The 69,493-nt window shown below is 48.0% G+C and overlaps 5 protein-coding genes across 6 annotated transcripts; 4 read left to right on the top strand and 1 right to left on the bottom strand.

The window, feature by feature from the left end:
* The first annotated feature begins 10,577 nt into the window (after window positions 1-10,577).
* On the top strand, window positions 10,578-11,513 carry LOC123929853 (olfactory receptor 4D1-like). Its single transcript, XM_045985957.1, has one exon. The coding sequence runs from the start codon at window positions 10,578-10,580 to the stop codon at window positions 11,511-11,513; it is 936 nt and encodes a 311-aa protein (XP_045841913.1).
* Window positions 11,514-20,286: 8,773 nt separating this feature from the next.
* On the top strand, window positions 20,287-21,231 carry LOC123929879 (olfactory receptor 4D2-like). Its single transcript, XM_045986001.1, has one exon. The coding sequence runs from the start codon at window positions 20,287-20,289 to the stop codon at window positions 21,229-21,231; it is 945 nt and encodes a 314-aa protein (XP_045841957.1).
* Window positions 21,232-33,406: 12,175 nt separating this feature from the next.
* LOC123929826 (olfactory receptor 4D2) lies at window positions 33,407-34,351 on the top strand. The gene has a single exon (XM_045985903.1). The coding sequence runs from the start codon at window positions 33,407-33,409 to the stop codon at window positions 34,349-34,351; it is 945 nt and encodes a 314-aa protein (XP_045841859.1).
* A 13,158-nt stretch (window positions 34,352-47,509) lies between these two features.
* On the top strand, window positions 47,510-56,580 carry EPX (eosinophil peroxidase). Its single transcript, XM_045986059.1, has 12 exons — window positions 47,510-47,636; window positions 47,747-47,840; window positions 48,056-48,231; window positions 48,389-48,506; window positions 48,627-48,756; window positions 49,521-49,727; window positions 50,856-51,174; window positions 51,827-51,987; window positions 52,372-52,627; window positions 53,059-53,229; window positions 55,614-55,851; window positions 56,379-56,580. Exons 1-12 carry the CDS (start codon window positions 47,510-47,512, stop codon window positions 56,578-56,580), a joined length of 2,199 nt encoding a protein of 732 aa, XP_045842015.1.
* A 938-nt stretch (window positions 56,581-57,518) lies between these two features.
* MKS1 (MKS transition zone complex subunit 1) lies at window positions 57,519-69,182 on the bottom strand. Of its 2 annotated transcripts, none has more exons than XM_045986659.1 (18): window positions 69,091-69,182; window positions 68,581-68,690; window positions 67,253-67,323; window positions 66,400-66,555; window positions 65,048-65,145; window positions 64,763-64,891; window positions 64,392-64,496; window positions 63,626-63,734; window positions 63,035-63,091; window positions 62,502-62,544; window positions 62,188-62,253; window positions 60,502-60,605; window positions 60,100-60,169; window positions 59,910-60,017; window positions 59,081-59,214; window positions 58,504-58,586; window positions 58,321-58,418; window positions 57,519-58,220 (listed from the first exon to the last, which is right to left on the bottom strand). In XM_045986659.1, the coding sequence occupies exons 1-18, from the start codon at window positions 69,168-69,170 to the stop codon at window positions 58,129-58,131; spliced, it is 1,713 nt and encodes a 570-aa protein (XP_045842615.1). In that variant the 5' UTR covers window positions 69,171-69,182; the 3' UTR covers window positions 57,519-58,128. The 2 variants fall into 2 exon arrangements, with proteins under 2 accessions (XP_045842615.1, XP_045842616.1); XM_045986660.1 differs by having other exon boundaries at window positions 60,502-60,572.
* Window positions 69,183-69,493: the final 311 nt, after the last annotated feature.

Below are 69,493 nucleotides of genomic sequence, written 5' to 3'. Positions count from 1 at the left end.
CCTCCATGCTGTTTTCCAGAGTGGTTGCACCAGCTTGCATTCCCACCAACAGTGGAGGAGGGTTCCCCTTTCTCCACATCCTCTCCAGCATCTGTCATTTCCTGACTTGTTAATTTTAGCCATTCTGACTGGTGGGAGGTGATATCTCATTGTGGTTTTGATTTGTATTTCCCTGATGCCGAGTGACGTGGAGCACTTTTTCATGTGTCTGTTGGCCATCTGGATGTCTTCTTTGCAGAAATGTCTGTTCATGTACTCTGCCCATTTCTTGATTGGATTGTTTGTTCTTTGGGTGTTGAGTTTTCTAAGTTCCTTATAGATTTTGGATACTAGCCCTTTATCTGATATGTCATTTGCAAATATCTTCTCCCGTTCTGTCAGTTGTCTTTTGGTTTTGTTAACTGTTTCCTTTGCTGTGCAAAAGCTTTTGATCTTGATGAAGTCCCAATAGTTCATTTTTGCCCTTGCTTCCCTTGCCTTTGCCGATGTTCCTAGGAAGATGTTGCTGTGGCTGAGGTCGAAGAGGTTGCTGCCTGCGTTCTCCTCAAGGATTTGGATGGATTCCTTTCTCACATTGAGGTCCTTCATCCATTTTGAGTCTATTTTCGTGTGTGGTGTAAGGAAGTGGTCCAATTTCATTTTTCTGCATGTGGCTGTCCAATTTTCCCAGCACCATTTATTGAAGAGGCTGTCTTTTTTCCATTGGACATTCTTTCCTGCTTTGTCGAAGATTAGTTGACAATAGAGTTGAGGGTCTATTTCTGGGCTCCCTATTCTGTTCCACTGATCTATGTGTCTGTTTTTGTGCCAATACCATGCTGTCTTGATGATGACAGCTTTGTAATAGAGCTTGAAGTCCGGAATTGTGATGCCACCAACTTTGGCTTTCTTTTTCAATATTGCTTTGGCTATTCGAGGTCTTTTCTGGTTCCATATAAATTTTAGGATTATTTGTTCCATTTCTTTGAAAAAAATGGATGGTATTTTGATAGGGATTGCATTAAATGTGTAGATTGCTTTAGATAGCATAGACATTTTCACAATATTTATTCTTCCAATCCAGGAGCATGGAACATTTTTCCATTTCTTTGTGTCTTCCTCAATTTCTTTCATGAGTACTTTATAGTTTTCTGCATATAGATTCTTAGCCTCTTTGGTTAGGTTTATTCCTAGGTATCTTATAGTTTTAGGTGCAATTGTAAATGGGATTGACTCCTTAATTTCTCTTTCTTCTGTCTTGTTGTTGGTGTACAGAAATGCAACTGATTTCTGTGCATTGATCTTATATCCTGACACTTTACTGAATTCTTGTACAAGTTCTAGCAGTTTTGGAGTGGAGTCTTTTGGGTTTTCCACATATAGTATTATATCATCTGCGAAGAGTGATAGTTTGACTTCTTTGCCGATTTGGATGCCTTTAATTTCTTTTTGTTGTCTGATTGCTGAGGCTAGGACTTCTAGTACTATGTTGAATAGCAGTGGTGATAATGGACATCCCTGCCATATTCCTGACCTTAACGGAAAAGATTTCAGTTTTTCTCCATTGAGAATGATATTTGCGGTGGGTTTTTCATAGATGGCTTTGATAATATGGAGGTAGGTGCCTTTTATCCCTACACTTTGAAGAGTTTTGATCAGGAAGAGATGCTGTACTTTGTCAAATGCTTTTTCAGCATCTAATGAGAGTATCATATGGTTCTTGTCTTTCTTTTATTAATGTGTTGTATCACGTTGATTGATTTGCGGATGTTGAACCAACCTTGCAGCCCTGGAATAAATCCCACTTGGTCATGGTGAATAATCCTTTTAATGTACTGCTAAATTAGTTCTTCTTTAAATGTTTGGTAGAATTCCCCTGGGAAGCCGTCTGGCCCTGGGCTTTTGTTTGTTTGGAGATTTTTGATGACTGTTTCAATCTCCTTACTGGTTATGGGCCTGTTCATGTTTTCTATTTCTTCCTGGTTCAGTTGTGGTAGTTTATATGTCTCTAGGAATGCTCCATTTCTTCCAGATTGTCAAATTTATTGGTGTAGAGTTGCTCATAGTATGTTCTTATAATTGTCTGTATTTCTTTGGTGTTAGTTATGATCTCTCCTCTTTCATTCATGATTTTATTTATTTGGGTCCTTTCGCTTTTCTTTTTGATAAGTCTGGCCAGGGATTTATCAATCTTAATGATTCTTTCAAAGAACCAGCTCCTAGTTTCATTGATTTTTTCTATTGTTTTTTTTTTTTGGTTTCTATTTCATTGATTTCTGCTCTGATCTTTATGATTTCTCTTCTCCTGCTGGGTTTAGGGTTTCTTTCTTGTTCTTTCTCCAGCTCCTTTAGGTGTAAGGTTAGGTTGTGTACTTGAGACCTTTCTTGTTTCTTGAGAAAGGCTTGTACTGCTATATATTTTCCTCTCAGGACTGCCTTTGCTGTATCCCACAGATTTTGAACTGTTGTGTTTTCATTATCTTTTTTTCCATGAATTTTTTCAATTCTTCTTTAATTTCCTGGTTGATCCATTCATTCTTTAGAAGGATGCTGTTTAGTTTCCATGTATTTGGGGTCTTTCCAGTTTTCCTCTTGTGATTGAGTTCTAGCTTCAGAGCATTGTGATCTGAAAATATGCAGGGAATGATCCTAATCTTTTGATACCGGTTGAGACCTGATTTGTGACCCAGGATGTGATCTATTCTGGAGAATGTTCCATGTGCACTAGAGAAGAATGTGTATTCTGTTGCTTTGGGATGAAATGTTCTGAATATATCTGTGATGTCCATCTGGTCCAGTGTGTCATTTAAGGCCTTTATTTCCTTGTTGATCTTTTGCTTGTATGATCTGTCCATTTCAGTGAGGGGAGTGTTAAAGTCCCCTACTATTATTGTATTATTATTGATGTGTTTCTTTGATTTTGTTATTAATTGGTTTATATAGTTGGCTGCTCCCACGTTAGGGGCATAGATATTTAAAATTGTTAGACCTTCTTGTTGGACAGACCCTTTGAGTTATGATATAGTGTCCTTCCTCATCTCTTATTATAGTCTTTGGCTTAAAATCTAATTGATCTGATGTAAGGATTGCCACCCCAGCTTTCTTCTGATGCCCATTAGCATGGTAAATTGTTTTCCACCCCCTCACTTTAAAGATTTTTTTTTAAGATTTTTTTTAAATTTATTTGAGAGAGAGAGATCATAAGTAGGCAGAGAGGCAGGCAGAGAGATAGGGGGAAGCAGGCCAAGCAGAGAGCCCAATGCGGTGCTCGATCCCAGGACCCTGAGATCATGACCTGGGCCGAAGGCAGAGGCTTAACCCACTTAGACACCCAGGCGCCCCTCCACCCCCTCACTTTAAATCTGGAGGTGTCTTCGCGTCTAAAATGAGTTTCTTGTAGGCAACATATTGATGGGTTTTGTTTTTTTTATCCATTCTGATACCCGTGTCTTTTGATTGGGGCATTTATCCCATTAACATTCAGGGTAACTATTGAGAGATATGAATTTTGTGCCATTATTAGCCTGTAAGGTGACTGTTACTGTATATTGTCTCTGTACCTTTCTGATCTACTGCTTTTAGGCTCTCTCTTTGCTTAGAGGACCCCTTTCAATATTTCCTGTAGAGCTGGTTTGGTGTTTGCAAATTCTTTCAGTTTTTGTTTGTCCTGGAAGCTTTTTATCTCTCCTATTTTCAATGATAGCCTAGCTGGATATAGTATTCTTGGCTGCATGTTTTTCTCGTTTAGTGCTCTGAATATATCATGCCAGCTCTTTCTGGCCTGCCAGGTCTCTGTGGATAAGTCTGCTGCCAATCTAATATTTTTACCATTGTATGTTACAGACTTCTTTTCCGGGGCTGCTTTCAGGATTTTCTCTTTGTCACTAAGACTTGTAAATTTTACTATTAGGTGACGGGGTGTGGACCTATTCTTGTTGACTTTGAGGGGGGTTCTCTGCACCTCCTGGATTTTGATGCTTGTTCCTTTTGCCATATTAGGGAAATTCTCTCCAATAATTCTCTCCAATAGACCTTCTGCTCCCCTCTCTCTTTCTTCTTCTTCTGGAATCCCAATTATTCTAATGTTGTTTCGTCTTATGGTGTCACTTATCTCTTGAATTCTCCCCTCGTGGTCCAGTAGCTGTTTGTCCCTCTTTTGCTCAGCTTCTTTATTCTCTGTCATTTGGTCTTCTATATCACTAATTCTTTCTTCTGCCTCATTTATCCTAGCAGTGAGAGCCTCCATTTTTTATTGCACCTCATTAATAGCTTTTTTGATTTCAACTTGGTTAGATTTTAGTTCTTTAATTTCTCCAGAAAGGGCTTTTATATCTCCAGAGAGGGTTTCTCTAATATCTTCCATGCCTTTTTCGAACCCGGCTAGAACCTTCAGAATCGTCATTCTGAACTCTTGATCTGACACATTCCCAATGCTTGTGTTGATTAGGTCCTTAGCCTTCGGTACTGCCTCTTGTTCTTTTGTTTGTGGTGATTTTTTCTGCCTTGTCATTTTGTCCAGATAAGAGGATATGAAGGATCAAATAAAATACTAAAAGGGTGGCAAAGACCCCAGAAAAATGCGCTGTAACCAAATCAGAAGAGACCCCAAATTGGGGGGGGGGGGGAGAAAGGGGATAAAAAGATGTTCAGAAAAAAAAAGAAAAAAATTTAAAAAATAAAACAAATAAAGAAAAAATATAAAAAAGAAAATACATATATTTTAGATAAACTAGTAAAAAACGTTAAAAAAGAAAAGGGTAAAAGTTTTAAAAAATTTAGCAGAAGAAGAAAAAAGAAAGAAAAAAAATTGAAAAAAAAATTGAATTAACCACAAGACTAAAGAATCATGGGGAGAAAGCCATGAGTTCCGTGCTTTGCTTTCTCCTCCTCTGGAATTCCGCTGCTGTCTTAGGTATTGAACCTGTTTTCCTTGATAGATGAACTTCGTCCTGGCTGCATGTTTTGTTGATCTTCTGGGGGAGGGGCCTGTTGTAGTGACTCTCAAGTGTCTTTGCCCGAGGCAGAATTGCACCGCCCTTACCGGGGCCGGACTAAGTAATCTGCCCGGGTTCGCTTTTGGGAGCTTCTGTTCCCTGAACGCTTTCCGTAGAGTTCCGGAGGACGGGAATGAAAATGGCAGCCTCCTAGTCTCTGGCCCGGAGGAGCAGAGAGCCTGGGGCCCCACTCCTCAGTGCGCCCTCAGAGGACAGCACCCAATCGCTCCCGTATCCCCAGCCTCCAGCCGCGCTCTGAGCTCACCCAGCCCGCGACCAGTTCAAGGTAACCCCGAGCTGAGAGTTCAGTCCTCGACTCTGTCTCTGTAGCCAGCATCTCCGTTCTAACACCTGCGAGCTCTGCGACACTCCGACACCACCGATCCTTCTGTGACCCTGCGGGAGCTGGGGCCACGCTGACCCTGCGTGGGCTTCACCCCGGTTTAGCCTCTGGAGCAATGTCCCTCAGTGGAACAGACTTTTAAAAGTCCTGATTTTGTGCTCCGTTGCTCCGCTGCTTGCCGGGAGCTGGCCCCTCCCCCCGCGGTCTATCTTCCCATCATTTTGGATTCACTTCTCCGCCAGTCCTACCTTTCAGAAAGTGGTTGATTTTTCTATTTCTAGAATTGCTGTTCTTCTCTTCGATCTCCCGTTGGATTTGTAGGTGTTTGCAATGTTTAGATAAGCTATCTAACTGATCTCCTGCAACCTGATGTGGTCTCAGCCTGCTACTTCTCCGCCATCTTGATTCCTCCTACATTTAGGTTTTTAATGCATTTCAAGTTTGTTTTTGCATATGGAGTAAGAAAGTGGTCCATCTTCACTCTTTTGCATGTAGTTGTCCAGTTTTCCCAGCACCATATGTTGAAAAGACTTCTTTTCCCCATTGGATGCTCTTTCCTGCTTTGTTGAAGATTAATTGACTTCCGGGTTTTCTATTCTGTTCCATTGGTGTATGTGTCTATTTTTGTACCAGTACCATATTGTTTTGATTACTTGAGCTTTGTATAAGTTGCAACCTTCCCACCAATACTTTTAAATTACACCGAGAGAGTCATTTGGTTCTTTAGGGTCTAAACAATCAGGTCTACTGAAGTAATGCTCTATTGTCATTTTGCTTATATAGGATTAGTGAAAACAGCTCTCTTAGAAGTTGTTGATGGAAGGCTGTGAATTATTTCAGTTTTAGCAGATTAAAACAATTTTTTTAGTGTAACACTACTCAACTGACACACGATGGTACATTATGTTCAGGTGTACCTCTGGGTGATTCAGCTTCTCTATCTGGTATGCTCAGTGATAGTTTGATCCTGGCTCAGAGAATACTTCACGCCTCAGCCTTATGAATCTGTTGATCTTACCATTCCAATTCAATTTTTTAAAAGATTTTATTTACTTATTTGAGAGAGTGAGCAAGAGAGAGTACATGGGCAGGGGCAGAGGGAGAAGGAGAAGCAGACTCCCCTGCTGAGCTAGGAGTCCGATGTGGGGCTCTATCTCAGGACCCTGAGATCACAACCTAAGTCAAAGGCAGATGCCCAACTGACTGAGCCACCCAGGTGCCCCTCCAGTTGGATTTTTAATCAAGTTCAGGGATGACTGAGCTGTGAGGAGGAAAAGACCTCATTCAATCTTGCCTAAATGTTTACTTTACATTGGATCCATGAAAGGTGGTGTGTCCATCTGAGTGCCACCAGAGCAAGAGGACCAGTTGGATATAGATAACATATCTCTAATAAAAGATTTATTGCAAGGCATTGGCTTATATGATTGTGAGATTGACCCCCAGGCCAGTAGAAATGCACAGGGCGGGGGTCAGGAAGGGCAGGTGGGGACTTTGCATGAGCTGAAGCCACAGTCCAGAATGTCACCTTCAAGGAAACTTCAGGCCTGCCCTCAAGGCTTTTTAACTCATTGAATCAGGCACTTCCAGATTATCTAGGAAATTCTCTTTTACTTAAAATCAAGAGATTGTAGATAGCAATCACGTCTGTGAAGTACCTTTACAGCAACTCCTAGATTAGTGTCGGATTGAATAACTGGGAACTATAGACCAGTCAAGGTGACATATAAAACTGACCATCATAATGGGAGAATTATTGATTATCAGTGATGCTGGGCACCCTCAATGGGAATCTAAATGAAGTTGCTTCTTGTTGTATCCATTTAAGTTTGAAGTGGTTAAAATAGTTAAATCTGACAAATATTTCTTTTCTTAGATATATGCTACATGGAGAAATCATTTTCTCACTTCATTTTCCGTGACTGGGTCTTTAGTATGATTCCTCTCTTCCTGCCATTCTGGTCTTTGGAATTCATTATGTTGCCTAGTGGATGCAGTGAACAGGGAGGTCTGGTGGACATTCTACAGACCCATATGTGCCTTGACAGGGGGAGTATATGAACTGAAACATATTCATTTTCTCTTAGTGAAAGCTAAGTCAGAATCAGAACTCAAAATCACCCATGTGAGTGCTCGCTTCGGCAGCACATATATCAAAATCACCCATGTGATAGTCAATGAAATGTACAAGTCCTGTTCCCTTCCCCAGAATCAATCCAGGCTAATTGGCTCCAAGTGATTAAATTTTGAAATGGATTGAAGCTTTAAATAGGAGTCATTGGTCGGTTTGCTTTTTAATCTACGTCTCTTGTATATGGGAAATCTTCACATTATATTCTTATCTGCCAGAGGCAGAAACTATTTGGCCAAGTGTAAACATGTACAATGAGAGAATTTAGACTAACCTAGAAATACTGTGTAGATCAGAGAGATCTAAGAAATCAGGTTTTACAACACATCAAGCTTGCAATGGCAGTCCATTTGGTTTTGATCACTTTCTCATAGTGAGAAATTATAGGAGTTTCTTGCAGCAACCCTTGTGTTAGAAACAGTAGTAATTCACATGTAAAAACATTCTAGCACTTTATAGATAATGTTAGTAGACCTGGGTATGGGCGGTAAATCAACACTGGGGGGTCTGGTTGGTAAAATAAAGGATAAGATTTTTTTAAGTATTGATTGTATTGTAGAATGTTTTCCCATGGATGACTTTCTCTAAAAAAAGATAAAGTTTAAAGAAGAAAGGGAGAAAGAGAAGAAGGAGGAGAGGGAATAGAAAGAAAGGAATCAAACCAGTAGCTTGATGATTCTGCACACTCTCAGAAAGAGAAAGAAAGAGAAAAAGAAAGAGAGAGTAAGAGAGAGAACAGAGGGTGGTGTGGCCCAGAACCCGGAGCGACAGCATTATCTTATAACTCATTCCAGATGCAGATTCTTGGCCTTATTATTGACCAATTGAATGAGAAAGTCAGGGACTGGGTACACACTAGTTGGTCTTCACAAGCTCTCCAGGTGATTCTATTAAGGGTAAGAATCCCCAGCCCATAAATGGGTTTGTCTAAAACTCCCAGAAACTGTTTCTTTTTTTTTTCTTTTTTCAAGACTTTATTTATTTATTTGACAGACAGAGATCACAAGAGGGCAGAGAAGCAGGCAGAGAGAGAGGGGGAAGCAGGCAGAGAGAGAGGAGGAAGCAGGCTCCCTGCCGAGCAGAGAACCCGATGCGGGGCTCGATCCCAGGATTTGGGAGCATGACCCCAGCCGAAGGCATAGGCTTTTAACCCACTGAGCTACCCAGGTGCCCCCAGAAACTGTTTCTTTGGAAGAGACTCTTAACCCTTCTAGACCGTGGCTTGAGAATCCCACATCCTCCAAATCTCTAAAGTTTTCAATGTCCTTGGTACTTTGGTTCCCATGGAAGACCTCTCAGAAAGCTAAGTGTTTTTGAGAAATTTTAGAAACTTTTTAACAACTCCCATTGTTCCCTTGCCTCCAGTGGGAATCGGGGGCAGTGTGTGTGTGTGTACGTGTTGGGGGGGGGGGTAATCAGCCCAGCTCTGTTTCTAGAGCTGAGCCCAGTCCAATAGTGTTTCCCTGAGGATATGTCCTCTTTCCCTAGGGTTACCCCTGCTGTCATACGTGACGTGTGGGCAGTGGCCAGGGAACTGACGTTGCAGGAAGGACCTTTCCAAGATGAACAGTGGAGCTGAGCATGTGGCTCAGAAGTGGGAGCATCAGCGTTATCTGAGAACTCGGTCCAGATGCAGATTCTTGGCCCTATTATTGCTGAATGAGAAGGTATGGAGCTGGGGACACACTACTCCGTCTTCAAAAGCTCCCCAGGAGGTTCTTTTTTTCTTTTTAAGATTTTATTTATTTATTAGAAAAAGTGAGAGAGAAAAGGAGTGATGGAGAAGGAGAGGGAGAGAGAGTGTGAGAAGCAGACTCTCCCCTGAGCAGGAGAAGTGTGATCAGATATGAGCTTAGAAAGGTCTCACCGACGGTCTTTTAGAACTGCCTGTGGTGGAAGCAAATGGAAGAGAAAGAATGAGATGAACTTGACCGTTAATCTCTGATGGACTGCTGTAGGCACATGGGAGAGGATGGGACTGAGAATGGGCAGGAGGAGTGGGGAGGCCCCCCAACCCTAACCTATCCCTCTCTATATCTCCCCCTCACCTTCTTCTCCAGCTTTGCCCTGTTCCATCCTCTCCTCACCTTCCCATTTCCCTTTCCTTCACCTGCTCTCTTCCTCCCTCTCCCTTCCTCTTTCTCCCCCACCTTGATTCCTTTGTGTGTTTCCATGCTCCTGTTTCAACATCTTCCTCCATCTTCTCCCATTGTATCAGTAACATCTTCTAAACTTCTTGTTCCTTTCAGCTGAGTTCTCAAAGTCTCCGTCATGCAATATTCATCACCTATTTCTTAAACCAGAGACTCTCTCTCACCTTGGCCTCTCTCTTGTCTCAGCACACACTCCATTTCTTTCCAGGTAAGGGGCTGCACCCCACAGCTCTTCACGAACCCAGCATCAACCCCACCTGACTTGGGAGCATTGACTGTCCACCAAGATGGGCACTGTGGGGCACAAATAAAGATCCGTGTCTCTGCCTCCGGGAGCTTTCAGTTAAACTGTGGAAGAAAACCATAGTCACAGGAAAAGCCCATTAACTTGCAGATGTGGTAAGGGTTGCATGAAAAGTGATTCCTAGAAACGTGTATGTGAGATCCAAAGAAGGGAGGATGTCTTTGTGGAGGAGAATACCCAGAAGAAGTGATTGCCAGAGTGATTCGTTTCCAGACACTTTCGAAGGAACATGATGGGTTATTCTATGTCAGGCCCTAGACAATTCTCTAAAGAAGATGTGTTTATTCCTATCTTACAGATGTGGAAACTGAGACTCAGAGAGATTAAGTAGCTTAATCAAGGTCAAATCTCAAGTGACTAGAAGCCCTGAATTTGACGGCTGCTGTGTTGGACTCCACTGTGTCCCCAGACTGGCATCCATGGAATCTTTGAAAGGCAGGTTGCACATGTCTCTGGATGGCTTGAAGATATCTCACGAATGTGTATGACAGCACTAGCTTGTCAGGTGTCTGCTGACAAGCCCATTAATAATAGCACCTGGTGATATGGTCTGCATGTGAGGCTCCATCCTCTGGACCCACACAACTCAGCTGGAGCCCCGAATGAGCACTTAAAGTGACTCCATGCATCTGTATCTATGATTCCTTTTCTTTAGGAGGATGGAGAAGGTGCCATGGAGCCAAGGAACCTCACGTGGGTATCAGAGTTTGTCCTTCTAGGGTTCTCAGAGACTGGAGAGCTCCAACTCTTCCTGTTCCTGGTGTTCCTGTTTGTCTACACCACCACTGTCGTGGGAAACCTCCTCATCATGGTCATGGTGACCTCAGACACCCGGCTCCACACTCCGATGTACTTTCTGCTCCGAAATCTGGCTGTTTTAGACCTCTGTTTCTCTTCTGTCACTGCCCCAAAGATGCTGGTGGACTTCCTCTCTGAGAAGAAAACCATCTCCTACCAGGGCTGCATGGCCCAGATCTTTTTTGTTCACCTTTTTGGTGGCGGGATTGTCTTCTTCCTCTCAGTGATGGCTTTTGACCGCTACATAGCCATCTCCCGGCCCCTCCACTATGTCACCATCATGAACACGCAGCTCTGTGTGGGCTTGGTGGTGGCTACTTGGATAGGAGGATTTGTTCATTCTGTTGTCCAGCTGGCTCTGATGCTCCCATTGCCTTTCTGTGGCCCCAACATCCTGGATAACTTCTACTGTGATGTCCCCCAAGTGCTGAGACTTGCCTGCACGGACACCTCCCTCCTGGAGTTCCTCATGATCTCCAACAGTGGAATGCTGGTCCTCATCTGGTTCCTTCTCCTTCTAATATCTTACACGGTCATCCTGGTGATGCTGAGGTCCCACTCAGGGCAGGCGAGGAAGAAGGCAGCTTCCACCTGCACCACCCACATCATTGTAGTGTCTATGATCTTCATTCCCTGTATCTCTGTCTACTCCCGGCCTTTCAGTACCTTTTCCTTGGATAAGACTTTATCCATCAGCTACACGGTTATGACCCCCATGCTCAACCCCATGATCTACACCCTGCGGAATCAGGAGATGCAGGCAGCCATGAAGAGATTACACAAGCACCTCATGATCTGTAACAGGGAGTGAGCTTAAAATAGTCTTGACTAGGGGCACCTGGGCAGTTCAGTCGTTTAGGTGTCCAACTCTTGATAACAGCTCTGGTCTTGATCTCAGTGAGTGAGTTCAAGCCCTGTGTGCAGCCTAATTAAAGAAATAATCTTGACTTTAAGTGACAATTTTTCCATATGAACTTTTGTTTGACCATGTGAAAAATAGAGGAAAGTCTTTATAGAGTGTGACATTTGACATTAAATCAATATTTGTGTACCTACTCTTATGTTTGGTATTATTTTAGGCACTCTCTCACTTTTATTTTTTAAAAGTTTATTTATTTATTTGAGAGAGAGAGCGAGAGAGACTGTGTCCGGGGAAGGGACAGAGGAAGATGGAGAGGGAGAATCTCAAGCCCGACTCCCTGCTGAGGAGGACCCCAAGATCATAACCTGACCTGAAATCAAAAGTCCAGATCCTCAAATGACTGAATCACCCAGGTGCTCTGGCACGTTCTCACTTTAATCTCCTCCTCATAAGATGGACAGTGGATATATTATTATTATTATATTAAACATTTTAACAATGAGAGAACTCAGGGAGAAGTGGCTAGCTCAGTGGTGAACAGTCAAGTGAGTGGCAGAGCTTGGCCAGGACTTAGTTCCTCTGACTCCAAGTTTGAGGCAAGGCTGTGGGTTGGATGTGAAATTCAAGGTTTCCCACAGACACAAGCAAAAACCTGGAGAGTTCCTCAGCTGTGTATGAGTATCTGTGATGACTGGTGAACAATCTCATCTTAATTCTGGAATAAGCACAATCTTTTCTGCTCCCTGCTTTTACTCTCCTTCCTTTATCTATGGAGTTCTGTAACTCTACTCAGCTAGGTATTTGCATTCACTGATGGTTGTTAGTTTTCCTGTGTCCTTTCAATCTATTGATTCCATTTAAAATGAGCAGAAGTCATTTACTGCTTCAATGTTTTTAAAGGTATCCTGAGTTTGAGAGGTTTTTTATAGATCTTGGCTACCAGCCCTTTGTCTGTAGTGTCATTAGCGAATGTCTTCTCCCATTCCGTGGGTTGCCTCTTTGTTTTGTTGACTGTTTCCTTTGTGGGCACAAGCTTTTTATGTTGATGAAGTCCCAAAAGTTTATTTTCACTTTTGTTTCCCTTGCCTTTGGAGACGTGTCTTGAAAGAAGTTGCTATGGCCAATGTTGTAAAGGTTACTGCCTAAGTTCTCCTCTAGGATTTTGATGGATTCCTGTCCCACAGTGAGGTCTTTCATCCATTTTGAGTTTATCTTTGTGTATGGTATAAGAAAATGGTCGAGTTTCATTCTTCTATACATAGCTGTCCAGTTTTCCCAGCACCGTTTATTGAAGAGTACCTTTTTTTCCACTGGATATTTTTTCCTGCTTTGTCGAAGATTATTTGACCATAGAGTTGAGGGTCCATATCTGGGCTCTCTACTCTGTTCCATTGGTCTATGTGTCTGTTTTTGTGCCAGTACCATGCTGTCTTGGTGATCACAGCTTTGTAATAATGCTTGAAATCAGGCAATGTGATGCCCCCAGCTTTGTTTTTCTTTTTCAACATTTCCTTGGTGATCCAGGGTCTTTTCTGGTTCCATATAAATTTTAGGATTGTTTGTTCCAGCACTTTGAAAAATGCCATTGCCGTTTTGATCAGGATGGCACTGAAAGATTGCTCTGGGCAGCATAGACATGTGTGAGCCTGATGGTGGGTATTAAGGAGGGCACATATTGCGTGGAGCACTGGGTGTTATATGTAAACAAGGAATCTTGAAACACTACATCAAAAACCAATGATGTATCGTATGGTGACTAACATAACACAATTTAAAAAGTTATCTTGAGTTCCTGTCTTAATTTATGAAAATTTTACTTTTACGTGATCCAGAATTCAATTCTAAGGATGGTAGGAAGCATAGAAATGCTAATTATAATTTATAACATTGACCTAAAGGGGAGAAATGGGAGACATTTCTTCAGATGCATCTTACGCGTGATCATTCCACAACACGAGATACTCAGTTTTGAACTGAATTTGTTGAGCGATACCCCCTTTTGATGGACACAGCTATATGCATGAGAGTTTTTTAAATTTAAATATCCATGAGAATTTAAGACAACTCTTATTGAAGCTTGCTATGTTTATGATGTATATGTGACTCATATCTAAATACATTAACCCTATGGGGCATCTGAGTTTCTGTGGATTGAGTGTTTGCCTCTGATTTCTGCTCCGGTCATAATTATCAGTGTGGTAAGATCAAGCCCACAGTTGGGCTCTGTACTGGGAGTGGAGTCTGCTTAAGATGGTCTCTCCTCCTCTCCCCCTCCTGACCAGCTCATGCTCTCTCTCTGTTTCAATAAATAAAAAAATAAAAATAAATATTATGAAACCTTAATGGATTGGTGCAATGTCTTTCATAAAGATGGTAGAGAAAATATTTAAAAGAAATTGTTCATAAAATGGTCTAAATTAAAGACATTTCTCAAGTTCTGATGCTGCCTTAAATTGTATAGTGAGACATTAAGAGGATTTGCAGCCAAGGTGCTTTATCTGGGCTCTAACTCCTGCTGGTTGTGTTCCTCTTGGACATCAATGAATCTCTACTTCTTTAGCTATAGAATTTCCATAATAGCTCACAGTGTTGTGTGGGTCAGTGGGGAAAATGGAAAAATTCCAACACAGGTCTTGGCATGTTGTAGGCATTCAGTTAATGTTAGTTCCTCCACCCATTCCCATTTACAGTTGTTTTTTGACTTCTCATCAATACGTTTTTTTCAGTTTAATTAGCGCATAGTTAATGTACAGGGTTAAATTAGTTTATAGTGATTCAACCATTCCATCTATTACTCAGTGCTCAGCAAGCTGTCCTCCTAATCTCCTTCACCTATTTCACCCATCCTGCCACCCACCTCCCCTCTGTTGGCTCTCTGTAGTTAAAAGTCTATTTCTTGGTTTGTCTCTTTTCCCCCTTTGTTCATTTGTTTTGTTTCTTAAATTCTACATATGAGTGAAATGATATTTGTCTTTCTCTTACTGATTTATATCACTTAGCATTATACTGTCCATACCCATCCATGTTGTTGGAAATGGAAAGATTTCATTACTTTATATGGCTGAATAATATTCCTTTATTTATATGTGTATGTGTATGAATATATTCATATATACATATAAATATATATAAAATCCAAAATATATATGTGTGTGTCCATCAACAGATGAATGGATAAAGAAGAGGTGGTATACATTGGATCCATGAAAGTTGGTGTATCTGTCCGAGTTCCACCAGAGCAACAGGACCAGTTGGATATAGATAACATATGTCTAATAAGAAATTTGTTGCAAGGAATTGGCTTATATGATTGTCAGACTGATCCCCAGGCCAGTAGAAATGCACAGGGCGGGGGTCAGGAAGGGCAGGTGGGGACTTTGCATGAGCTGAAGCCACAGTCCAGAATGTCACCTTCTTCAAGGAAACCTCAGGTCTGACTTCAAGGCTTTTTAACTCATTGAATCAGGCACTTCCAGATTATCTAGAAAATTCTCTTTTATTTAAAATCAAGTGATTGTAGACAGCAATCACATCTGTGAAGTACCTTCACAGCAACACCTAGATTAGTGTAGGATCAAATAACTGGGAACTATAGACCAGTCAAGGTGACATATATATATATATTTTTTAAAAGATTTATTTATTTATTTATTTGACAGAGAGAGAGATCACAAGTAGGCAGAGAGGCAGGCAGAGAGAGAGGAGGAAGCAGGCTCCCTGCAGAGCAGAGAGCCCGATGTGGGGCTCGATCCCAGGACCCTGAGATCATGACCTGAGCCGAAGGCAGCGGCTTAATCCACTGAGCCACCCAGGCGCCCCTCAAGGTGACATATAAAACTGACCATCATAACAGGAGAATTATTGATTATCAGTGATGCTGGGCACCCTCAATGGGAATCTAAATGAAGTTGCTTCTTGTTGTATCCATTTAAGTTTGAAGTGGTAACAATAGTTAAGTCGACAAAAATTTATTTTCTTAGATATATGCTACATGGAGAAATCATTTTCTCAGTTCATTTTCCATGACTGGGTCTTTAGTGTGATTCCTGCCATTCTGGTCTTTGGAATTCATTATGTTGCCTAGTGGATACAGTGAACAGGGAGGTCTGGTGGACATTCTACATACCCATATGTGCCTTGACAGGGGAAATATAAGAACTGAAACATATTCATTATCTCTTAGTGAAAGCTAAGTCAGAATCAGAACTCAAAGTCACCCACGTGATAGTCAATGAAATATACAAGTCCTGTTCCCTTCCCCAGAATCAATCCAGGCTAACTGGTTTCGAGTGATTAAATCGAGTGATAGACTGAAGTTCTAAATAAGGATCAATGGTGGTTTGGTTGGTTGGTTTTTAAAGATTTTATTTACTTGAGAGAGAGAGAGAGAGACAGTGACTGAGCCTGAGCAGGGAGGCTGGAGGGCCAGAGGGAGAGGGAGAATCCAATTCCCCACTGAGCAGGGAAGCCTGAAGTGGGCTCCATCCCAGGACCCTGAGATTATGATCTGGCACTTAAACAGACTGAGCCACTCTGGCACCCAGGTTGGTTTGTTTTCTCATCTACATCTCTTGTATGTGGAAGATCTTCACATTGTATTCTTATTTGCCAGAGGCAGAACTTTATTTGGCCAAGTGTGAACATTTGCAGTGGCCCAGCCTGGAAATGCTGTGCAGATCAGAGAAGTCTAAGAAATCAGGTTTTACATCACATCAAGCTTACAAGGGCAGTCAATTCCTGTTTTGATCAGGTTCTTGTCATGAGAAATTACAGGAATTTCTTGTAGGAATCCAAGTGTTAGAAGCAGTAATAATTCATGCGTAAAAACTCTAGCACTTTATGTACAATGGAATATTATTCAGACATGAAAAAAATGAAATCTTACCATTTACAATGTCATGGACGGAACTAGAGAGTATTATCCTAAGTGAAATAAGTCAGTCAGAGAAAGATAGTTAACATATGATCTCATTCGTATGTGGAATTTAAGAAAAAAAAAGATGATCATAGGAGCGGGAGACAAAAATAAAACGAAATCACAGAGTGAGACGAACCATAAGAGACTCTCGTTTTTTTTTTTTTTAAGATTTTATTTATTTATTTGACAGAGAGAGACCAACAAGCAGGCAGAGAGAGAGAGAGAAGGAAACAGGCTCCCTGCCAAGCAGAGAGCCTGACGCGGGACTCAATCCCAGGACCCTGAGATCATGACCTGAGCTGAAGGCAGAGGCTTAACCCACTGAGCCACCCAGGCGCCCCCCATAAGAGACTCCTAACTACAGGAAACAAAGTGAGGGTTGCTGAAGGGGACGTGGGTGGGGGATGGGGAACCTGGGCGATGGGCATTAAGAAGGGCACATGATGTGATGAGCACTGGGTGTTATATGCAACTGATGAATCCCTAAACTCTACCTTTGAAACTCATAATATGTTGTATTATAATAAATTGAATTTAAAGAAAAAATTTAAAAATTCTAGTATTTTATAGATAATGTGAGTAAACCTGGAATATGGATAGTAAATCAATCAGAGGGTCTGGTAGGTAAAATAAGCGACAAGATTTTTCATAAGTTTCCACTGTAGTATAGAAACATTTTCCTACCTATGAATTTCTCTAAATAGAGATCAATTACGTTTATAAGTAGAAGGACAAGGAGAAAAAGAAAAAGTAGGAGGAGAAGAAGAAAGAAAGGAATCAAACCTGTTATCTTGATGATTCTGAGCGTACCCATCGGAGAAAGAACAGTCAGTCGAGCTGAGCATGTGGCTCAGAAGCGGGAGCGTCAGTGTTATCTGAGAACTCGTTCCTGATGCAGATTCTTGGCCCTATTACTGACCAGCTGAATGAGAAAGTCTGGAGCTGGGGACACACTACTCCATCTTCAAAAGCTCTCCAGGTGGTTCTTTTTTTCTTTTTAAGATTTTATTTATTTATTAGAAAAAGAGAGAGAGAAAAGGAGTGATGGAGAGGGGGAGAGAGAGTGTGTGTGAGAAGCAGACTCCCCCATGTGAGCAGGAAGCCTATGCAGGGCTCGATCCCAGGACCCAGAGATCATGGCCCGAGTGGAAGGCAGACCCTCAACCTACGGAGCCACGTAGGCGGCCCCAGGTGCTTCCTTTAAGGGTGAGAACCCCTGGTCTAACAAATGGGTTTGTCGAAGAAAACTCCAAGAGTCTCTTTTAGATCATGGACTGAGAATCCCACATCCTGCAAATCTCTAAAGTTGTCATTGTCCTTGGAACTCGGCCCCTAAGGACGATCTCTCAGAGAGTAAGTGGTTTTGAGACCTTTAGAAACTTTTTAACAACCCCCTCTGTTCCCTTGCCTCCAGAGAAAATGGTGGTGGTGGCGGCGGGGGGGGTTCAACTCAGCTCTGCTCCTAGAGCCGAGCCCAGTTCAATAGTGTGTCTCTGAGGACATGTCCTCTCTCCCTAGGGTCACAGCCACTGTCATAGGTGGTGTGGGCAGTGGCCAGGGAACTGACGTTGCAGGAAGGAAATCTCCAAGATGATGTGAGACCTGAAGCCATTCTCCCATCCTGGGCTGGAGGAAGGTGAGACACCCAGGTTCTCTCCTCTGTAGAGAAGTCAGCTGCAAGAAGGACCCAGAAACACTGGAACATGGGGAGATAAACAAGTGACATAGAGTAAATGGTAGTACATTTAAAGTGGGAGGAGGGTCTCGGGAAGGAATTCAGGGGAAACACGAAGTTGAAAACAGACGCCTCAGGTCTCATGTGAAAACCCAGGCTTTAACTACTAAGCAGGGATGGAGGGTCCTGGGACAAGAGTGTGAGGAAATGCACCACAAAATCCCCACCTAGATGCAGAAAACAGGGTCACAGAATCACCCACTAATACTAAAAACACTAAACCAAATGCTACACATGTCTGGAGGAACGGCTTATTCAGCACTGCTGTTCTGGGTGCCGGCGCTGTAATGTTACTGAATTCACAGTCTCGGTAAGAGGATCAGAGAAGAAAGTGAAAAATGCTCCAACGGAGCTATGTATAAAAACTTATTGGAACCCAGAGAAAGCAGGGATTAATTCTGCATGGGAGAGGTAGGGGGAGGAGTCACAGAGCAGGGGATATCCCTGTTTTTGTAGGGTGAGAAGGTGGTAGAGGGCATTTCAGGGAACGGAACCCGAGGCTACCAAGGAGATAGCCGAGCATATGGCACACGCGAGAAGCTATGAATTTCTTGAGTGGCAGTCGGTTCCAGGGTGACTGGGATACTGATTACAACGGTAGGTGAAGGCTACATTTTATAGGCTGCGTGACATGCTGAGAGGGAGTTGCAGGCACATAGGTGAGCACGGTTTTTGACTCTGTAAGTCCACCAAGCATGTTAGGCAGCTCCAAAGAGTTTGAGTTATAAACCAGGGGCACTAGAGAGTCATTGGAAGATTATAATGAGAGAGAAATGTGACCAGATATGAGCTTAGAAAGGTCTCACTGACAGTCTTTTAGAACTGGCTTGCGGTGGAAGCAAATGGAAGACAAAGAATGAGATGAACTTGACCGTTAATCTCTGATGGACTGCTGTAGGTACATGGGAGAGGATGGGACTGAGAATGGGCAGGAGGAGTGGGGAGGCCCCCCAACCCTAACCTATCCCTCTCTATATCTCCCCCTCACCTTCTTCTCCAGCTTTGCCTTCTTCCCTCCTCTCCCCACCTTCCCATTTCCCTTTCCTTCACCTGCTCCCTTCCTCCCTCTCCCTTCCTCTTCCTCCCCTACCTTGATTTCTTTGTCTGTTTCCATGCTCTGTTTCAACATCTTCCTCCATCTTCTCCCCTTGTATCAGTAACATCTTCTAAACTTCTTGTTCCTTTCAGCTGAGTTCTCAAAGTCTCCATCATGCAATATTCATCACCTATTTCTTAAACCAGAGACTCTCTCTCACCTTGGCCTCTCTCTTGTCTCAGCACACACTCCGTCTCTTTCCAGGTAAGGGGCTGCACCCTACAGCTCTTCACGAACCCAGCATCAACCCCACCTGACTTGGGAGCATTGACTGTCCACCAAGATGGGCACTGTGGGGCACAAATAAAGATCCGTGTCTCTGCCTCCGGGAGCTTTCAGTTAAACTGTGGAAGAAAACCATAGTCACAGGAAAAGCCCATTAACTTGCAGATGTGGTAAGGGTTGCATGAACAGTGATTCCTAGAAACGTGTATGTGAGATCCAAAGAAGGGAGGATGTCTTTGTGGAGGAGAATACCCAGAAGAAGTGATTGCCAGAGTGATTCGTTTCCAGACACTTTCGAAGGAACATGATGGGTTATTCTATGTCAGGCCCTAGACAATTCTCTAAAGAAGATGTGTTTATTCCTGTCTTACAGATGTGGAAACTGAGACTCAGAGAGATTAAGTAGCTTAATCAAGGTCAAATCTCAAGTGACTAGAAGCCCTGAATTTGACGGCTGCTGTGTTGGACTCCACTGTGTCCCCAGACTGGCATCCATGGAATCTTTGAAAGGCAGGTTGCACATGTCTCTGGATGGCTTGAAGATATCTCACGAATGTGTATGACAGCACTAGCTTGTCAGGTGTCTGCTGACAAGCCCATTAATAATAGCACCTGGTGATATGGTCTGCATGTGAGACTCCATCCTCTGGACCCACACAACTCAGCTGGAGCCCCGAATGAGCACTTAAAGTGACTCCATGCATCTGCATCTATGATTCCTTTTCTTTAGGAGGATGGAGAAGGTGCTATGGAGCCAGGGAACCTCACGTGGGTATCAGAGTTTGTCTTTCTTGGGTTCTCAGAGACTCGAGAGCTCCAACTCTTCCTGTTCCTGGTGTTCCTATTTGTCTACACCACCACTGTCGTGGGAAACCTCCTCATCATGGTCACGGTGACTTCAGACACCCGACTCCACACTCCCATGTACTTTCTGCTCCGAAATCTGGCTGTCATAGACCTCTGTTTCTCTTCTGTCACTGCCCCAAAGATGCTGGTGGACTTCCTCTCTGAGAAGAAAACCATCTCCTACCAGAGCTGCATGGCCCAGATCTTCTTCTTCCACTTTCTGGGAGGTGCCATGGTCTTCTTCCTCTCGGTCATGACCTATGACCGCCTTGTTGCCATCTCCCGGCCCCTCCACTACATCACCATCATGAACACGCAGCTCTGTGTGGGCTTGGTGGTGACCGCCTGGATGGTAGGATTTGTCCATTCCATTTACCAACTGGCTCTGATGCTCCCATTGCCTTTCTGTGGCCCCAACATCCTGGATAACTTCTACTGTGATGTCCCCCAAGTGCTGAGACTTGCCTGCACGGACACTTCCCTCCTGGAGTCCCTCATGATATTCAACAGTGGAATGTTGGATGTCATCTGGTTCCTTCTCCTTCTGGTATCTTACACGGTCATCCTAGTGATGCTGAGGTCCCACTCAGGGCAGGCGAGGAGGAAAGCAGCTTCCACCTGCACCACCCACATCGTCGTCGTGTCTATGGTTTTCATTCCCAGCATTTACCTCTATGCCCGGCCCTTCACTGCCTTCTCCATGGACAAGGCTGTGTCCATCGGCCACACAGTCATGACCCCCATGCTCAACCCCATGATCTACACCCTGAGGAACCAGGAGGTGCAGGCAGCAGTGAGGAGACTAGGGAGGCGCCGGCTGGTTTGTAAGAGGAGTGACAATGAGTAGGTCCCTTCTCCTTGGCTTTGTTTTCCATTTGTTACATGGAGGACAATCTACTGTATCTTCTGTCTTCAGAGCTTGCGGTTATGGTGTGGAGGTCCTCATAGGAGGGTGAGTTTTAAAACTAAACAACTGACTCAGATTTTTAGGAAGAAGGAAAAAGTGATCTTTGGTGGCTAAGGTTGATGCTGGAGTTATGAGAAGTGTTCTCATGGTTCTGGAAAGCCACACCCTTCTTTTCCTCTTCTTGGTGGATGGCGTCCTCTAATGAGGGGCTATTTCCCCAGTGAGAGCGGTTCTCGTTCACATGTCTTCCCAGCCTCTTTGGGTCTGTGTCCAGAGTGTTAGAGAAAGCACAGGCAATTTCTTCCCAGACTGGTGATCTTGGAGCAGTTCTCTGGCTTCTCTTGAGCTCATGGATTCTTCCTCATTGCACTGGCGTAGAGGAATATCTGTCCCCATAAGCTCCCAGATTTCTTGTAAGACTCCAGAACGTGTTGAAGAAGATTTTATAAACCTTACCCAGAGCCTAGGCAAGGATTATTGTCCTTGTTATCCTTCTCCCTGACATTTCTTTCATCAGATGGGTAGTGTTTTGGAAGTGTTTGGTGGCCATTCCTCCGTGCAGGAAGGGAGGCCTGGAGAGGGTTGGGACTGAGCTCTGGAGGGCCCCACGACCTGCCCAAGAGTGAAACTGAGAGTAGAAAGTGAACCTCAGTTTGGGGACATGTCTTCAAGAAAATATTCTTATTTTCATTTGTGGTGGATGGCATGAACTCTTATGATCTTATTGTAAGTATAGTCTCATGAAAGCATTCTGGAAAGCCACACTCTCGTTTCTGCCTTCTTGGTGCACAGTTTCCACCAAGTGTTGGTACCATTTCTCCCTAAGAGGTATCTACTGTCTGTATTTTGACTTCTTTTTCCAATACTCTGTTTTGGTGTGAGCCTAGATTGTTGGAAACAGCACAAGATTTCAAGGCTAATCTTTAAATGAGATGCCCCTAACCCACCACTCACCAAACAGATGATTGACCTGGGATGGTTCACTTGACTCTCTTGGCCTCATGACATCTTCTTCAATAAACTTGCTTAAAACAATATCTGACCTCCAAAATCCACATTTATCATAGAATCAAATAAAAAATTATGTGAGATAACATTGGGTAAACCATGTAACTATTTTTTTCCAATGCTTTTATTTTCGAATCGGAAAATGTCATTGATGTTTAGAGTATTTCCTCTTTACATTTTCAGTGTAGTGTAATAATTGTTACAAACAAAAGATTATGTAAAATACATAAGATTATGTAAAATACATGTAAGTTATAAAATATTATAGCATTATGAAAGCTGCCGTAAAGACTACTTGATTCAAGAAATAGAACTTACCAGTAACTGATACCCAGAGGGTGTTCTCCCTCACATTCACTCACTCCTCCCAAAAATAACCATCTTAAATTTTGCATTTGCCATCCTATTGCTTATAAAAACATTTTTATCACGGTTTTACATATTCAGTATATTGCTTTGTTTTGCTTTCGAGCATTATGAAAATATCCTACTATACATAATATTCTGGGATTTGGGGTTTTTTTACTCAACATTATATTTTTAAGCTTATTTGGGTTGTTTTCAGGTTTATTGGGATTTTTTTTTTTTTTTTTTTTTTTGCTATTGCCAACAGTGCTATTTTCAATATTCCTCTATTTGTCTCCAATTGCCTTTGTGGAGCAGCTATGTGTTATATATCTTGTAATGGGATTGCTAAATTTTGAGATCTCCAAACATATAACTTTACAAAATAGTGCCACATTGTTTCCTAAAATTGTTGTGTCCAATTACATGTTCATAAGGGGTGTCTAAGTGTTCCCATCGATTCACATTCTTCTAACAGTTGATATTGTCAACTGTTAAATTTCTGCAAGTTTAGTGGGTAAAAAGTATTTCTCTGTAGTCTGTAGAAATTGGCACTTCTCTCCTCCCTAATGTTTCTTTCTATGTTTTTATTGCATTCACTTTTCCCATGAACGCCTTTTGTTAATCTTTCTCTTGGCTTTTTCTAGTGAATGTAGGAATTCTCCTATCGTTGGGTTACTGCTCTATTTTCAGTTATGGCATTGCAATATCTTCTTGTGGTCTGTCTTTTCTATATGAGTTGTTAATTTTAATGTAGTCCAGTGTATCAGTCCTTTCATTTAATATTAACTCTTACTGATATCTAATATTAACACTTACTCATATCTCATTTAGAGGACAGAAAGATATTCTACATATTTCTTTTATTTTAACTTAAATGTTTTCTTAACTTAAAAAATTAGAGGGGGCCTGGGTGGCTCAGTCAGTTAAGCAGCTGATTCTTGATATTAAAAAAATTTTTTTAACTTCTTGAAAAATCTCAAACTTACAGAAAAGTTGCCAATGTAGTATAAAGGACTTTATTTTTGGAGGCTTGAGGGTAAGTAACCAACCTGATGCCCACCATTCCTTAATACTTAGACATACATTTTCTGCAAAGACATTTTCTTACGAACTGCCATACCATCATTAACATTAATGCTGTAACAATACATTGCTAGAATCCAATCTTCAGCTTCTATTCAAGTTTTGCCAAATGTCAAAGTTGTATGGACAGAGAATCTGGTTCAAAACTGCAATTTGCATTTCGTTGTCATGTCTTTTTGGCTCCTTGAATCTGGAAGAGCTTCTCCTTGAATTTCGTTATCTTGCTACTTTCAAAGATTACAAGCCAGTGATTTTGTGGAATGTCCCTTAATTTAGATTTTTCTGATGTTCCATGGTAATTAGACTCAGGTGATGCATTTCGGTGACTTTTTCAGGGACATCCCAGAAATGCTGTGTTCTTATTACATCTTATGAGGTGCAAATGATTTCGCTTTTTCCCATTACTGCTGTCCCATCACTTTTTTTTTAAGATTTTATTTATTTATTTGACAGACAGAGATCACAAGTAGGCAGAGAGGCGGCCAGAGAGAGAGGAGGAAGCAGGCTCCCCACCAAGCAGACAGCCCAATGTGGGACTCGATCCCAGGATCCTGGGACCATGACCTGGGCCGAAGGCAGAGGCTTTAACCCACTGAGCCACCCAGGCACCCCTGTACCATCACTTTGATTACCTGTTGGGCTTCTCGTTTTTTAAAAAATTAATTTGCTTTAATTTTTTTTCAGTGTTCCAAAATTCACGGTTTATGCACCATACCCAGTGCTCCATGCAAACGTGCCCTCCTTAATCACCACCACCAGGCTCACCCAACCCCTCAACCCCCTCCCATCCAAAACCCTCCGTTTGTTTCTCAGAGTCCACAGTCTCTCATGGTTTGTCTCCCCCTCCGATTTCCCCCAACTCACTTCTCCTCTCCATCTCCCAGTGTCCTCCGTGTTATTCCTTATGCTCCACAAGTAAGTGAAGCCATATGATAATTGACTGTTTGACTTATTTCACTCAGCATAATCTCCTCCAGTCCCACCCATGTTGATACAAAAATTGGGTATTTATCCTTTCTGATGGAGGCATAATACTCCATTGTATATATGGACCATATCTTTTTTATTCATTTTTCCGTTGAAGGGGATCTTGGTTCTTTCCATAGCTTGGTGACTGTCGCCATTGTTGCTCTGAACATCGGGGTACAGGTGGCCCTTCTTTTCACTACATGTGTATCTTTGGGGGTAAATACCTATTCTCCTGAAGCTTTTTCAAAAGACAGAAACAGAAGGAAAACTTCCAGACTCTTTTTATGAAGCCAGCATTACCCTGATCCCCAAACCAGGAAAAGACCCCACCAAAAAGGAGAATTTCAGACCAATATCCCTGATGAATACAGATGCCGAGATTCTCAACAAGATCCTAGTTAATAGGACCCAACAGTACCTTAAAAAGATTATCCACCATGACCAGGTGGGAGTTATCCATGGGATGCAAGGGTGGTTCAACATTCGCAAATCAACCAATGTGATAGAACACATCAATAAGAGAAGAGAGAAGAACCACATGTCCTCTCAATTGATGCAGAAAAAGAATATGATAAGATACAGCATCCGTTCCTGATGAAAATGATTCAAAGTATAGGGATAGAGGGAACATTCCTCAACTTCAAATAATCTATCTATGAAAAACCCATAGCAAATATCATCCTCAATGGAGAAAAGCTGACAGCCTTCCCTGTGAGATCAGGAACACGACGAGGATGCCCATTCTTGCCACTGTTGTTCAACATGTACTAGAATTCCTAGCAACAGCAATCAGACAACAGAAAGAAATAAAATGTATTCAAATTGGCCAAAGAAGAAGTCAAACTCTCTCTCTTTGCAGATGACAAGATACTTTATGTGGAAAACCCAAAAGACTCCACCCCCAGACTACTAGAACTCACACAGCAATTCAGGAATGTGGCAGGATACAAAATCAATGTACAGAAATCAGTTGCTTTTTTTTCATACACTAACAATGAAAAAATAGAAAGGGAAATTAGAGAATAGATTCCACTTACTATAGCACCAAGAACCATAAGATACCTGGGAATAAACCTAACCAAAGAGGTAAAGGATCTGTACTCGAGGAACTACAGAACACTCATGAAAGAAATTGAAGAAGACACAAAAAGATGGAAGAGTATTCCATGCTCTTGCTTCGGAAGAATAAACATTGTTAAAATGCCTGCACTGCCCATAGCAATCTATACTTTCAATGCCATCCTGATCAAAATTCCACCGGCATTTTTCAGAGAGCTGGAACAAACAATCCCAAAATTTGTATGGAACCAGAAGAGCCCCCAAATTGCTTCTCATCTTTGTTATCATTTTCTCTCGAAAAATAGTAAATATTTTGTGGGCAGGTACTTTGATACTGTCAATATATGGTTCCTTAACAAACTTCCAGTTTATTCTTTTGTTTATTTATATCTGTGTGGACTTGTGTTTTCCTTTTTAAATCAATTGAGTTCTAATCTATTACTAATTTGCCCCATATTTAGCCGGTTGGAGTCTTTCCTAGCTGACTTCTGTGTTCTTTTTCTTCTTTGAGCACATCCTTACTTTCTGGCCCAGTGACATGCCCATGCTTATCTTGTACTTCCCTGTTCCAGCTCTGGAATCAAGCATTTCCTTGAAGAGTAGGGAAATGCTTCCTACTCTGCTTCCTTTTGCTGAGGAATGGCCCTTAGGAGTCACTCTCTGGCTGCTGGACTTGCTCATTCCTATATCCATGGTCATGAAGATTTACTCCAGTTTTCTTCTAAGAATTTTGTAGCTTTAACTCTTACATTTAGATATTTGATCCATTTCGAGTTAATTTTTGGTCTGAGGTGGTAGTCCAACTTTTTTCTTTCATGCGGATATCAACTTGTCCCAACACCATTTGTTGAAGGGATTATCCCCCCCTCCTCCCCCCCACTAAAAAGGCTTTTGAAAATCAATTGACCGTAAATGTATGGATTTATTCCTGGAGTCTTTAATTCTGTTCTTTGGCATATATATCTTTTCAGTGTTTCTGTGGAGGGGACAGGCCCTTGGAGTTCTCCACTCCGCCATTTTCTCTGACATCACTGTATCCTTAATTTGCTAACTTATTTAATTCATCTCCCTCTATACACCCAATCTCCCATACTAGTTCCATTTCCTCACTCCACTGCAGGCCAGCCCAATGTTCTTACCCTTACTCATGCTCCAAAACCTCACATCCCAACATCCCCTGTGTGGACACCCTCCTACCCCTGCTTGTCTCCAACACCTGATGTCGGACTGCACTGCTGCATGAACACGCTTCTCATCCCTTTGAAGCTTTGACTTTCCACACTGAGTCGTCTCCCTCTGGGGACGTTCTTGCTTGAATGCCCACAATGGGCAGCTGCCAGGAAGGGACACCCATACTCTGACAGCCTACACTGGGCCCATCTGCGGACACCCTATCCAGACTGCGTTTCTAGTCTACATTCAGAAGCAATTCTCTCAACTCTATTTTCCAATTCCTCCATTATAGTTTTCATGTCTGTCAACATATTTTAATTTCCGAGAATTCTTTTTTGTTCTGCGACTTTCATCTATCCCATCCTGTTCTTATTTTATGGCCATTATATCTTCTTGCTTCTCTCAGAGGATGCTGATTATATAAAAAGGAGATTTTTTTTTTTTTTAAACTTTCTTCTGGGACATCCGGGTGGCTCAGTTGTTAAGCGCCTGCCTTTGGCTCAGGTCATGATCCCAGGGTCCTGGGATTGAGTCCCATATTGGGCTCCTTGCTTAGCAGGGAGCCCGCTTCTCCCTTCACCTGCTGCTCCCCCTGCTTGTGCTTTCTCTCTCTTTCCCTGATAAATAAATAAATAAATAAAATCTTAAAAAAAAAGAAAAGAAAAAAGAAGTTTCCTTCTCTTTCCCAGGCCATTTCTGTTTTCCTCTCATTCACTCTTCTATTTATTTTATATTTGCTTTTGCATTGGTGGTCTTCCTTAAATTCCTGATGATCTTTTTTTATCTGTATTTAAGAGTAAGACAATATAATGCTAGTTGCTACTTCTATGTATAGGTAAAGCTTTTAGACTTCGCTCAGGGATTCAGGTGGGAAGCAGCTATTTGCTGAAGGACCCCTAAGTGTCAACACCTTAAGGATTACTTTTCTGAATTTTTTTCTCTAAAGAAAAAAATCTTGATTTCCTATCTTTGGCTCAGATGCTGGAATTTTGCACTGGGTGGAGATGGGTGATGTGTCTCAGGACTTCTTCCGGGAGAGAGATTCCTACTTGACCTCCCTCTCATTTACATTACTTGCATTTGATCTGGTGACTTCTCCTATTATGAATTTTCTTATTTAAGAGAAACTTTGCATCATTGTCAAGATTCTCTTGCTTCTGGCCCATTATGTTTGTTCCAGTTCCCAGGTGCTTTATAAGAACACAACAGTCATTCCCAGCTCCTTTCTCCTTGCTTGTTCCCTAATATAAGTATTCACTTTGCCAGAAAACTTAAAAGCTAGGAGTGCTCCTGTGTTCAAGTGATCCAGATATGACAAATACAATAAAGGATGTGTTGCTGGCGAGCTTCTCAGAAAGATTTTTCTTCCGTGATTAAAGGCAAGAGATGCAGGAGGAGAAGGAAACTGTCCCCACCATTTTCCTCACCTCCAGCCTTTGAATGGAGTGTATGAGGACTGGAGCCATGGAGGCCATCTTGGCTCATATGGAAAGGCCAAGAGCATCGCAGAGTCACTGAAGAAGTATCTTAATATCATGTGTCCCAGCTGGCTCATTGGCTTTGACTTTGGTTTTTTCTGAATTACCTTTTTATTCTCCTCTTTCTTGTCTTATCTCTGCCCTCTCCTCCCTTTCTCTTCTCTTCTCTTCACCTGCCTCACATCTTCAAGAGTTTTTGAACCTGGAATGGGATGGGTCAAGGACACAGGCAAAGTTACAGCCCCTTAATGGCTCTCAGCCTTCATTAAGTCTTTTCTGAAACAGGGTGGGTTGTGAAGAAACAAAGGAGTGGGTCCCCCTCTGTCTAGTCTCCCCAACCTTCTATCTCCCGCTTCCTGTGGCCAGGAAGGCCTTCATCTGTAGGTCACTCTCCTGCTCATCTCCTCCACTGGCTTCTCATGTCCTGTAGGATAAAATCTAAATTCGTTAACCTGGTTTCTCAAAGCTCTCCAAAGTCTGATCCCTGCCTCCTCTCCGCCCTCATCCCCCACCCCTCCCCTGCACACTGGCCTTGCTAAGGCACTAGGGGTTCCCGGAGTGTATTCTGTGCCATTTCACCTCTGGGCCTCTGTTCTTCCTGCCAGAAACAAACTTCTGCCCACAGGCATGAACTGCCCCGTTGTTCAAGTATCACCTCCTCTGGGAAGCTTTCCCCTCTCTCCCAGGCATGACTGGTGGCTTAGCCCTTTAACCTTTGAGCGTTCCCCTGATAGAGCTGTTTCATCTTTGAAGTGAGTGCATTTGTATGTTTCTGGGTCTGTTTTCCCTGCTAGACTGTGAGGTGGTTGGCAGCCAATGTGTGTCTTATTTTGGTATCCCCAGCACTGGGCATAGACGTGGACTCAGATATGCTCTCTGGGCTTTCCTGCTCTTTAAGGAAGATAACTTCCACTCACACTAGCAAACATTTACTGAATTTTCACAGTGGGCCAGCTACAATACTTCAAAACAATAAGCCACAGTGGAATCAATTTTTAAAGTAGATAAAATCACCCACCATCTCACTCCGAGGTATCAACTTTGGGGTTGAGACATGTGGTGTAGCCGACGTTCTACGGACACTTGCGTGCCTTGAGAGGAGATATATATAAACTAGAACACACATGGGCTTTCTAATTGAGAACTGAATCAGAATCATAGGGAATTAATCTAGATAATTTAATTACAGTTAATAATGTTATAATTAGTGACATCTGATAGTTACCAATCTGAGATTGGTAAAAACCTCTTGCCTTCCCCAGCATTAGCACTGGCTATTTTCACAAGTGGCTGGATTTTATAATTTCATTTTTTAAAAAGATTTTATTTATGCATTTGTCAAAGAGAGAGAGCACACACAAGCAGAGGGAATGACAGACAGAGGAAGAAGCAGGCTCCCTGCTGAGCAAGGAGTCTGATGCAGGACTCAAACCCAGGACCCTAGGATCGCGACCTGAGCTGAGGGCAGTCACTTAAAGGACTGAGCCACCCAGGGGTGCCACAAGTGGGTGGATTTTAAAATGGATTCAAACGCTAAATATTGGGAAGAATTAGCTTTTTAAATCTACAGCTCTTGCACGTGGGAGAAACCAAAGTTGGAAGAGTGTTTTTATATGCCAGAGGGACCTGATGTTGCTAAGTATAAATATTTTCACTGAAAGAACTCAAACCAACCTACAAATCTCACGTAGACAGAGCGCTCTAAGAAATCATAGTTTGATAGTACACCAAAGTTATAAAGCCAGGTAATTCCAATCATCACCAGTACAGCATAATAAGAAAGTATATGTACTTCCTATATTAGTCCTTGTATGAAAGGAAAGATCCTACTGAGTCACGCTCATACATAAGGAGTACTAGAATTTTATAGACGGTCCAGTAGAATTGGATTATGGATGAGGAATCAACTGTGTGGTATGGTTGGCAGAAAAGAGACAACGTTTATAGGGTTTTGGTTTCCAAGGTCGTATACAAATATTTTCCCACCTATGACTTGCCCAAGTCAAGATCAATTAAAACTATTTTTTAAGATAGCAAACCAGTGGTGTTGGGGATGTCGTGAGAGAACTGTTCACATGCTGCGCTGACGACCTTGAAGTGGTTCTCAAACTGTGACCCCAGGGAAGCAGCAGCAGCATCTTCTGAAAACTTGTTAGAAATTCAAGTTCTCAGGTGCCACTGAAGTCCTACTCAATGAAAATTCCACGTGGGGCTTCTGAGTGTCAACAACCCTGCTTGATTCTCAGGCCTTCTCACGTGCACAAACCACTGCTCTATGAAATGAGTCTTTCCGAAAATCCCAGAAATCTGACTTCTTTTGAAGAGACTCTGTTTTTTCTCATTTTGGTCTCCTAATCCTATATTTCATGAATCTCTACAATTTCCAGCGTCCTCAGTAGGGTTTCTGTTTGTTTGTTTTTTGCCCTCAAGGCAGACCTTGCAAATAGTGTTTTGAGAGACTTGGCAACTTTTTAACAACTCCCATTGTTCCCTTGCCCCCAGTGGGAATCATTCCAGCTCAGGTTCCTGAGCTCAGTCCATGGTTTCTCCCTGAGAATATGCCCTCTTCCCCAGGGTCATGCCCTCTTCCCCAGGGTCATGCCCACGAAGATGCGAGGATGCGTGTGAGGTGGCTGAGGGTCTCCTCACCTGCCGATAGGTCGGCAATAATTGGGTTCTTGAAAACACTTGTTGGAGGGTGGGCAGAATAAATATGTGACAGACTTGACTGTGAAGAGAGCCTTGGGAAGTAATTCAGGGGAAATGTGCTGTTAAAACGGCCGCTTTCAGTTACATGTAAAACCCAATAATGTTAGCAACTGGGCATAGAGCCAGCCTTATGAGTTAGGGGCAGGGGACAAGCAACATTACTCAGAAACTCTCCACAAAATCAATTACCTAATTTTTAAAAGATTTTATTTACTTATTTGACAGAGAGGGAGGGAGAGAGCACAAGCAGGGGGAACAGCACGCAGACAGAGAAGGAGAAGCAGGGAGCCCGACACGGGGCTCGACCCCAAGACCCAGGGATCACCTGAGCTGAAGGCAGACGCTCAGCCTCCTGAGCTACCCAGGCATCCCTCAATTACCTCATTGCCACATTAATCTGACAATATTTATTGAGCATGTACCATGCCAGAGCTGCTGTTCCAAGTTCTGGGGTTAATAAGATACGGAAATTACAATGTAATTGGTTGACGGGAGAAGCCGGAACAAATAAATGACAGACCCACAACTGAGGGGGGTTCTTAAAGTATTACAAGAAGCCCAAGACATGGGAATTAATTCTGCAGGGGAGAATGGGTGAAACGGGCGCCAGAGAGGGTGAGGTCCGAGTGAGTATTGTCTAAGGCAGAGAAGCTAACGAACAGAATTCTAGGACACAAACGAGGAAAGCAGCAAAGAGGTGGCAGGTTTAAGAAGCCACAATCCATTAAAGAGCCCGTGGTCCTCGGAGGAGGAGATCGTGATTAGAAAGGCAGGCGGAGGCTTTGTTTTGACAGCCCAGAGCCCACTGGACCCGCTGCGTGGATGTTGTTTGCACAGATGCAGGTAGGTGTTTCCCCTGTGATGGGATCTACGAGGTGCTCGGCTCCCCACCAGCGCTAGTTAGCGCGGCGTCGCAAGAACGTGAGCTCTGCTCGGGGTCGCGCTGAGAAGGGTCTCCAGGACGGCTGCGCAGAAGGTGGACCGGAGGGAAGGGGCATGGGTGTGGGAGGTAAGAACAGAAAGATCTCTAGTACATAATGGGCTGTACCGGCAGGTGGGAGAGGATGGAGGACTGAGGCCAGCCCACCGGGTGCCCCTCTGTCTCTCCTCCTCCATCACCTCCTTCTCCAGCTTTGGCCCGTTTCTTCCCCCACCCTCTACGCACCATCTTCCCATTTCCCCTTCCTTCACCTGCTCTGTTCCTTCCTCTCCCTCCCTCTTCATTTTCCTTTAGTCCTTCATTAATTTCCACTTCTATTCCTGCAACATTTCCCTTTCTTCTCTGCCCTGGGATTCAATACCGTCTTCTGAAATGGTGGTTCTTTTGAAAGAGCAGAGTCTTCTTCAAACAATATATTCATTCTGTTACTTCATCTAATGAAAGTCCCCGATCCCTCTGCTTCTCGTGTCAGGTACATTCTGGGGAATCTCACCAAGTAAAGGAACATTAGGAACACTAAGACAAGGGGAAGGAACACTAGGGCATGGGGAAGAATTCATATCCCAGGCATCCAACCATGTTCAGGGGCTCCTACGCCCCCACCTGCATGCCCTGTAGTCATTCACCCATCTGGCACTCAACACCAGGTGCTTAACCAAGTACCGTCTGTGAGCAAGGATGGGCACAAAGGGACACAAATGCATTGTGAAATCGAGACCACGTGTCTGTAGGATTCTGTTGGGTTGTGTTGTGGAGGGAAAACAGACAACACAAAAAGTTCATTAACATTACGATGTGTTAAACATTGTGTGAAAAGTGACTGGGAGGAAAATTTATTTGAGTCTAGAAGAAGGAAGGATGTCTTTAGAGGAGGAGATGACCCAGAGAGTGATTATCACTTATTTCCAGGCACTGTTCTAGAAACTTTGCAAGTGTCATTCTACTTAAACCCTCAGAAAATGCCATCAAGTATTTTTATTCCTAACTTTTGGATAATGAGACAACCCAGAGAGATTAAGTAAACTTAATCAAGGTCAAATCTTAAGGAAATGGGACATCTAAAGTTTGACTGATGTTCTGTTGGACTCCATGTGTCTCTAAAAAGCGGGTTGCTTATGTCTCTGGGTGCCTTTAAGATATCTCATGAATGTATGTTACAGCACCAACTTGTAAACTCTCCACAGACAAGGTCATTTAATCAGCACCTCATTTTATGGTCTACACCTAGGATGCCCATCATATAAACCTGGACAACTCAGTTCTCAGCTCCAGACACTAAAAAGGCAAGTAGTCACTCCAGGCATCTATGCCTGTGGTTCAGTTTCTTTAGGTGTTTGGAGAAGGTGCTATGGAGCCAGGGAACCTCACGTGGACATCAGAGTTTGTCTTCCTGGGACTCTCCCAGACTCCAGAGCTCCAGCTCCTCCTGTTCCTGGTGTTCCTGTTTGTCTACACCACCACTGTCATGGGAAACCTCCTCATCATGGTCACGGTGACCTCAGACACCCGGCTCCACACTCCCATGTACTTTCTGCTCCGAAATCTGGCTGTCATAGACCTCTGTTTCTCTTCTGTCACTGCCCCAAAGATGCTGGTGGACTTCCTCTCTGAGAAGAAGACCATCTCCTACCAGGGCTGCATGGCCCAGATCTTCTTCTTCCACTTTCTGGGAGGTGCCATGGTCTTCTTCCTCTCGGTCATGGCCTATGACCGCCTTGTTGCCATCTCCCGGCCCCTCCACTACATCACCATCATGAACACGCAGCTCTGTGTGGGCTTGGTGGTGGCTAGCTGGGTAGGAGGCTTTGTCCATTCCATTGCCCAACTGGCTCTGATGCTCCCATTGCCTTTCTGTGGCCCCAACATCCTGGATAACTTCTACTGTGATGTCCCCCAAGTGCTGAAACTTGCCTGCACGGACACCTCCCTCCTGGAGTTCCTCATGATCTCCAACAGTGGAATGCTGGTCCTCATCTGGTTCCTTCTCCTTCTAATATCTTACACGGTCATCCTGGTGATGCTGAGGTCCCACTCAGGGCAGGCGAGGAGGAAAGCAGCTTCCACCTGCACCACCCACATCGTCGTCGTGTCTATGGTTTTCATTCCCAGCATTTACCTCTATGCCCGGCCCTTCACTGCCTTCTCCATGGACAAGGCTGTGTCCATCGGCCACACAGTCATGACCCCCATGCTCAACCCCATGATCTACACCCTGAGGAACCAGGAGGTGCAGGCAGCAGTGAGGAGACTAGGGAGGCGCCGGCTGGTTTGTAAGAGGAGTGACAATGAGTAGGTCCCTTCTCCTTGGCTTTGTTTTCCATTTGTTACATGGAGGACAATCTACTGTATCTTCTGTCTTCAGAGCTTGCGGTTATGGTGTGGAGGTCCTCATAGGAGGGTGAGTTTTAAAACTAAACAACTGACTCAGATTTTTAGGAAGAAGGAAAAAGTGATCTTTGGTGGCTAAGGTTGATGCTGGAGTTATGAGAAGTGTTCTCATGGTTCTGGAAAGCCACACCCTTCTTTTCCTCTTCTTGGTGGATGGCGTCCTCTAGTGAGGGGCTATTTCCCCAGTGAGAGCGGTTCTCGTTCACATGTCTTCCCAGCCTCTTTGGGTCTGTGTCCAGAGTGTTAGAGAAAGCACAGGCAATTTCTTCCCAGACTGGTGATCTTGGAGCAGTTCTCTGGCTTCTCTTGAGCTCATGGATTCTTCCTCATTGCACTGGCGTAGAGGAATATCTGTCCCCATAAGCTCCCAGATTTCTTGTAAGACTCCAGAACGTGTTGAAGAAGATTTTATAAACCTTACCCAGAACCTAGGCAAGGATTATTGTCCTTGTTATCCTTCTCCTGACATTTCTTCTCTCATCAGATGGGTAGTGTTTTGGAAGTGTTTGGCGGCCATTCCTCCATGCAGGGAGGGAGGCCTGGAGAGGGTGGGGGCTGAGTTCCAGAGGGCCCTGCGACATGCCCGGGAGTGAAACCGAGAGCAGAGAGTGAGCCTCAGTTCGGGGCCATGTCTGCAAGGCTCTGACATCTTACTGCTCTCCCCACCGCCCTCACCCCCATTTTTAGACTCCACACTTCTTGCAAATAGGATTGGGAAGATCTGTCCATGGGTTCATTCATTCATTTTCGGGAACACGCATTCAGGGCCTGTTGCAGTGCTTGTGTGTAGACTACTCCTCAGCTCTGTGCCGACTCTCATTTCCCTTACCCACACCCCTTCCCCGCCTCTCCCCTTCCTCTCCCTCCCTGCATTGGTTTCTGCCAGTTCAGTCTTCATGTCCATATGGGCTCTCACCCTCCTCCAGTTTGCGGGTGTCCCTCGCGATCTCTCTTCCTGGACCTCATTGCCACACAACCATCGCATGTTTCCTTCACTCTCACCCTGGGCCTTTGGGGTCAGGTTGTTCTGCAGAGTTGAAGAGAAGTAGGTTTTGGTTACGGTTACAAGGGGCTGCAAACCCAGCCACTTTTAACAAAAAGAGGAGGTTTAAAATTCTCCCTGAAGTTGTATATTGTGGGGGCTATGAAGCTGTCGGGAGACACAGCTGGTCTCTCCTCCTTCCTGCCCTCTCTCTGTCCTTACCCAGTCACCTTGTGTATGGCTCAGATGGGAGCCTCAACCCAAAAACCAGACCTTCCCATTCTGCTTTCAGCTTTCAGCTCAGGGTCTCTGGTTCAAATTCCAAAGCTCTATGAGAATAACGTGATGGTCTGAGATCGGGCCACATGTCCCATGTGGCTGAGGGGATGTGTGGGTCAGGTGACATAAGCATGGCCGTCAAAGTCCATCCCTCCAGCAGGAATTGTGGGTGAGGGTTGTTCCCAGAGAATGAGCATGTGGGTGGAGAGACTCCCTCCCAGGTGTGTCTGCCATGAAAGGCACAAGCAGGGTACTCCTTAAATGACACCATCTAAGGAACTTGTAATTATTTATGTCTAGGCATTCATGTTTTTATTCATCCATTAGACACCATTAAACAACTACTTCCAATTTTGTTTTTCTGTCCCACTTGTCCTCTTTACCCCTAAGTTCTTAGGGAAACTGACTTTGTTTTGGCTGACCCAAGGGAAGAAAGGGCAGGACCCTGTGGAAGAAGGGAATCCTGTGAAGACCCATGTGGGAGCAGCAGTGGCTAATCCAGTAGGAACCATTAGCAGTTGCTGAGGGAGCTGGGATGGGGAGGGAGCCGAAAGCAGGAGAAGAAGCTGCTAGGGCACCAAGGGCAATGATGCCTCCCAGAGAACCCCCACAGCCATGTCTCCTACACCTCAAGGATGCAGGGGCATGCAAGGAAAGGGCAGAGTCTGCCTATAAGGCCATTAGAGGTTCTCTCTGTGGAGAATTTAAAACCATAAGACTGACTGAAGGTGCTTCAATAATTGCCATGTCTGGGCAACTCTGAACAGTATCAGAGCTAAAATTCTCCCTGCCAAGTAGGTTTTCTCCACCACCCTGCCCTTCATGAACCAGTGTGTGTGTGTGTGTGTGTGTGTGTGTGTGTGTGTGTGTGTGTGTGTAGTGTGGTGTACATGAAATCTAAGGGGGACCCTGAGAAAGTGGGGAAAAGAATTAGAACTAGAGAGGGGAGAAGACCAGAGGCTTTATGAAGGAGGAGAGTGTGAGCAGTGGACAGAGAGGACCACATGCTCTCTCTGATTCTGTACAAATGTCAATAAAACAGCAAGGCTATGGGGTGACCGCTGAGGTGAAAGGCCAAGAGGGGGGGGAAAGAGGAGGCCCTGTCATAGAGGGAATGTGCCCAGGAGGGCCCTTGAGACTCTCCCAAGAATGCGGAAATGGGGCCCACAGGCTCCTGGACTTTCCCTACAGTGTGAATTGACAGAAAAGTCACAAAGACCAGGAGATCCACTGACTTGCAGTGAGAACTCGCATAAGGAAAAGACACATCATTTCATCCTCCCCACAGGAGGTGATGGAAAGAGGAAGGAAGAAGTGTGCGGAGACAGATAAGCCATAGATGGACAAATAAATGATTTCATGAATAAAAGCTATGAAGGAAATGCATGGGGTAATGTGACTGGTAAGATGGGCTGTGTTACAAGATGAGGTTGGGGAAGGAATTTCTTAGGAGGGGATATTTGGGCAAAGATCTGGATGGTGAGGAGCCAGGCAGACCAAGATCTGGGTGATGGGCAAGCATTCTGGATAGAAGAAAGAGCAAGTGCAAAGGTCCTGGGCTAAGAATGAGCTTGGTGGTCAAAGGGAAAAGAAAAGAGAGTGTAACCAGAGTGTGGTGAACGAAGAGGGTCTTGGTAGAAGGTGAGCTCTAAGATGTTGTCTGAGTTACCTACCACTGCATAACCAATCAACCCTAAAACTAGCAGCTTAAAACAAGTTGTCCTATGTAATTTCTCACAAGTTCTACAGGCCAGGGGTTCTGGCAGGCCATGGCAGAGACAACCTATCTCTGCTTCTTGGGCCTCTGCTGGAAGACTCGAAAGTGAGGCAAGAGCATGTGAGTTTCATTAGCTTACATGTCTGGCTGTTGATGTTGGTGTCAGCTAGGAACCTAGGTGGGGTGGTTGACTGGTCTACCACAGCCTGGTAGCCTGGTTCTGGGGACACGTGTCCTGGGACAGGGAGCCAGGTGGAAGCTGTGGCCTTTCTACTACTCAGTCTCAGAAGTCACAGAGCATCCCTTCTACCACATTCTGTAAGACAGAAGTGAGCCATCGAGTGCAGCCCACATTCAAAGGAGGGAATTAAACTCCATCTTTTGGATGAGGAATGTCAAAGAATTTGTGGATATATTTTTAAGTTACTGTGGGTAAGTAGATAAGAGCCAGTTGAGGAGAGAGTTTGGATTTTATTCTAAATGCAATGAATCTTTGGAAGACTTGACTGGAGTTTGGGGTGGTAGCATGATCTAATTTGTACTTCAGAAAGGACATGTTGGCTACCGGGCAGAGAATGAGTTAAAGAGGTCAGACCCAGTAGAGGGGGCTAAAAATCTGACGTGGAGAAAAGAGACCTAGATTCAAGTTCAAGTTCTTGCCTTAACTGGCTGTTAAACTTGGCCAAGTCTCCTAACACGAGGATATAGCAATACTCTTTCCCGTTTATATGGGATGTACCTAGGGCTTTTCCTCCCTCAGACCTGCAGGAGACAATGTTTGTTTCACATCTGTCCTCCATAAGATACCTGCTTTTACTCACCTCCAGTGCTTCCCACAGGACCTAGAATGCGAAGGCTCTCCACAAGTATTTGTTGAAAGAATAAAGGAACCAATACTATTGTAAATACTGGTCCTTGACATCACTTGGTGCCTTGGGACACCAAGGGCAATGATGCCTCCCAGAGAGCCCCCCACAGCCATGTCTCTACATCTCATGGAAGCACCAAGCTCTCTGACCTTCCAGTTCTGGAGTGTATCCACTAGCCCAGTAAGCCCTCATAGGGCTGTGTCAGGAGGAGCACTGAGGGAGCATCTGGCTCCATCTCTTCTGGAATGTTCCCATGCCCATTGTGTATTGGAGTCTACAAGGCCTGATTGTAGTCAGAACTGTCATTGCTGCCTAGATGAGACATAATGAAGGCGAAGACCTGTCTTTGCCCAGAGTCCAACACCAGCGGCCAACTCAGAATAGCCCACTCTGGGGTTCTGAGGGCTGAAGGAGGCAGCAAATAGTAGCCCCTTCGTGCTTGGCTACTGTTCCTTGAGGGGATGAGCATCACTCTTTCCATGATGGTATCAGAAGACTGTACTGTGGGTAGGAGAGGAAGAGTAAAGAGAGAGAGAGGCCTTCACCTAGCACAAAGGTCCCAACTAATAGGCTTTCTGCCCAGGACACTGGTTCCAGCCACTTCCCGTGCTGCCAAGGGGCTGGGGCCACCCCCAAGCTCATCACCCCCACCAGAGATGCTGGGGAGGCCATTACTGGGAGGATAGGGGGAAGATCTGCACAATCTTTCAAGTCATTGCTTGCCTTTTTAAAACCTATTTTTTTTAAATAGTCTCTACACCCAATGTGGGGCTTGAACTCATGACCCCGAGATCAAGAGTTGGATGCTCTACCACTGAGCCAGCCAGGAACCGCTCAAATCATTGTTCGCATTTTTAAAACTCCTAAATTGTAAGATTTAGGCAAGAGACTATTGTGTTCAACAGGGTGTGTAAATTTCTACAGCATTCAGGCATTTATTCTTTCTAGATGTACTGAGATGCCAGGAGGCAAAAACGGATCGGTGTGGGCCCTCTCTTGTGGAGAGATTGTTGGAGGTTTTGATTCAGAGTGTGAGGGCAAGGGGGATGAGGGAGGGTGCAGCTCTCCCTCTCAGGCTCTGGGACCCAGCCTCTACCCCTTCGTGCTCCTTCCTGTCTCCCCTCGCCCCAGAGTGGCTTCCATCCCCTCCCCCCCAGCTGGGGCAGCCTCATCCAGCAGGGAGCCTAGAGTACAGTGGGCTCCAGGGTGGCCTGGCAGACTGCCCTCTAGTCCGACTTAGGGGCCACCAGGCCTGCCTTTGTGGGCTCAGGCCCAGGTCACCTTCCCAGTCTGTCACAACTGCATCCTTGGGTGCTTGGGGGAGGAGGAAACAGCTTGTTGAGTAAGACCTGGGTTGACATCCCCTCCCTGGCTCCAAGACCAAGACAAGTTTTCACTCTACCTTGACCATAAAACTGAGGTCTCAGGGGGCAGCACCTGCCTCATAGGGTTGTGGTGAGGACTCAGGTGAGCAGAGTAAAGCACAGAGCCCAGGCTGGCAAATGACAAGGACAGCTGAGTCCTCGACTGACTGAGCCACTGCTTGGCCACAGTTTCCCCACAAGCATCAGGGCTCTTTGGGTCATATGTCCCACTGAGCCCCTCTTACTCACTCTGTTGCTGCTTTGTCTGCAAGCCCATAACCCTCCTTCCCCCGCCCCCAGTCCCTGCCCCTGGGAGTTTCCAGTCCAATGGAAGAGGCGAGGTACAGCTCTCACAGAATGCCAAGGCAGGAAGGAGGAGAAAGGAAGGGGTCTTCCCCTCAGCGGACCCCCCCCCCCCCCCCCCAGTTTGGACCTCTGCATCTCTCAAGTGCTCACCAGAGAGTGCTCCTGCCTTCTGAACATCCCCCCTCATGGCTGACTAGCAGATCAGAGAGGTCAAGCCCTTACCCGAGGTCACAGAGCCAGCATGGTGCAGGGCTTCCAGGCCAGCTCTCCAAGGCCCCACAGTAGGTTTCTTCCAGTCTTGCTCAGGAGAGTCTTCAGCTCTAGAGCACACACGTGCACACCCGTGCACACACGTGCATACACTCCTGGCCCACCCTGGCCTCTGGCACAGTGACCAATCCCCGCACCTTCTTCCTGCAGACCTCAGTGTTCTTATCATGCAAATAGGGCCAAAGACCCCATTCCCAGACAGCCCGGGAACAGGAGCAGGCCCAGCAGGCCCCAAGCCCTGTGCCACTGCGGCTGTCTCCATGGGGGCCGTTGGAGCCAAGCAGATAAAGAGATCCAATCAGGCCAGCAGCTCTACCGTGGCTGGGGGACGGTTCTTATGTAAGTGGTTGCAGAATCTTGAGGTTTCGAGATAGCCAGGGGAGGGTGGGCGTGAAGGTTCTAGGGTACTGCAGTGAAAAGAAGCCAGGAAAGGAAGGCTCCCTTGTGGTCCAGGGTCTGGGCCTCAGCCTGGCAGGGCCAGGCCTACAACAGCATTCCCTAAACCAGAGCCAGCCCAGCCCAGGGAGATAATGACGCCGACCAGGGACACCAGGTCCTAAATGAGGAAAAGGCACAAATGCCCTCCCTGACCTAAGAGCTGGGACAGGCAAGGTCACAGAAGATGCCACCATTCCACAAACCCTTGTTAAGGCTTTACCAGGCCTCAGGTGAGCCATAGAACAGGCACACACAGACCTATTGGGGGATGGAGCTTCATCGGATCCAACCACAGAAATACATGTACAGTTGCAAGCATGTTAGGTTCTATGAAAGGAACTGTAGGCAGGGAACCAGAAAACCCGGCCATTCGAGTTCTGGCTGGTGGGGCTGGGGCAGGCGATGCTCCCTGTAGGTGGGGCCTGGAGGGAGGGTAGGAGTCTCCAGGCACAACAGGAAAAGGGTCTTCATGGTTGACACCCACAGTAGGTGGACACAGGCCTGTTGCAGGAGCTGAAAGCCAGCGGGTTTAGAGGACAAGGAATAGAGAGAGGAGACAGGGCTCTGGGGAAGGGGGGCGGGGGCTGGAACCTGACTGTGTAAGCCCCCAGGGCTCCTTCCTTAGGAGACACTGTATGGAGGGCCAAGATGAGTCAGCAGAGGGGACAGAACCCTTGTGGGACCAGTGGTACCACATCCTCCAGGGCCTCACACTCCATGGCCACCAGCGAGCGAGGGAGAGCAGTTGAGGGGCTGACCCTCAGGGCACCCCTACCTTGTTCTGGCCCCCTTATTCTCAGTCTCCCCAGCCTCTGAGGTCCAAGCGGGCCACAGCCTGTAAAGAGCCTGGCCCATCCCCAGTTGCAAGTGCTGGACTCCACATATGGAGGGAGGAACTCACCTGCTCCTGGCAAGGAGCCAAGCTTTCCAAACACCCAACCCTGGGGGGCATCCCGCTCTGATGTCCTCAGCAAGAGGCCTCCGTGCTCAATTGACTGTCCCGTCCTCATGTCCCTCAGGCAGTACCCACTCCAGCTGCCCCCAACACAGGCTTCTGGCCTCTCAGCCTTACACTAAGGATAGTCATGGGGGTCACCTAGCACCCACCTCAAGGCCCCACGTGGTCACCATGGCGTTTCCCCAACCCTGCTGCACCCTGCCTACCTGGCCTGTCAGGGTCAAGTTCCTGGGAGTCCCAGACTGCCACCTGGGGAAGGGAGAAGAGATCCCAGCTGGGTGGGGGAAGGGACATGTCCTCCTTCCCAGGGTGGAAGAGAGTATGCCGACTCCCCGAGTTAAGTCGGGACACAGGACGGTTCACTCTTGTTCCGCAAACATTTCTGAGCCCTGCCCATGGGCCCAGCCAGTCCAGGGTGCTAGGTACATGGCTGTAAACAAGGTCAGGCCTGGGGTCCCCAAAGGACTCAGGGGCCAGTCCGGGAGATGGACATAGTGACAGTGTGCCTTTGATACAGCCTGATATGTGCTGAGAAAAGCATCAGAGCTCTGCCGATGTAACCCAGACTGTGTTGGGGGTGAACAAGAAAGGGATGAAGGAAAGCTTCCTGGAGGAGGTGATTTCTCAGCTGGGTTGTGCAGTTGAGTAGTTCATCGGGAACATTACAGGGACCTGGAGGTGAGGGAGAACATAGTGCTTCCAGAAAGCATCAGGGAATTCAAGGCTGGAGTGTGGTGAGCAGGTGGGGAGGAGTGAGTGGAGGCTGGAGGGATCCTGCGGGGCCTAGAAACATGCAAGCATTTCGGGTTCCCTGGGCTGTTGTGCAGACTCTCAGAGACCATGATGCTGCCCATTAGAATCCTGGAAGGGGCTAGGCTCACTCCCAGCACGGCCCCTAAGCAGCCCTATCCTCAGCCCCAGGTGCTCCGAGCCCCATGCTTCCACTCCGTCCTCTCCCAGGTACCCAAAGTTGGAGTGTGTGAGGAGGGACTTAAAAACCTCCTGACTTGTCTTTTATCAAGGGCAAGAGGAAGGGGCAAAGCACCAGTACCAAGGGCAGGGCAGAGGATGCGGCCACCTCTGTGCAGAAAAGAAGGGGCGCACTGTCTGTAGGAAATGTAAGCGTCCTCATACCCCAGACGAAAGGTGGGGCCGCTCCTGATGATCTTGTAGGCAATGCCAGGCAGTGTCTGTGATAAACACTCCTTCCCAAAGATGTCTTCTGTCGGTCTCCACTCTGCAATTACTGTTGCCTTAATAATATTACGTGTAAGCTTCGAATGAACGCGTCCTTCTTACTCATCCTTTAATAGCACCACATTCTCCCTGGAGGTCATGTAGAATTCTGGCTCGGTGTGGCTCCCTGGGCTGCATGCATGCATTCATCTGGAAGGTTCAGTCTTGGTGCTGGCTTTGGCTGCCCTTGGCACCTTCCATTCCCCCTTGTGCTGCAGAATCTTGCTTTTAAATAGTGGGTTTGTGGGGGCACCTGAGTGGCTCAGTTGTTAAGTGTCTGCCTTTGACTCAGATCATGATTCCAGGGTCCTGGGATCGAGCCCCACATCAGGCTCCCTGCTCTGCGTGAAGCCTGCTTCTCCCTTTCCTACTCCCCCTGCTTGTGCTCCCTCTCTTGCTGTGTCTCTCTCTGTCAAATAAATAATAAATGAAATCTTAAAAAAAAAGGGGGGGGAGATACTTGGGTGGCTTAGTGGGTTAAGTGTCTGCCTTCGGCTCAGGTCATGATCTCGGGGTCCTGGGATCGAGCCCCGCATCGGGCTCTCTGCTCAGCAGGGAGCCTGCTTCCCACTCTCTCTCTCTGCCTGCCTCTCTGCCTACTTGTGATCTCTGTCTGTCAAATAAATAAATAAAATCTTTTTAAAAAATGGTGGGTTTGATACAACAGTGAGAACATAGTGATTGCAAAGATAGAAAGGCAGAACTTGATTTCCTTCAATTCTGTCACTTTCTGTGACCATTCGGAGTTACAATTTGTGTTTAAAATTTGCACCAGTGAAACACTGTAAACTGCAAAGTACAATGTTTTTATTTTTTTTAAAGATTTATTTATTTATTTATTTGACAGAGAGATCACAAGTAGGCAGAGAGGCAGGCAGAGAGAGAGGGGGAAGCAGGCTCCCAGCTGAGCAGAGAGCCCGATGCGGGGCTCGATCCCAGGACCCTGAGACCATGACCTGAGCCGAAGACAGAGGCTTTAACCCACTGAGCCACCCAGGCGCCCCCAAATTACAATGTTTTTAAAGTGCAAATTTTACTTCATACAGGAATAGTTTACTGAATGTGAGTATCTTTGCCGTTGAAATTGATTCTTCTTTTAAAATTTCAAGTTGTGGGGTGCCTGGGTGGCTCAGTGGGTTAAGCCTCTGCCTTTGGCTTGGGTTGTGATCTCGGGGTCCTGGGATTGAGCCCCACATCGGGTTTTCCACTCAGTGGGGAGCCTGCTTCCCCTTCTCTCTCTGCCTGCCTCTCTGCCTACTTGTGATCTCTCTCTGTCAAATAAATAAATAAAATCTTTAAAAAAATTCAAGTTGTTTATTTTAAAACTAAAAAACAAATCAAGAAAACAGAAACTGCAATAATATTTTAACTATTATATTAAAAACATCAATATGTGGGTAGTTTTTCCCCTTTATTTAAAACACAGACACATAATTTAAAAGTATTAATCCGATGCTCTTTACCTGTTTGTATTTTAGTATTTTATTTTTATTTCTTTACTGGTATGATTGCACGTACAAAGTTTAATATGAGAACAGTCACACATTTCTTTTCTAACCATTATCATTACTTGTTTCATTTCATGAGTATTACTGGAAATAATTTTGTTATGTAGAGGAGAGGCTATCAAAAAACAGTCTGCTCCCAGTATCAGATACTCTAGATACCACTGGGCAACACTTAGCCCCAAAGAAAACCTAAAATCCCTCCCGGGAGGTCCCAGTGGGCATTGGCTGTGGCCCCAGCCCATATCCTTCTTCTGGTCTCCGGGTGTGTTCCACTTTGACCACAGAAAACAGCACACATCAAAGCAAACCATTGTGTGACCTGGCAAGGACCCCACAGGGACCGGCCGGCCTCTCAGTGAAGGTCACAGCAGGAGAGGGGTGCAGGTCCCCAAACTGGGGAGCCTCTGGATGGCTTCTCCCCCCATCACTGTCAGTCCACTGGGTTTCCCGTGGCCCCGGTGTGACAGCTGGAATGCCCACTCTGATGGAGGAGGAGGGTGGGCACAGAGAGCCAAAGTCTGAACAAACCTAACTTAAGAGGCCTGTCTTACTCCCTCCCTCCCTCCTTCCCTCCGTCCCTCACTCTCTTCCCTTTCTTTCAGGTGCCCCGGCCTGGATGGGCCACAAAGCCCTTACATTTATTGGCCCCTGCCTTCACCCTGAGGGTGGTCGCTCCCCTCCCAGCACAGCCTGGAGTGAGCTCGATAAAGGAAGCAACCCGAGGCCGGACAGCAAGGCCTACTCAGCGTCACTGAGCGCCTGCTGTGTGCCAGGCACTGCAGTCGCATTCTACATAGGTTCCCATAGGGTAGACACAGCAATGACCTCCATCTGGCAGTGGAGAAGCCAGCTCAGGGGCTGAGCAGCTGACCTAAGCGGGTGCAGGTCAGTGAGCTCCAGAGTATGCAGGCTGTGGTCCTCAGAGGGAGCCTTCCTACCAAATCAGAGAGGCCTGGAAGCAGAAGGCAGGGGTGCGGGGGGCGTTGTCCATGGAGGGTCAGGTGTCTGGAGCTTAGAGGCAGGGTCCTGCCAGAGGGCAGCAGAAAGCAGGCCGAAGGGGCAGGAGAACCCCAGGGTAGACCTAGCCAGAAGTTCTGCCCATCAGCCCAGCCCTGGCCGTAACCCCAGGGAAACTGCCACCCCCCCACACCGTGGGCTTCTTGTACAGGGCCCCTAGGCGGTCCCTTTCTTTCTTTCTTCTTCTTTTTTTTTTTTTAAGATTTATTTATTTATTAGACAGAGATCACAAGTAGGCAGAGAGGCAGGCAGAGAGAGAGAAAGGGAAGCAGGCTCCCTGCTGAGCAGAGAGCCCGATGTGGGGCTCTATCCCAGGACCCTGGGATCATGACCTGAGCTGAAGACAGAGGCTTTAACCCACTGAGCCACGCAGGCACCCCTAGGTGGTCCCTTTCTATCTGCTTGCCTCTCGTCACCACCTCCAGCAGTCAACGGGTCAACTGCCCCAGAGACCAGCCAACAAACAGGGCTGAGTCTAGAGTCCAGGTTCTGTCCTGAGCTTCTCCCGGGAACCCACGGCAGCCCGTGGCTACGGCAGTCACCGGAACTCATGACTGCTGGAGAGCTAGAGTCCTCTCTGCGGGGATAGCGGAACTCACTCCTGTCCTCTTCAGGGGGATCCTGGAGAGAGGGCAACCTGGGTGACCTCCAGCCCACCCTAGCTCCAGTCTCCTGTGGCCGCTGGCTCCCTGCGTGCAGGGAGGTGAGGTACATTTGAGGAGCACTCTGTGACTTTGTGATTTACCCCAGGCCATGCAGGAGCTCAGCACCAGGAACGCCGTGGGCTTTTAGCCACTACACTGTGACTTTCCTTCTAGGCTGCCTTGTCGCAGGAGAGGGGCACCTGCTGAAGGAAGGGAGATAAGATCAGTAGGGCCCAGGCCTTCAACGGGAGCTTGTGAAAGACATTGCTGAAGGGGTGTCTCAAGGGCAACGGCCACTGTGGCCGGGGGCGCTGGGGTGGGCGGGGGGCCGTGGAGGGCGGGTGGCACGGGGCCTCGGAGCAGGTGAGGAAGGGGCGGCTCTGGAGCAGAAGCAAGGACAGGCAGGCTGTGGGGTGTCTGGGGCCGGATGGGATGGGCTGGGGTGAGGATTCTGGAGCTCAGCAGCCTCGGGTGGACTGGGATGTGGTGGAGCCAAGGCCCAGAGGCCCAGAGGGGAAGCCCACTGGGGAGCAAAGGCAAGGGTATGAGAAGGCACCGCCTTTGAGGGCTTTCTGCCCTTCCCACGTGGAAATGGAGGCCCAGCCAGAGTCACACAGGTAGTGCCTGAGCCAATCCAGACCCAGGCCCACTGCTCGGGTACAAGCCTGTCAGGGAGACTCACTGAGGAAACCTGGGCAGCAGTGTGGAGCCCTGGACCACCCTCTGCCTGCGTGGAGTTCCGCTACCATCGCTCTGCTGGCACTTTCCCTGTGACAGCTCACCGGGGGGCCCCTGATGCAGTCCCTTAGTTTTCACGGCTCAGCCCTGCCTCCACCATCGCCTGGTCCTCTCCTGCATCTTAGAGAGACCTGGCAGGGAAAGGGAGTAAGGGGGAGGGCTGGAATCACTGATCGGACGCCATTCGTGCATTCAATAAACATTTATTGAGCACCTACTGAACACCCAGCCTAGTGCTGAGGGCTCTGGGGAGATACAAGAGCAAGGCAGACCCATTTCTGCCCAGTTAGGGGGAGGAGAGAAGCCTTTCCAACCATCAGGTCCAAGTGTCATTTAAGGATGTGGACTGGAGAGGAGAAGTGACTTGCCCAAGGCCATACGACTAGTTCGTAGCAGGTCCAGGCCCAGGCTCCTTCTGAGGCACACTCCTCCTCAATCTTCCAGCAAATTCTCACTGAGCAACACCTGTGTTCCAGGCCCTACCCTGAGCCTCAGGGAAATACACCTGTGAGCTCAGTAGTAAGGAGGGTGAGTGAGGGGTGCTTCAGTCTCATGCTTCCCCTGAAAATGAGAGGGAAGTTCCAGGGCCCCACCTCAGGAGGCTGGACTTCCCCTCCCTCACCCACAGACAGGCTATAAAAGTCCCTTCCTAGCTACTTCCAGAAAAGAGGAGGTGAGAGGTGTCGGCTTGAGGACCTCCAGGTGAGAGGGGTGCAGGGGGCCCACTTCTGGGCAGGATGTGTGTGTCGATCCCTTGCCCCGCTGTCGCCGGGAGCCTCACTGCAGAGAAGAAGCTCTTTCTCACCCTGGCAGGGGTCCTGGCCGCACTCATCTTGGCCCTGCCCTGTGAGGGCACTGGCTCAGGTAATAGCCCTTTGGACAGCCAAGGAGGAGGGCGATGGAGGGGGGAGATGTCCAGGTCTAGGGGGAGCCCATGGCTCCCCTGGACCCTGAGTCCCCTTCCCTCTGATCAGCCTCCCCTGCGACCGTGGAGACCTCAGTCCTTCGGGACTGCATAACAGAGGCCAAGCTGCTGGTGGATGCTGCCTACAATCAGACTTGGAAGAGGTGGGTCTGGGAGGGTCAGTGCAGTGGGTGGGCTCCAGCCATGGTCATGTCAGCCATCACCCTGCCCCTGGGCACTAGGGACAGTGCCATGTCGGTAGAGAGTCTCCCTTCCGTCCATCCTGTCGGTTCACACTGCCCTGGCTGTCCACCCCCAGGCTGGGGCTCTGCTGGGGGGACTCTGCTTCCTTTCTCCAACCCTTGCTCTCCCCCTGCAGCATCACGGAGCGCCTCCGCAGTGGCCTGGCCAGCCCCATGGACCTCCTGTCCTACTTCAAACAACCGTTAGCAGCCACCAGGACAGTGGTCCGGGCTGCCGACTACATGCACGTGGCCTTGGAGCTGCTGGAGGGGAAGTTACAACTCCAGGGATCCAGTTCCCTCAACGTCACTGGTACTGTACTCCCCACTGAGCCCCAGGGCCTGCCCTGGCCTGGGAAAGGAGGGTACACAGCCTGGACTGTTGGGAGGGAAGAGGCTCCGGGGATGGGAGGTATGGAACAGGCCAGCTCAGGAAGGAGCCAGGACCCTGCCACCTGTCCCACCCCCAGATGTGCTGACAGAACCCCAGCTTCGGCTGCTGTCCCAGGCCAGTGGCTGTGCTCTCCGGGACCAGGAGGAGAAGTGCAGCAACAAGTATCGAACCATCACCGGGCAATGCAACAACAGGTGGGTACGGGGGCCGCACCTGACCAAGGGGGCCTCCCTCCCCTCTGCTGCCCCTCACCCCATGGTGAGTGCTCTCCAGGCCCAGAACTCCTGCCGACTAGAGCCAACTCTCTGCTGCAGGAGAAGACCCTTGCTGGGGTCCTCCAACCAGGCCCTGGCTCGCTGGCTGCCAGCTGAGTATGAGGACAGGCTGTCCCTCCCCTTCGGCTGGACACCCAACAGGAGGCGCAATGGTTTCCTCCTCCCTCTTGTGAGTAGGGGCTGCGGGTCCGGAGGGTGCGCCGCTTTGAAACAATAAGAGCACAGCCCCCAGCCAGCTGGAATCCTGGCTCTGCCACTGGCCAGCTCCAACTCTGAGCAACTCATACAGCTGAGTCTCAGTCTCCCCATCTGTAAAATGGCAGTAGAATCCACCTCGTGTCTCTGATGTGTGAATTATAAGGTCCTTAGTATGAACATGTACGTAGGACGTGATCTAGTAATGCCAGCCAGTATAGTGCCGAAAGAATTAGTATCAAAGTATCTATCCAAGGAGAAGAGCTGCATGTCTTACTCTATGTCTATTGATTGAAACGATTTCACATTTATCAGTTTATCAATTTTCTATTCATATGTCAGTATGACTCCTCCATCAACATCTGTGTATTAATTCTTCCATCTGTCTGTCCAGTTCCTTCTGTATTTGTTATCCATCACCTACTGACTGGTCCATGCATCTCTCAGTCACTTCTGTTGTCTGGGCACCCGTTGGTCTATAAACTGATCTATCCATTCGATCTGTTTACTTCTTTGGAAGAACTGGTCAGGTCTCAGCCAGCCAACCTGGCCTCTGCCTTTCTGTACTCCTGGAATCCTCAGGAGCCACACCTGAGGCCATGAGCACCCCACAGGGGGTGGGACAAAGTGCAGCTGGGGAGGGAAGGTCTAGAGAGGAGGAGAGACCGTGTTCATGCCAACAGGGGCAATCTGCAGAGCTGGCCCTGGATGCCTCACGCTGACCTCTCTTCCCACCAGGTCCGAGACGTCTCCAACCAGATCGTGCGCTTTCCCAGCGAGAGGCTGACCTCCGACCGGGGCAGGGCCCTTATGTTCATGCAGTGGGGCCAATTCATTGACCACGACTTGGACTTCGCCCCTGAGTCCCCCGCCAGAGTGGCCTTCACTGCGGGTGTGGACTGCGAGAAGAGCTGTGCGCAGCTGCCCCCCTGCTTCCCTATCAAGGTACCTCCGCTGGGCCCCAGGCCAAGTGCTGGGGGTGGGGGTGAGCAAGGTGAAGCTGCCCGTTCAAGGAGCTGTCTGTGGTGCTGAAGTGTCGGACAAAGGTGAGGAGCCGGACCCTATACATAACCCCGGGTTCTGTGTGTGTTTGGAGGGTGAGGATGGGGGCGGGGCAATCTGCCAGCAGGTTTAGTGCAGGCTTCACAGAGGAGGAAGCACTGGAGACTAGCCCCGACCCAAGGGTCTGATCCCGACAGGGGAAGCCTCTGGACTGCTGCTTTTGAGAGCCTTTAGGGACTCTTAGCTCTTGCCCTTCTCTCCTTCCTGAAGAGGTCCAAGGGCCCTGAAGCTCTCACCAGTTCCTGGGGTGCTGTTGTGAGCAGGGTGCTATCATTCAGGCTGAGGCAAGGATGGTGTGGAAAACTAGGAAAGGAAAGACGGACTCCAGGGGGCAGAGCCTCTCTGGGGATATGGGCCCAGGGAGGTGGGGGACACACGTGTATACACCCCCAAATTCATTCACCCCTAACAGATAGGGTGACATTCACGGGGCAACCTTACCCATTCCTCAAGCTCTGGTTCAAGGGCACCTCCTTGGGGGAATCTTCCTATATCTTCCTAGCACACCTTTTGTTTTTGCCTTTTAGATCAAGCATAGCAAATAGCGCCTCAATTTAGAGTCATATTCCCTATTTGTGCACCTGTTTTCACTGAATGCCAGCTTCCTGCAACCTGTGCTGGGTTGTGCTGACCTTTGTTGGTTTCCAAAGCACCCAGCATAGAAGGGTGCTTAGGAAATGTCTGTAGAATTAAATGGAATGAGAGCAGCACAATCCCAAATGTCAGGAGAACTAGGTCTTAATCCTTCCTCTCCTGCTAACAATTGTCACTTCCTTTCTCTGAGCCTCAGTTTCCCCATTTGTAAAATGAGGATCCTTTCGTGACTCTCTGATACAAAGCACTAAAGATGCTCAGATTGACCTGCTGAGCAGCATGAATCTGAGTGAGTCAAGGAGGGCTGCCTAGAGGAGGAGAGTTTCAAGAAAGGTTTTGAAGCAGGTGAGGAATGATCCAGAGGAGTGAGCTTTCTCTTGAGGGCCCCCCTTACCACTGGCTCCTTTTCTACCTCAGATCCCACCCAATGACCCCCGCATCAGGAACCAGCGTGACTGCATCCCCTTCTTCCGCTCGGCACCCGCATGCCCCCAAAACAGGAACAAAGTCCGAAACCAGCTCAACTCACTCACCTCCTTCGTGGATGCCAGCATGGTGTATGGCAGCGAGGTCTCCCTCGCCCTGCGGCTTCGCAACCAGACCAATTTCCTGGGGCTGTTGGCTGTCAACACCCGCTTCAGCGACAACGGCCGGGCCCTGCTGCCCTTTGACAACCTTCGTGATGACCCCTGCCTCCTCACCAACCGCGAAGCACGCATCCCCTGCTTCCTGGCAGGTCAGCCCCCGGTGGTCGCCTGAAGAAGAGGTTAAATAAGACCTTGTACAAAAGGTTTTGTTCAAAGCCAGCAAGTGACTGTAAAGCCCAGGAGTTTGCTTTCCTTCCGGGCCTCCAGGAGAAGCTCTGGCTATAGGAATGGGCTCTGCCCAACCCTCTTTCTCTTCCCTGGGCTCCTAGGGAAAGCAGTCTGCTCCCAAGTTCACAGCTGGGGAAAGGTCTAGCTCTTAGTGGAGAGTGTGCTGATGGCTGCAGTTCATGGGACAGGTGGGCTTGCAGTCCCAAAGTCAAGGTTCCTAGGGTCATCCTGGTCCCTCCACCAGCTGTGGGCCTGGTCACTGGTAGAACAGAATCATGCCCGAGCCCAGCAGCTGCTCTCTGCTTTCCCACTTGTGTGAACCTATTTCAGTAAATTTGGGACCTGAGACCCCACTGTCTCCCCCATCCTGACCTGTTGTGTGGGGTGGAGGGTGGCAGTCAGTGAGGAGCCCCATTGCCCAGCTGAGGAGATGGAGGTCCAGTGAGGACGGGGAACTTGGTCTGGGTCATAACGTGCTGCTACCTCCTTCTGGTCCCCAGAGCACTGTCTGCCTTAGCAGAAAGACATTTCTCTGGGGAGGGTTGTGTTGACTCTGAACTTGGGGTTTTCAAGGTGACTCCCGATCATCGGAAACCCCCAAACTGGCGGCTATGCACACCCTCTTTATGCGGGAGCACAACAGGCTGGCTACAGAGCTAAAGCGTCTGAATCCTCGGTGGACAGGAGACAAGCTGTACCAGGAGGCCCGGAAGATCGTGGGCGCCATGGTACAGGTAGGGAGTCCTAGACCCAGCACCCCCAGAAGACAATCTGGCATGAGACACCATTTGGTAGAGTGGCTCCCACTTCCCTTAATGCATCCTTTGGGGCTGTGCCTCAAATCAGCTGGGTCTGGGTAATGGGGAGTGTACCTGAGATCTGACCTGTATGGTAAACTCTGCCACTAACTCGCTGTGTGACACTGTCCTTGTCACCCCACTCTCTGGGCTTTGGGACCTTCATCGGCCAATGGGAAATGCATATTTCCACATTTGACATGATGGCAATAAAGAATTGGTATGTCTGAGGAGCCCTTCAGAAAGCAAAAGTTTTGTCCAAAGGCAAGGGAATGGGGTGGACGGTTGCTAAGGTAATGTTCCTCCTGCCTTCTCCTGTAGATCATCACCTACCGAGACTTTCTGCCCCTGGTTCTGGGCAAGGCCCGGGCCAGGAGAACGCTAGGGCCCTACCGTGGGTATTGCTCCAAAGTGGACCCTCGTGTGGCCAATGTCTTCACCCTGGCCTTCCGCTTCGGCCACACCATGCTCCAGCCCTTCATGTTCCGCTTGGACAGCCAGTACCGGGCCTCAGCTCCCAACTCACGCGTCCCGCTTAGCACGAGCTTCTTTGCCAGCTGGCGAATCGTGCATGAAGGTGACCAGGTCTTAAAAGCAGATGGGAATGGGAGTGGGACCAAGCTTAGTGCCAGGAGGCCGGGCTGCTGCTCAGGCCACTGCTAACCATCTCCCCAGGGCAGTACAAGGCAGGTGCACCAAGACCCTCAGGCCTGGGCCTCCCACCCCCTCAGGGATCAGAGGATTTCAAAGGGAAGGAGACTCATGTCAGATGGGCTTGTGGGCCAGGTAGGAGGTTGCCTTCTGCTCCTTCTTCAAGAAGTAGGGGTGACTTCTTTCCCTGCCAGCCTCAGCTCCCTTCAAGTCTACCCAGGCCTTTGTTTCCTGATACAAACATTATGGAATGTAAGCCACTGACTTGTCCCGCTCTGAGCTAGCTTGGCCTCCTCATGACCCAGGGTCTCCCCAGAGGCCCATCCGGTCCTTGCTGCTCACATTTCTCGCCACCAGGTGGCATCGACCCCATCATCCGGGGCCTCATGGCCACCCCTGCCAAGCTGAACCGTCAGGATTCCATATTGGTGGACGAGCTGCGGGACCGGCTGTTTCAGCAGGTGCGAAGGATCGGGCTGGACCTGGCGGCTCTCAACATGCAGCGCAGCCGGGACCATGGCCTCCCAGGTGAGGGCTCTGCTCGGCCTGGGGCTTCTGCTGGGGGCAGGGGCAGGTTTCAGAGGAGACCCTTGGGGCATCCTTTCTGGCTACAACCATGTACCCTGTGCACTGTGGTTCAGAAGCCCATAAGGCCAAGCTCGGAAAAGGAAAGGAAAGCGTCGCTGGGACCACCCTTTGCCATCCTGCCACATCTTCGCTCCCTGCTGTAGGGCCTCTAGCTGTAGGTTCATAGCACGGCCACGACCTAGACATAGTCTGCTTGTGGGCAAAGCAGATTAGGACATCCTGGGTGGAGAAAACAGTAGGTTCAAAGGGCAGGGAAGAAGTGCCCTGTTCCCCGCTACCCTGGCGAGTTCCAAGGAGGAAGATTCTAGTTTTGGGGACATAGGAACTGGCTCCGGGCTCTAAGTGCAGAAAGGCAAAGAGCCTAAGAGGCAGGAACCCAGGTGGAGTAGACTTAAGACAGCCTTGGCTGTTTCCTGAGGACACAAAAATCGCAGGAAAGAAGAAAAGTGTATCCCAAGAAAGAAGAAAACTTAAGCACTTTGCCAGGAATTTTCATGGCTATTAATCATTTTGTTCTGCCAATGACCCTGAGAAGCAATTATTATGGCCGTTTTTATGGATGAGGAAATAAGTTCAGAGACAGCGAGTCATCCTCTCGAAGCCACATAACTAGGAAGTAGTAAAATTGAATCAGGTTCAGAATGTCTCCTTCCTTCCTCCTGTGCAAGCCACAATGTTAGGGGAAGGCTTTGTTCACCACCTCTCCCCCTCCCGTACTCTCCTGTCTACAACCTGAATCCCCATCTGCCTCGGCTCGTCTGTGGCTCTATGTAATGGGATGGGGCAGTCTCCACTGCACCTACCATAGTACCTGGTAGGCTCACAGCCTGTGCTCAAGAACCTGTTCTTGCCTCCTTAAACGGTTGGGGGGTGGTTTTCCCATCACTAAAGAGCCGTGGGTGCCCCCTGCTGGAGAACTGAGATTGCCAGTGACCCAGGTGCCACACCTTGCCCTCTAAGCTGTCCCAGAAATACTGTCCAGACACTAGCTCCCACAGTCTCCTCCAATCCCTTCCCAAGTTCAGCACCAAATTTAGAATTGGAAGAGCTTGTATGAAATTCCCTTACTGGTGGGGTAACCTGAAGAAAGTCACAGTTGTTCAAGCTGGGCAAATACCCATTGATACAATGGAGATTACAAAGTGCCTCACAGGGGTGCTGTGAGGACCCTAAGAGATGATCACGGCCAGTGCTTAGTGAGGTAAAGCATTGTATCGTCTTCCTTTGCTCACCCTGAGGATGATGTTTGTGAGTTGTAGTTCAATGGATAATATTGGGCAGGTGTTTCTTTTTTTTTTTAAGATTTTATTTATTTATTTGACAGAGAGAGATCACAAGTAGGCAGAGAGAGTGAGAGGGAAGCAGGCTCCCTGCTGAGCAGAGAGCCTGACGTGGGACTCGATCCCAGGACCCTGAGATCATGACCTGAGCTGAAGGCAGCGGCTTAAACCACTGAGCCACCCAGGCACCCCTGGGCAGGTGTTTCTTCAAGGTTAGGGCAAATCTGTCTCCTATCTTCATGGTCCCCACCCCATCCTCTGGCTTGGTCCTGGGTGGGATCCTAATAGCAGAGAAATCAGAAGGCTGGCCTTTGGTAGTGAAAAAAAATGTTCAAATGTCTTTGTTGGGATATAATTAGCATATCATAGAATTCCCCCATATGAAGTATACGATTCTATGACTTCAGTATATTTAGAGTTGTGCATCGATCGCTCATTTTGCAGGATGGGTGTCTGTTAAGGTCTTAGGCCCACTGTTCACCATTGCTGATATCAGAACATTTTCCTCACTCACAAAAGAAACCTTACAATAATGGTCACTGCCTGTCCCCACCCCAGCCCTTGACGATCACTGATCTTTCTATGTCTACATGGTTGCCTGTTCTGGACCTTTCATGCAGAGGGAATCATACAGCATGTGGTCCTTTTCTGAGTAAACTTTAACCACACTTTTCACTTGGTTTGTTCATCTATGTATTTGTTCATTCTTTCCTTCTCCAGATCTGAGTAAGAGTCTTTTATGTTCTGGGTCTGTCTCATTTGTACCTAAGTGATGCACTTGAGCCCAATAGCCCTGGGGTATTAGGTGTTGTATTAGGACACACTCCTCAGCTCGGTGCACACACAGCACGGTTGTGTGCTCACTTTGGAAACTAGAGGGCAATGGTTTGATCTTTGGAAGGTTCAGGATCTTCTGTCAGCAGAGATCTTGCTCGGCCTGACACTTCCTGACCCCAGAGCTCTCTTGGGAGAAACTGGAGAAGCAGAAGCTAAGGGGAAGTCAGCAGGGTAAGACTGACCTTCCTCCACCCCCTTTCCCTACAGGGTACAATGCCTGGAGGCGCTTCTGTGGGCTCTCCCAGCCCCGGAACCTGGCACAGCTCAGCCGGGTGCTGCGAAACCAGGGTTTGGCGAGGAAGTTCCTGAATCTGTACGGGACACCTGACAACATTGACATCTGGATTGGGGCCATCGCGGAGCCTCTTTTGCCAGGGGCCCGAGTGGGGCCTCTTCTGGCTTGTCTTTTTGAAAACCAGTTCAGGAGAGCCCGAGATGGGGACAGGTAAGGGACCCTCCCCTGAAGAGACCAGCCCCAGAGGCAGGGCAGAAAAGCACTAACATGTCAAGACTCAGCAAGGGGGAAAGCGCCCTTTTAGATTCATTTCTTCTGAGCTCACAGGGTCTGAGGCCAGGAGGCTCCTCTGCAGAGAGCCTGGTCAGAGTGAGAGAGACCATGGGCCGGGCAAGGCTGATGGTGCCTGAGCTGTTTGGCTACTAAGTCCCAGAAAACAGGCAGAAAGGACTAAATCTGGTTTCCTTCCAATAAAGCTTATCATTTATGACCCGAGTCCAGGTTCAAATCCAGTCCTGGCCGCTTAAATTCCTACACCCTTAATACTGAGCAATTTCCTTGACCACTGTACTTGTTTCTTCATTTACAAATTCATTTGTAAATTTCTTCATTTATAAATTTTTGCAGGAATTCTGGAGAAACGAGTGAAATAATGTGAAGTACAGGGCATACAGCAGGTGCTCGTTATGTTCATTCCTCCCTGACCTTCACCTACATCTCTTGACTTGTCTTGGTAGGTTCTGGTGGGAAAAACGGGGAGTTTTCACCAAGAGACAGCGCAAGGCCCTGCGCAAGATTTCTTTGTCTCGAATCGTGTGTGACAATACCGGCATCACCACCGTTTCGAGGGACATCTTCAGGGCCAACACCTACCCGCGGGGCTTTGTGAGCTGCACCTCCATCCCAAAGCTGAACCTGTCAGCCTGGCGGGGCACATGAGGCCTCTACAGGTAAGGGGCGGCCCTCCTCCAACATCATTCCCTGACCAGATCTGATGCTGAATCCTTTTAGACTTCCAGGCAGAGACAACCAAACTTGTCGCTAGAGGCAGGGTAGTCTTCCCTGCTGGCTTCCGGTATGCTAGCTTCTGGACAGAGAATTAATCCAAGGCCTAGGACTTTGGGGAGCAGATAGGAAGCCTTAGCTTAGTCGTCAGCACCCTAAAACAGCCCCGTGTCTGGACCTCCAGCAAGTTCCTCACTTGCCCACGTCTGCTGCTTCCACAGGAGCCCACCCCAAGCCTCCGGCCACAGGCACAAGAGAACCCGGGGAAGACCACGAGGAGGCCTCCTCCCCCGGAGCAACCGCACCTGCTGACGCTTTTGCTGGCTCTGGCTCATGGCTGGTTCTGTGGCTGGGAGCGACAGCCAGGGCTCCTGGCAGCGGTGAACCCACCCACCTTGGGAGCCTTGTAGGTCTTAGGTCTATTGGCTCTGGGTGCAAGAAGGTCTTGAGGCCCAGGCAAGAAGAGTCATCTGGTTGGTCTCTGACCTTTCTGCTATTTCCCAGCCTGTCCCCATCGCCCGGCCATGACTGCAGCCCACACCACACCCAGACCCAGCCGCCCCACCACCCTCTGCTGAGCCTGCAGGCCGGGCGGTGAGCTCTGCTTGTACCAATAAAAGACTGCTGAGGGCAAGAGCTGGTTTCTGCGTTAGGCTGGGGAGGGCACAGCCTCAGCCCTGTGCTTTGCTCCAAACATTTGAGAAGAGCACTGTCAGGGCCCCACTGGGACTAACCCCTAAGCCTCTTTTGCAGGCTGACTCCAGACACTCTTGAGTGGGGAAGGGCAGAAAGGGGAAGGTTCAGGAGAATACCCTGGCCACACCAGCAACCTGAGCAGAAAAACAGCCGACATGTTAGTCAGTACAAAAAGTTTTTATATACAAAAAAAAAAATAAATAAAAGATACTACCCGGCTAGCAGAAAGGACTGGGCACTGCCTTTAGCCTTCATTTCCTTGTATCTCAAATCCAACAAGCCCCGAGTGGCAGGAGGAGGCTACCCTGGAAAGAGGAGGCTGAGGCTCCTGGGCCAGGCATTCGGGATCTGTCTCCTCTTCCTTTCTTGAGCCTCCACTTGTAACGCAGGCTGTGAGGCCGGAGGCGCCTGCAGCTCTCTGCTCTCAAGACAGACAAGCCAGAAAAGAGGCTGTGTGGGGACAGGACTAATGGTAATGCCTCACCTCACCTCAGTCACCCCACACTGCGCTAACCCAGCAAGCCTGCCCTGGCATGACAGCCGCTCGCAGGAACTGAAATATGCAGAGAGGGATCGCAGGTCTCCAGTGGTACCGCCGCCCGGCAGAGGGAGGCCCTGCCGAAGACTCGGCAGAGGCGTTGGTCTGGGACTCTCTCTGCTCTTCTGGGTCTCAGCAGGCTGGTGGGGTCGCTGGGGAGAAAGACGAAGAGGCAGGACGACACCAGCCTCAAACATCACCCGTCTTATCCTCTTGCACAGGGGGAAGGGGGACAGGGCCGCTGCGAGCTAGGAAACCATGGTCCCCGAGGGGCTCACGAGGTCCTGGGGAAGGCTTTCTCGGGCCTCCTGCATGCGGCGCCGGGCGCGACGGAAGGCCTCTGTGCAGAGAGCAAGTGCAGTGGTCAGCCACCGTGGTGTGGGGAGGGGTGGGGCTCGTGCCGATGCGGGGTGGCCGGCTAAGGGGTGGAGGAAACCTACCCAGGACATTGTGAACGGAACTCTGCTGGCTGAACCCTTCCAGACGGTCCAGCACGCTCCGCATCCTTTTCCGGAGGGAACTTGACTCCATGAAGGCCCTGCACAGAAGCCCAGCACATGGTCAGGGCTGCTGCCCAGCCCGTGGTGTAAGGCTCCCCGAGGCGGAGGGCCGGGGTCACTCACCTGGACTGCTGTAGGCAGTGCAAGCGGAAGGTGACGCTACCGGTGGTCTCGGTGCGGAACCCAAAGCGGCTCAGACGCTCCCCCTGAGGCATGCAGTTAAGACAGCGTCAGGTTTCTGAGGGTTCTAGACCCCAAACACTGTGCAGACCCATTCTTACCCCCACTCTTGGAAAAGAGATCCGCTGGGGGGGGGACCTCCTCCCAGCACCCAGACTCCATCACCTCAAGGCTAACATGGGGCTCCCAACTGTACATCAGGGGATGCCCTAACCTTTCTGAGCTGAGAATAAGCAGTCTGAGAAGAGGCCTGCCAATCCTCGCCGCCTTTGGTGACTTAAGCGTCAGTGATGGTCTGGAAGGAAGGGCCAGTCACTCTGACAGGACTTTAAATCTACTTATTTCCCGAGAAATGTCTGGACCTGGTTTAAGATGCAGCAATGACCTCAGCTGAAGCCACGGGAAAGAAGGGACTAAGTAATAATGAAGCAACAAAGGGGCCTTAACCCTGATCCCACCTTCTGCAGAAAAGATAGGAACCTAAGCTCCCAACGTGAAGTCTGCCCTGAGACAAAGGTACCTTGAAGGTTCCTGGTATCCGCACGTAGGAGAGGTCCTCCAGTTCCAGAGAGCCGCCGATGAAAAACCTCCTCAGCTCAGCCAGCGTGCCAAGCTCCATGGGCCTCCACGTGGGGACTGTCAGCGTGTGTGAGCCTGTGCCGGGAGAGTGGGGCCTCAGCCAGAGAGGGCATGCGGTCCCTCACTGGACTCTCAGCAGTGACACAGCCTAGCCACCACTGGAACACCTTGTCTGGGGACAACCTGACCGCTGAGGAGGGGATCCTGGTGGTCTGGGGTACCTGTTTGGAAATAAGTCAGCTAGAAATTCACACCTCAGCTCTGCCGGTTATTACCTGTGTACCCAGCAGAAGTTTCTTCACTCCTCCGAGCCCCATTCCCCTCACTAGTAAAAGGGAAATGGTAATTCCTCCCCCTCGTGGAGTGGCTGGTGGGATTGCCCGAGAAGCACGTAGCACAATGCCCAGCATCAGACAGGACACAGCGGCTCTTACTTCAAAATGAATGCCGATCCATTCGATACACGGATGCCAAGAGCCCACCCTGCCCGAGCGCTTCCCTCTAGGCTGCGAGTCAAAACAGAGGCACTCGGAGCAGATGCCACAAACGCCCGGGCCGTCGGCTTCCGAGTCAGCCTCAGGCTCACTCAGCTGTCTCTCAGGGAGCAGGGAGAAGGCCTCAAAGGAGCAAGGAATCCAGCAAGTTCAATGCTTCTAATTCCTAATTGTGCCTCCTCCTCCCCGGGAGAGGCCAAATGTTTGAGAAGTGTTGGTCTCAGTCCTAGGAGCTGGGGCATGTGGGCTACGTGGAGGGCGGGGACGAGACGTCACCTGGGGTGGCGGGCAGCACCACGGCGCCATAGCCTTCCACACGATACCTCTGCCAGAAGTCCAGCGACAGGACCTCACAGTACAGCACAGGCCACTCCGGGAGGGCATCTGGGAAAAGTGAGAGAAGCAGCCAGGTCACAGGAGGCCTTCCCCCCACCACTCTGGGCCCAGGATCTACTGAGCTACTCACCAGCAGATTCGTCTTCATGGAGGAAGGAGGCCTCAAATGTGAATGGGTAGGAGAAGTAAGCCACCTTATCCTAAACGAGAGAAGTGTTATTTTATACTCAGGGTCATGGAGTAGGCAAGGCCTCACTGAGAATCTGTTTTCCCTGAGGCCAGTGACACCTTCACAAGGGAGAAAGAAAAACTATCCCCCCAGACGGGAAATAAGAGGCTGAGAGGGGACGGGACACCCACATATAAGCTGCTACCATCCTCAGAAAGACAGAAAGGGAAGCCCTGCACCAGGCGGCAGCCCACAGAGCCTGCAGAGAAGAGCAGGACGCAACTCTGAGTGCTCCCCCAGCTGGCGGCCCGATAATCTCCAGAGTCCCGCTCCCGGCCAGAGAGCCCTTCCTGTCTTCCGTACCATTCCCAGGGATTTGGTGGCACAGGTCTGTGTTATTCCTGAGAGCTGCTGGAATGCTGGGCCTGACCAATCTGAAAGCCGAAGACCATATATGGTAAGCTGACCTGAGAGGGAGGTCGGGGGTTGAGAAAAGAACAAAGTTCCTTCACCTCTTCACACATTCACACACACCATCGTTCACCTAACATTTCCTGAGTGTCTCCTATGTGCCACGACCAGTCACTGGGGATATCGTGGTGGGCAAACAGAAGTGATCCCTGTCTCTCAAGGAGCTACCGTGCCAGCTTGCGGGGGACACAGACAACAAACCAACAAGAGGCTATCAGGTAGTGACAGGGGCTGTACTAAATACAGAGCAGGCTCTTTTAGACTGGGTGGTGAGGGAGGACCTCTCAGAGGGGACACAGGCTGAGACCTGAACTCAGCCGTGCAAAGATATGACAGAAAAGGTTTCAGACAAAGGAAATGATCTCCGAAAGGCCCTAAGGTGGAAATGAACTTGGCATGTTCAAAAACAGAAAGTATGACTGGAATATTGTAAGGGAGAGATCGGCAGGGGCCAGCTTGCTCCAGCTTTGGAGCTGGGATTTTACTCTAAGTGGGAGGGGAAGCTGTTGGGGTTTAAAGTTCAAGAAAGATACAACTAATTTACATTTTCAAAGGTTCCATTTGGCTGTGGTGTCTGTGGAAAATGAACTGTAAAGGAAGCAAAGGGGTAAGTTAATTCATGGGCCTGGGCTGGAGATGGAGGAGGTTTGGTGTAAGGTGCTTGGGAGAGGGGCCGGGGACATCTTTGGAAGATAGAGCCAACAAAAACTGTGATGGAATGACTAGCTGTGGGGAGCTAGAGAAAGTGAGGAATCAAGGATGTCTCCTAGGTTTTTGACAGCAGCAACTAAGTAAATGACATCAACATGTCCCTTAGGGAAGACCATGAAGGCCGGTTTGACGCAGGAGGGAGAATCAAGAGTTCTTTGGATCATGTTAGGCAGGAATGACAAGTGGATATGAGCCTGAAGTTTGGGGGAAAGGCCAAGGCTAGAGAGAATGTTAGAGGCCTGAGACATATGTAGCAGACAAGCCATGAGATGGATGGAACCATCTAGAAAGACTACAGAGAGGGAGTAATAGAAGGCCCAGACCCAGCCCTGTACACTCTACAGCTCTGAGACCAACAGATGAGCCGAGAGCCAAGGGGACTCATGAGCCACCAATGAGAGCAAAGAGCGTGGAGCCAGAAGCCAAGAGGAGAGTCCGAGTGAGGAAATGTGAGCTGTGCCACGTGCTTCTCAGAGGTCATGTAGCATGAATGCAAAGATGTGACCGCACGATTTGACAACTTGAAAGTGATCTATGACCTTGAAAAGAACAGTCACAGTTTCTTTGAAAAAAGTGGGGAAGCCTGGGGCGCCTGGGTGGCTCAGTGGGTTAAAGCCTCTGCCTTTGGCTCAGGTCATGATCCCAGGGTCCCGGGGTCGAGCCTCACATCAGGTTCCCTGCTCAAGTGGGGAGCCTGCTTCCCTTGCTCTCTCTCTGCCTGCCTCTCTGCCTACTTGTGATCTCTGTCTGTCAAATAAATAAATAAAATCTTAAAAACAAACAAACAAACAAAGTAGGAAAGCCTGATTTCATGCCTCTACAAAACTGCCAGAATGGATATAAAAGAAACTTAGGAATATTACTTACTAGTAGATGGCAATTCCACAAAGAAGTGGACGTAGAGATTGTCATACTCATAGCCTTGCGCTGAAACTAAGAAAACAAGAAACGATTTTAGCTTATTCTCCTGTCGCCCTTAGCACCCAACCCTGTCCTGAAGGGCCTATTCACTTTGGGAAGCAAGGCCCTTGAGGGCCAGGAACTCTCCCAGGAAAGGCTCACGACTGAGTTTCCCAAGTAGGGCAGACAAGCCAGCACCTCCATCAGGGTGGGCGGAGTACCTTGCAGCTGTCGGGGCCTTGCCCAAGCATCGGAGGATCCCTGTCTGGCAAGGCACTTACCCACCTCTCCGTTTACAAAGAGCCGGAGGGCACCTGGTACAGTCTAAAGAAGAGAGAAGTGGGACAGGATCAGGAGCCAGGAAGTCCGGGGAGTCAGCACTCGTCCTCCAGCCGGTTCATCAATCCCTGGAAGACCTGACACTGGCAGCTGCCGTGTGCGCCGCCGTGGGCTTCCTCCCCGCTCCCCCTTCACACGAGCGAGGCTGGGGGGTGGGCGGGAGGCGTAGAGGGAGAGGATCTCAAGCAGACTCTGCAGTGAGCATGCAGCCCAACGGGGGGCTTATCTCACGACCCTTATCTCATGAGATCACAGCCTGAGCTGAAATCGAGAGTCGAGACTTAACCAACTGAGCCACCCATGCACCTCTGCTATATTTTAAAACACATAACAAGAACTATGCTCTATATGCTAGTCTCTGATTTCCTTCTGGCGTGAAGCATATGTCGTTTAAGAGACACGCTGTTACTCAGCCACAGTCCAAATGCTCTGGCTAAAGCCGGCTTGTGGTGGGGCAGGAAGCCAAGCCACTCACCATCTCAAAGTCTGTGCCCACGAGGCTGCTGAGATACTCCTTGTGCCGGCCATAAAGCTGAGGAAACAAACCATAAGCAAACTCAAGATGCAAACCCAGCCAGACCGGGGTCAGTTCTGAATGGGAGGGAGAAAAGACGCTGTAACAGGAAATGTCACAGAGAGCCCAGGCTGAAGCATCCACACCGCCAACTTTTTCAAGTAAAGCACAGAGGCTCCGGAGTCTGCTGGTCTGGGGCCCAGTCCTGTCCCTGGCACTTATAAGCCCCATGACCTTGGGCAGACTTCTTAGCGTTTCAATCTCAGTTTCCTCGTTTATAAAATGGTAATAATAAAAGCATTCACCTTAAAGTGAGGAATAAAGTACGTGACAGGCCTCACAGAGCAAGGTACGTGCTCAAATAAATGGTCATTGTTATCATTATGATGTTATGGTAGGATCAAAAGCTCAGGTCTGATGTGTCAGCAACGCTTCCTATGTCAGGAGAGGCCAGTGAGAAAGACCCTGCAACTGTGGGCATGAACCTCAGACATGCTCTCAGCTCCCAGGCACCCAGGCTCATCCCTGCACTTGGAAGGAGGTCACTCTTACATCCTTGAACACACGCTGTTCCCGCTCCTCCTCCTCTGGCTGCGCAAGGGAGGACACGTTGTCCACTGTATACTTCCACAGCTCCTGCTTCTCTCCCTCGGTCTCAATTCTGTAAGGTCAAAGCCACAGAAAAACCAGCTCTGATGAGATCTCTCCAGACGTAGCCCAGGAATGAGCCATCATTGGCCATACACCTTGCTCGAAGCAAACGAGGATGTGGCCAGAATGATGAGCAGGTAAGGGAAACAAAATGGAAAAGCAGAAAGAGCATCAGAGTGGACGTAGAGCGTGGGTTGGGGGCCCATTTCTGCCTCAAAGTCATGCGGAAACCCTAAAGCATGACATTCCTGGCAACCAGTTCTCTCGCCTGAAAAACAAACAGGTAGGCTGAGGTCATTTCTAATTTATAGCTCTTTTACTGTAAGACAGGGAGGTAGCAAGAGTCAGGCCAGAGGAAGAGACTTGGCTGAGCTCGTCCCGCCCTGCTCTGGCTGGTCCCTGCAGACAGCAGCACAGAGAATTATTTTCACTTAACGATGCCACTAAAGTTACTTAGCCCTTTCAAATGGGTACAGCTGTCCATTTTCTGAGAACAGGGTCCCCAGGATGCTAAGGGTCTCTTATAAAACAGAATATGAACCATTAGCTGGGAATTTAGAAACCAGGACAGATGAAGGACTTTCTCAGAATCTCCTCAACATGGGGCAAGAAGTGAAGCCAAGAGAAGGAATGCCAGTCCCCACGCCCCCTCTCTTCCTCTCCTCACCTGTAGGGTCCTTTGAGGCCAGTGAAGTCAGGTTTTACTGTGATCACACCATTGCTGTCCACTTTCAGAGTACAGAGGACATGTTCATACTTCTTATAGCCAAGCCTAGAAACCAGGAAATCAACACCCAGGTTCAGCACTGCTGGTCCCACTAACCGGAGAGAGGAAGAGGTAGTCAGCCCACATCGGGGAGAGGACAGAGGCTGGAGTGAGAATTGTCATAGTCAAATACCTTCTTCTGGGTACGACTAAGAAGAAAAAGAAGAAACAGTCCCCCTCTTCTGCATTCCCCAGGGGGACTATAACAGGGCACGTGATGAGTGACGAGAAGAGGAGGAGGATCTGAGCTGGGCAGTGAGGGCTTCACTCACTTCCCATAGGGTCCCAGGTCTGCCATGATGTACATTGTCTGAAGAGGGGTGTTGATGACATGGTTGTTCCTGACAAACTCTTCTGAGGGTTCCCAGGTGACAATCCGTGACTTGAGGATGCCGCCCTCCCTGGAAGACACCACAGGAAGGCGACACCCCCTGAAGTGCCCGAAGGAAGCACCTGGGGGAGCACACCTGGAGGAGGCCTCCTGCAGACATACCCGGACACTGGCCTGGAAGGACTATGAAGCCCCCCGCCCCAACCCCCTACTTATCTGTACTCACATTCCTCGCCTGTCCTGCCGTCGCCGCCTGACATTGGCCATCCGTTCGACCAAGAATGATGGCGCCTCCCGGGCTGCGGTGGTCATTTTCTGACAGTGCTAGGGAAAGAGAACAGCCCTGTGTGACCCATCTGGTCAGGGCCATGTGGGATGAAGTGCTGAAGGCAAGCCTTCCTTTTGAAACCTCATCTGGAACCTGTATCTAAGGGCTACAGACACCTCACAGTTATAAACATTAGGGGAGGGGAGCAGTGGCACAAAGAAGCCAAAGAAGATTCCTACCATGCCTTGGTTTGTTCCAAGATTTTAGCAGCATATCATCCTTCAGAAATGAGTTTATTTATGCTAACATTAAAATGAGTCTGTCTGCAGGGGCGCCTGGGTTCAGCCGTTGGTTGAATGTCTGATTCTTGGTTTTGCCTCAGGTCATGATCTTTGGAGTTCTGGGATCGAGCCCCTCATCAGGCTCCACGCTCAGCACCAGAATCTGCTGGAGATTCTCTCTTTCTCTCCCTCTGCCCCTGCCCCACCATGCACGTGCGCTCTCTCTCAAATAAATAAATCAATCTTTAAAAAAAAAATAAATGAGTCTGCAATCTCTGAGTACATACCAACAAAAAGTTGAGTGAGTGTGCCTGGTAGATGCTGATGTTACCAGGTACTTGGAAGATGCCAAATAGGATATAAAGTATCATGTGAAAAGTCCTCCCATGAGTAATTCAGCACTAACTAATTTCATTTACTTTTCTAAAACAGAAAACCCAACTTTTATATGCTACCTAACATAAGCATCAGTCTTTCAAAAACATTCATTTAATACCTGCTCCTTGCAGAGCTACAAAGGTCATAGGCAAAAATCAGAAAATACAGGCTTTTCTCTCAAGGAGTTTAAAAATCTCCTGAGAAGAAAGAACATGTCATACAGGGACTGAGGCAAATGTAAGGGTATGTGAGCACTGGGGAACGGAGCACTAAGCCACTCCGCACAGCTGTACTGAATCCCTCTTGAAACCTATAGAGTCAGAGTTGTGGCTGCATTATCTAGATGGTTCGAGGCTCCACCCACCTGCCTCATCTCATGATGCATGAAGGAAGTCTTCCCCGGGTCTCTAGCCTGCCTATCATGAGAGACACTGCCTGTTCCCCCAGGCCCTCCAGCAGGTGGAGAAGGAGCAGCAGCCACAGCACCTGAAGACTGGGCCCAGACTCCAGCATGGCTACCAGCAGCACAAGGCAGTTTCTGGAGAGGCTGCCTGTCTGAACAGGCTTCTGGTTTAACACACAGAACCCAATGAGGCCAGAAAGCTAGGGGAGGGAAAGAAGGAAGCTATGGGAGCCCAGGAAAAACAATACCTCCTCCACATTGGTGTATCTATCAGAGTCTGTGTAGGTAAAAATTCGTCGGTTCTTCCTGCCACCCGAATCCTCCAGTTTCAGGATCTCTTGTCGGTACTGATGATCCAAAGGGCTCTGACAAGCTGCTTCATTTCGGTACAGATCTACTTCAAACTGAGGTCACAAGGACAAAGAGATCTACTGAGAATATGTCAAACTTTTGTTCCTGTAATTGTTTCGTCAGATCAGTTCAATAGAGCCAAGGCAATTTGCTATGTTCCCATAGCCAACTTCCACTTACCTGAACTAACTGAAGGCAGGGGATCCAAAGAAGGTTAGAGCTAAATGGAACCAGAGTGAGGGTCTAGTCCAATTAGACCCTGGTCTAGGTCTGGGTCCAGACCCTGTTACAGACAGCAGATTTCACCCAGAAGTGAAAAGTGTTTTACCCAGGATCATAGAACTGGGTAGGTCATTCACTATGTTATATTGCCCTTTAAACACAATGGGGGGTGAGGCGGGTGGCACCTGTGTGGCTCAGTCAGTTAAGCAGGTCTGCCTTTGGCTCAGTTCATGATCTCCAGGTCCTGGGATCGAGCCCCATGTCAGGCTCCACGCTCCATGGAGAGTCTGTTTCTCCCTCTCCCTCTGCCACTCCCCCACTCATGCTCACTTGCTGTCTCTCTCTCTCCCCCCCCCGAATAAAAGGATAAAATCTTAAAAAAAAAAAAAAAAACAGGGAAAAGAATAAACTGCTATAATTTTCTGGAAATCAGTTAGGCGGTATGTATCAGGAAGGCTTCCCTGCTACCAGCCAGGTGGAGGCGGAGCAGGCGGATGTAAACTGAGTGAAGAGGCAGCATGGGCTCACCTGGCTGAAGAGCTTCTCCTGCCACCCAATCACGACCTCTTCCTCTTCTTCTTCCTCTGAGCGGTGTCCACCTCCAAAGATCACGGAGTGAGTCAAATGTTTGAGTCAAATCAGCCCCACCTTTCGCTCTGTGACTGGTTAGAACCCAAGTTCCTGCTCTAATATTTGCCACAAAACCAGCTGGAGTTTGGGGATTTATTAAGTGCTCACTCTAAACAAAGGTTAGAGAGGCTGTAGATATATGTAGAAGCCAGGATTAGGACCCAAGCAGTCTTAATACCACTCTAATTTGAATAAAAGAAAGACATGGCTCCCAGGAATTATTTAATCTAATTCAGTGTCAAGAGTTAAATTCAGGATATAGGCTGGATAGCTCTTCCTCAATCCCAACTGTCCACATTTGCCAGAAAGGAGCCCTGGCGTCCTTGTCTTTACTGTTCCTGAAGCCGTACGTCTAGAACCACAAGCACTGTAACCTGAGGAGACAAAGCGCCAGAACAGAAGAGGAAAGGCAAATAAATTATTACTTAAAGAACCAAACCGAATACACTCTTGGCTGAGTATGCCTTTTTGAGACATGTGCTTCATAACACACCAGCCCACACTCATGCCTGGGAATATATCTGAACAGATACAACAAATGCAGAGAGACTAGTGATTTAACACAAACACACTGTCCTCTCTTTCTCATTCTTCTGGCTTCTGAGATAAGGAAACTGCAGAAGTACAGTTGATGTCAATATGTACCTTTTTCAAGCAGACCCCAATTTTAAAATTGTTGTAGGTAGTAGGCATAAATATACATACATATATATATATATATATATATATATATATATATAAGGTATACATTTATACGGTATACACATGTATGTAGTACACACACACACAATGTATATATAGTACATGTATGTATGTATAGTACATACATTTATGTATAGTATACACATACATTAGGAGTTTGGAGCACATTTTCTCTTCGCAAAAATGCCACAATCAGTATTTAGTTCGCCAGGCAGATGTTTAACATATCGAAAGTATATTCTTCTGTTATTTTACAACATCTGACCACAGTTCAGGTCAGCTCTTGATGGCAAGTATCATGTCTTACTCAATTTTCTTAACACAACATAACCGAGTAGTTAAAATTGCTTGGGATCAAATCCTTGCTTCAACATCTACCAACCATGTGACCCTGGGCAAGGAACCCAACCTCTCTATGCCTTTTCTCAGGCTACAGATCTGGGCCTACTCTGTCTTAAAAGGCAACAACTGCTCCAGGCCCTTCCCCAGGTCCCCAAGGGGTCGCATCACCACCATACACCCACTGGCAGTTGGGTGAGGCCTAAAAGTGGCCAAGTCTATGAGGTCCTTCCCAGGCTGGGCAGCAGGCTGGTAACGGAGGAAGTTGCTGGATGTGATTCTTTGCAGGTGGACTCTGTCAGGAAAAGAAAAGCCCAGAACACTCATTACTAGACACACAACCTGAAGATGAACACAGAGCAAAGATGGGAGGAACAAAAGAAAGAAGAGGGTGGGGCTCCAAGGAGTGTTGTGTGCGCGCGTGAGCACGGCCGGGGGTCCTAGCGGGAAAAGTGCGGATAAGAGCATTGGGTTCAGAGCTCTGAGGAATTTGAGAAGGGCAGAGGCCTGAAAGGGTTTGGGTAGGTCTGGAAGCCGTGAGTGGAGCGGGTTGAGGGTAGTGAGGGTGACGCCGGAGACCAGGAGGCAGAGTCGAGATTGAAAGCGCAAATGGGGACTCAGCAAACAAGAAGTGAGGTTCAGGCTCGAATTATCTGAGAGCATAAAAGCACAGGGCTCTGGGACGATGCGACTACCGGAGGCGCAAGTTGCGCACGGGGTCCCGGGAGCGATACACAGCCTCCCCGGTGTCAATGCTCCAGACCGTCTCCGCCATGACAGCTGTGACTCGCCGCGACAGCGCCGGAAAGCGCACCGCCCCCAGTTCCCCTGGCAACAGAGACGCGGGGCTTAGGAGGCGGAGGAGAGGCTGCGCGCGCAACCTAAGGTTCCCCGCACTGCGCCGTAGGCGCGCGCCGGAAGCGGGTCGGACCCTGGTGGAGGGTGTGAGGGCGGTCCGTTTCGGGTACTGCAGGGTCACCGCTTACCACGTGTGCGACAAAGCTCGCTCACGCCCAAGATTGCACTTGATGCACTTTACAAATGAGGAGACCAAGGCAGTGCCATCGGCCCCTTTCACGTAGATTCAGAAATGGTGAT

The sequence above is a fragment of the Meles meles genome, chromosome 18 (genome assembly GCF_922984935.1).
Source record: "Meles meles chromosome 18, mMelMel3.1 paternal haplotype, whole genome shotgun sequence".
Lineage (NCBI taxonomy): Eukaryota > Metazoa > Chordata > Mammalia > Carnivora > Mustelidae > Meles > Meles meles.
The sequence above is the reverse complement of the archived record's forward strand: the minus strand, read 5'-3'. Positions and strand labels throughout refer to the sequence as shown.

Coding starts and splice junctions, on each gene's coding strand:
- LOC123929853 (XM_045985957.1), top strand. CDS start 10,578: ATGGAGCCAAGGAACCTCACGTGGGTATCAGAGTTTGTCCTTCTAGGG.
- LOC123929879 (XM_045986001.1), top strand. CDS start 20,287: ATGGAGCCAGGGAACCTCACGTGGGTATCAGAGTTTGTCTTTCTTGGG.
- LOC123929826 (XM_045985903.1), top strand. CDS start 33,407: ATGGAGCCAGGGAACCTCACGTGGACATCAGAGTTTGTCTTCCTGGGA.
- EPX (XM_045986059.1), top strand. CDS start 47,510: ATGTGTGTGTCGATCCCTTGCCCCGCTGTCGCCGGGAGCCTCACTGCA. Junction 51,175..51,826: donor CATCCCCTGCTTCCTGGCAG/GTCAGCCCCCGG, acceptor GGGGTTTTCAAG/GTGACTCCCGATCATCGGAA. Junction 55,852..56,378: donor AGAGCCCGAGATGGGGACAG/GTAAGGGACCCT, acceptor TTGTCTTGGTAG/GTTCTGGTGGGAAAAACGGG.
- MKS1 (XM_045986659.1), bottom strand. CDS start 69,170: ATGGCGGAGACGGTCTGGAGCATTGACACCGGGGAGGCTGTGTATCGC. Junction 65,146..66,399: donor GATACACCAATGTGGAGGAG/GTATTGTTTTTC, acceptor CTCTTTCCCTAG/CACTGTCAGAAAATGACCAC. Junction 60,018..60,099: donor CCATGAAGACGAATCTGCTG/GTGAGTAGCTCA, acceptor CACTTTTCCCAG/ATGCCCTCCCGGAGTGGCCT.